At 34.2% G+C, this 71,376-nt stretch overlaps 7 protein-coding genes across 7 annotated transcripts in view; 5 read left to right on the top strand and 2 right to left on the bottom strand.

Annotated features, from left to right (window-relative positions):
* The window catches only part of LOC100265957 (uncharacterized), an 11,171-nt gene extending 3,365 nt beyond the window's left edge, over positions 1 to 7,806 (top strand). The window contains exons 5-10 of the mRNA XM_002265792.4: positions 913 to 1,056; positions 4,395 to 4,551; positions 5,288 to 5,460; positions 5,749 to 5,804; positions 6,440 to 6,542; positions 7,523 to 7,806. Of these exons, the coding sequence (XP_002265828.1) occupies positions 913 to 1,056; positions 4,395 to 4,551; positions 5,288 to 5,460; positions 5,749 to 5,804; positions 6,440 to 6,542; positions 7,523 to 7,612 (723 nt within the window). The 3' untranslated portion in view covers positions 7,613 to 7,806. The remainder of the gene's footprint in view (positions 1 to 912; positions 1,057 to 4,394; positions 4,552 to 5,287; positions 5,461 to 5,748; positions 5,805 to 6,439; positions 6,543 to 7,522) is intronic.
* Positions 7,807 to 10,148: 2,342 nt separating this feature from the next.
* On the top strand, positions 10,149 to 12,818 carry LOC100259218 (exocyst complex component EXO70C1). Its single transcript, XM_002264917.4, has one exon. It carries the CDS (start codon positions 10,315 to 10,317, stop codon positions 12,277 to 12,279), a length of 1,965 nt encoding a protein of 654 aa, XP_002264953.1. The 5' UTR covers positions 10,149 to 10,314; the 3' UTR covers positions 12,280 to 12,818.
* Positions 12,819 to 14,327: 1,509 nt separating this feature from the next.
* On the top strand, positions 14,328 to 15,716 carry LOC100260747 (Bcl-2-associated athanogene-like protein). The gene is given in 1 exon segment (NM_001281136.1): positions 14,328 to 15,716. A coding segment is annotated over 1 exon segment (1,389 nt).
* A 6,165-nt stretch (positions 15,717 to 21,881) lies between these two features.
* Positions 21,882 to 32,968, top strand: LOC100254102 (uncharacterized). The gene is made up of 11 exons (XM_010658657.3): positions 21,882 to 22,252; positions 24,593 to 24,655; positions 24,768 to 24,841; positions 25,851 to 26,726; positions 26,899 to 26,992; positions 27,076 to 27,240; positions 27,352 to 28,161; positions 28,245 to 30,380; positions 30,462 to 30,534; positions 31,645 to 31,796; positions 32,327 to 32,968. The coding sequence occupies exons 1-11, from the start codon at positions 22,177 to 22,179 to the stop codon at positions 32,662 to 32,664; spliced, it is 4,857 nt and encodes a 1,618-aa protein (XP_010656959.1). The 5' UTR covers positions 21,882 to 22,176; the 3' UTR covers positions 32,665 to 32,968.
* Positions 32,969 to 33,830: 862 nt separating this feature from the next.
* Positions 33,831 to 38,051, bottom strand: LOC100255676 (uncharacterized). Its single transcript, XM_002266373.5, has 10 exons — positions 37,812 to 38,051; positions 37,630 to 37,701; positions 36,879 to 36,958; positions 36,234 to 36,333; positions 36,098 to 36,151; positions 35,196 to 35,273; positions 34,840 to 34,937; positions 34,684 to 34,741; positions 34,307 to 34,428; positions 33,831 to 34,194 (listed from the first exon to the last, which is right to left on the bottom strand). Exons 1-10 carry the CDS (start codon positions 38,013 to 38,015, stop codon positions 34,038 to 34,040), a joined length of 1,023 nt encoding a protein of 340 aa, XP_002266409.2. The 5' UTR covers positions 38,016 to 38,051; the 3' UTR covers positions 33,831 to 34,037.
* Positions 38,052 to 40,190: 2,139 nt separating this feature from the next.
* LOC100248997 (photosynthetic NDH subunit of lumenal location 5, chloroplastic) lies at positions 40,191 to 56,113 on the top strand. Its single transcript, XM_002264994.5, has 7 exons — positions 40,191 to 40,376; positions 40,467 to 40,697; positions 41,234 to 41,384; positions 41,510 to 41,598; positions 52,812 to 52,866; positions 53,228 to 53,313; positions 55,629 to 56,113. Exons 1-7 carry the CDS (start codon positions 40,353 to 40,355, stop codon positions 55,779 to 55,781), a joined length of 789 nt encoding a protein of 262 aa, XP_002265030.2. The 5' UTR covers positions 40,191 to 40,352; the 3' UTR covers positions 55,782 to 56,113.
* Positions 56,114 to 62,225: 6,112 nt separating this feature from the next.
* LOC100250497 (ACT domain-containing protein ACR4) lies at positions 62,226 to 65,506 on the bottom strand. Its single transcript, XM_002266605.5, has 7 exons — positions 65,067 to 65,506; positions 64,815 to 64,860; positions 64,605 to 64,719; positions 64,426 to 64,493; positions 63,264 to 63,854; positions 62,927 to 63,031; positions 62,226 to 62,821 (listed from the first exon to the last, which is right to left on the bottom strand). Exons 1-7 carry the CDS (start codon positions 65,138 to 65,140, stop codon positions 62,477 to 62,479), a joined length of 1,344 nt encoding a protein of 447 aa, XP_002266641.1. The 5' UTR covers positions 65,141 to 65,506; the 3' UTR covers positions 62,226 to 62,476.
* Positions 65,507 to 71,376: the final 5,870 nt, after the last annotated feature.

Below are 71,376 nucleotides of genomic sequence, written 5' to 3'. Positions count from 1 at the left end.
TTTCTTAGATATATAGTGATCACAAGCTTTTGGGGACTTTTACCTGATAGATTTTTAGTTTGATGCATATTAATATTTTCCCATTCTCACAAGCGTTATATAATCAAATTGGAAACTGGATTGCCAGAAGATACTATATGAAAGGATCAGCATGGAATGATCTGAAATATAAATCTATGGGACAATTATATGGTGGAATCTCTTGCATGTTCATTTCTTAACTGAATAACTGATATAGATGGATTAATTAAATTGTGCTATGTTTACCCCTTGAAAATGATTCCTTTACTCCCTGAAATTAATAATGCTCGCTAGGGCAGTGTCAGGCACTTCATTGCCTCTGCAAAGCCTTTTAAAATTTGTGAAGCATTAGGGAACTTATATCTATTTTTTTTTCCCTTGCATTTGGATACAAATTGTGAATGAAAATAATAAAAATAATAATTTTAAAAAAAAAGCCCTTCTAGACATGCCTATGTTTGCATCTTAAATGTCAGAAATTACTGGTAAGAGACTGTATTGTATGCATACTTTCTATCCATGTATGTTTATTGGGCAGATTTGAATAACAAAATGATGCTGTATAACTCTCTAGATTTTATGTTGATTTGAGTTCGCAGAGGTTTTCAATTCTGCAAAACAGAAATTCCAATTTTTAAATGCTGTTTTCAGTTTGATAGAAGTTTTTTATTAAAGGAAAAATGGTTCTCAGTTGTAAATGCTGTTTCCATTTTGGGGACTTCATAGTCTCAACTAATTTGTGCCTACTACAAAAATTGTCAGTATTTTTTCAATACATAAATGTAGAAATTTGAAGTCTAAACCTGGGAAACAGTTGGATGCCAAAGAAGGATTTAAATCCTTGATTTTGATCAAAATGCTGGGATTTTGTTTAATCTTTTTAATTTCTAGCATGTTGCAGAGATATCCTATGAAAATCAAGTTGTGAAAGATACTCGAAAAGTTGATTATGGAACAGTTTCATACTTGGAGAAGATAGATCTCCTAAATGGCAATTTGCTGGCAGCTCATACTGTTTGGGTCAATGACACTGAGGTAATTATTGTGGCTGATTCTATGTTGCATTCTATAGAAACAAAATCACTCTGCATGATCTTCTCTGCTTTTACAATCATTTCTACAAGGATAAGTTCAAAATTTGCTAAAGAGATAGTGAATTCATGTACATTTACACCGTATGTTTCTAGATTGACTTTTTTCATATATATGTATATATATATATATATATATATATATATATATATATATATATATATTTGGATGGGCTTTTTTCCTAAATAAATATTGAGGAGTGGCAGATGTATTAGTGGAGTTGGCTTTTTTATTTTTGACTTAGTTCTTTGTGTTTTTATTGTACACATCCTCTTAGTTGCTTGGGATTCTTTAAAGATTGTTTTGGCCTTTGTTTTGTCAATGGGGTGGTGAGTAGTTCATGGAAGCATGTGTTTTTGTTTACATAATTTTTGCATCTCTGAGCCATCTGATACTGTTCTTCCTTGAAAAGAGATAGAAGTGTTGTGTGCATTTTAATGAATGTAAAGGGTCAGGTCAAACATGCTGAGGATATCAATGCTCAAGCTTGAGCCAGTAACCTCACAGCTTAATTTGGGAATTGCGTTGGGCTAGTCCAGGCTGGGAATTTTAATTCCTAACCCAGGCTTGAACCTAGGCCCCAGCTGGATAAGGCTGGTAGCTCAAAATGAGGGGTTCAGTTGATTGTCCAGTCCCTTATTAAGTTATAAATAAATAAATAAAAATAAAAAAGAAGGAAAAAAAAAAAGAAGCTGGCCTGGATGCTCTACTTTATTCCTTAATTAAGTTTTTTAAAAATGAACCGAGAGAGAAGAGACTGGGCTAAGCTGGGTGTACCCAGTCCAGCCCCTTATTAAGTTCAAATAATGGGGATGGATGCACAACACGAGCCTAATATGGACTCATATATGAGGGGAATAAAGAGGAGGAAGTGAAGGGAACCTCAGCCTGAAGCCTAGCCCAAATTTTTCAAGCAAGCTCCAGCTTGGTTTTCACCACTGGGTCTAATTTGCATCAGTTTTTTATTCCACATAATTTCATCCTTCATGGTTTGAACATTTTTTGGCGGTTCTGAATTCCTAAAGGATTTTAAAACTTATCTATCATTGTTACTTTTTTGTGGTTTGGCTCCACTCTTAACTCTTATTGGCCTAATGTTAATTGGAGTCAAGTTTTAATCCTAAGAAGGAAGGTGGGCTGGGTATCAAGAGGATAGTTGATCAGGATATGCCTTTCATCATGTGTCATCCCTGGAATTTTTGTAGACCTGCTACCCTTGGGTTCTCTTGATCTCCTTACATTACAGGAGGAATCAAATTTCTAGGCATTAAAGGCTTTCAGGCTGTTCTCAGGCAATAGGAAGGATTTTGAATCTAAGAAATAAAATAACCTCTTGCTTAGGTTTGACAATGTTGTAAGTTTTGATGTTGGCCTTTTTGTCACTCTGAATGTCTTGTTTTGATAGGTAGCTTTTTTTCTTTCTTCTTTTCTTTTTTTTATTTTTTATTTTTTTTATTTTTTTATTTTATTTTTTATTCCTGTTGAGAACTGGATTGGGAACCTTCTACATCTCCGGCCTGGTCCCTTGCCACTTGAGCCAGGTCCCAAGTGTAGTATTTCTAAGACTGTCACTATGAGCTCTATTACTAATGGGGTTTCCTCTTGTTTTTTCCGCTGATACCTGAGAATTACAAGTGATTCTGAATGCTATGTCTTTGTTCTTCACTGTGATTAGATTTATAGCACTGTTTGGCTTCACTTTCCTAATGGTGTTTTCTCTATCCAGTTTGCTTGGGATATGTTGAGAAGTAGATTTCCTCACAATGTATAAGCTGATTCAGTGTGGTCTATTAAAGTTATTTGTAAGCATCTCCTCCTTCGATTGTCCATCAAAAGTAAGCTGGCCACTAGAGAATCTTTGATTAGTGAAAGTGTTTCAGTGAGTCTTTTTTCTCCATTCTTGTCCTTTTTCTTTTCCTTTTCCTTTTCATACTAAGGGTGGAGGATTTAAGGCATTTGTTTTTCTCTTGCCCTTTGAGCAATGACTTCGGATGTGGCATTGTAGATGCAATGGTCCATCTAATTGTTCTCATTGGTTATATATGGGTCTCTAGCACTCACAAAGGAAAGTTCCCTTGTGTATCCCATATGGATGGAAAGGAATATTAAGGTCTTCAACAATAACTACAGAAATAAAGGCTCCATTTAAAAATAGTATTTTGTTTTATTCATTTTCTAGAACTAACTTTATGATCAGAGGGAATCCTTCCTCTGATTCTCATCTCAATTTGTTAGGTTGGCACAGTTGATTTTACTGGTGGTAGAGGTTGTGTTGGAGCCTGCTAGTGTTGGTGCAGGGGATTCTGGTGGTTGGCTGAAACCCGGTGAAAGAACATTAGGACACATTTGGAAACTGTTCTTGGAAAAATCGAGTACTTTAGAACAAAAAAAAAAAAAAAGGCAGTTTCTAACTTGAAAAACATGATTTACAAACTTTTGACTGAAAATGGTCTTTGAAAATTTGTTATGAAAACAAGTTGTTTTTGGAACGAATTTAAAGTATTTTCAGGTATTTTCTATATAGTGTTATGCAAAATAATTGAAAACATGAAAGATACTTTGAAAGTTGTTTTTCATGCTTGAATTCCCAAACAATATTTTTTTCCTGAAAATTGTTCCCAAAAATGTTGCCAAACATCAATATTTGAAATTTTATCGGTTGATTTATCTTTCTTCTGGTTCAACATTTTGCTTGTAGCCCTTGCTTGCTTGCTCTACTTTTTGTCTCACTGTACTGCTAGGTTTAACATATTTACTGAGTGGGCTGATAAGCTTCCTCAAGCTTTGAGTTCTTCATGAAGTGGTTTCAGTTTATGTTTGCAACTTGGTTAGTACTCCTCTACCTTTTGTTGCTAGACAAAGTTTGTGGGAGGTCATTACATCTCCTGCATTTGATTGCTTTGCTCTGAGTGGTTGTTTGGCTCAGTTTAGCTTGATGATGCTGGGTCGTTTCCTTCTTGCTTATTTCTTTGTTTCATTTGAGGTTTTTTTAATCTTTTTATTTTTTATTTTTTTTTTAATTTGGGGTTGGAATGGGGAGGCAAGGGCATTGGTGCTGCTGCTTGTTTATCGGTTATGCTCCTTTGTTTGGCTTTGCCTTAGATGGGATTATATTTTATATTTTTGTTCACTTAAATCCAATTGGTTCATTTGCCCAAAAAGAGAAAAATGAAAAAAAGATATTCAGTCATTACCAGTTAGTGATATATATACTTTTAAAGTTAGTTCATTTCGTCCACATCATGCTAGTACAATAACTACTAATAGCATATGGTTCACAGATTGGTTTTCTTTCAAGAGCTGGTGTTAAAGTATCTCACTGTCCTGCTTCTGCAATGCGGATGCTAGGATTTGCACCTATTAAGGAAATGCTTGATGCTGGAATTTGTGTCTCATTGGGAACAGATGGCGCACCATCAAATAACAGAATGAGCATTGGTTTGTTTTGAATTCTGAGGTCTTCGTTTTTCATTCTTACATTTGCTCCATGACCAAATTCAATTCACAGGGAGATTTTGTTATAGTGCTGACTGGAGTTGTTTGTGGAGGATGTGAATATTATTGCCTTTGAAACATTTCCCCTTTTAGATTAGACATTGGTGGATATCTTATAGGGATTGCAGCCTCTACAATGTCAATTGAAATTGGTGGTGTGCACATCATATGATGGACTATTGGAATATGTAGACAACTTCAAGCACCTTGAGCTGGTACAGGGAAAAGCTAGCACCTAGCAAATGGAGAGAACACTCAAAACAATTTAAAAGATTGTAAGATCTCGAATTGTGGAGCCTCAGACAAGTGAGGCCACCACTATCAATAAAAAACCTTGAATATATATAAATGAGGTTTTCTAGGTTCATTCTAGAACTTATCATGTTCTATATATTCAACATCCCTATAAAGTATTCTTGAAAAATTCAGAATTATAATTAGAAAATTTTAGGACATAACCAGGTTGTTACTGTTATTGAGTCATGAGCTGTTACCATCAGCTGCTGTTGAATCTTCTTGCATGACCAATTAATTGACTGACACAATGTCAGTTTTTAGATGAATTCTTAGTTGGATGATTGGTACAGATCCCTTTCCCGATTTCTTTTTCTGCTGGGTAATCTTACAGAATTCTCAGACCATTTTTAGTGGATTTATGTATGGTTTATCTTTTGTGCAGTTGATGACATGTACCTTGCTTCTCTGATTAACAAAGGACGGGAAGTTTATAAACTTGGAACAACAGATCCCACTGCTCTCCCTGCTGAAACAATCCTCAAGATGGCAACAATCAATGGTGCAAAAACAGTACTCTGGGAAAACGAAATAGGTTCACTTGAGATCGGGAAAAAGGTATTGTGCCTATTATGGTAACATAGTGTTAAAGATCACCTATGAATATATGCTTATGTGGCTTTTAGCATTAAGCTCACCAGGGTAAACTATACATCCAGTTGTTTATCTTGCCCTTCTATTTTTTCTACTTGCAAATAATCTTAAAGCTATATCTTCAAGTTTTCTTCATCCTATTCATTTTCAAACTGAGTAAATAGACCAACTTCCCTTTTCATCTCTCCCATCATTTTCACAATTGTCTGATTTTTTTGATGCTGATTACTATTTCTATTCATTATTTGGTAGGCTGACATGATCATAATCAATCCTTTCTCTTGGTCTATGGCTCCTGTTCATGACTGGTATGAACCTATTCTCTTAGAAATGTGAAGCGTAATTTAAACATTCATGGCATGGTTAATTGGACTACTAGAATATGGTTAAAGTATTACTTGCAGCCTAATAATCAAAGTCAGTCATGCATGTAGTTATGCAAACATCTAAAGGAGCTAGTGTTCATCATTGGACATAGAACCAAACAGGCTAAAGACAAGGCATGTAGGGATCTGCTCATATTATCCCAAGCCATATAAAACAGTAAACTAATGCTGAATATGGAAGGAAATTATTTGAATGATGGAGAACCAATTTTTCTATTGATTTAGGTAGTGTTCATATAACACTTCTGTTTTTTGTTCTTAAAAACGAAAAATGATGGGAACTTATATACAAATAGTAGAGACTTATCTTAAAAATATCATAGATTTGAAAAACTATTTAGAAAACTATATGTATTAAAAAAATTTATTGCCTCAAATTTTAAAAATTTTGATAGTAGTTTTTAAGAACATGAAGTAAGTTCCTCTTTTTTATATTGAAGGTCCTACATTTTTTACCATGGTTACTATCATTTTCTGTTTTTAAAAATGAGAGTGCATCTAAATGTGACCTTAGTATACTCTAATGGATGGGACTTATTTGTGCTTACTGATAGCAGCATTTCCAGCCTTGTGTATAGCATGCGATCTGAAAATATTGTCTCAGTCATGTGCAATGGCCAGTGGATCATGAAGGATGGAAAGATCTTGAACGTGAATGAGGTATTTTGTAGTAACTTATTTTTGTTTGTGGTTTATGTACTCAAAATTGGAAGAGAGAGAGGGATAAATAACATTTGCAAATTCACTTTTGATCATCCTTCGTTTGTTCACATCTTGAGGAAAGTATAACCTTTTTGGAATTGTTTCACACGTTGAGAGTATATAATAATACCTTGGTTTCAATGGTTTTTATATGAGCATTGTTGAACACATCCATTTCATCTCTATATATCCACCCATTTTTCTTTTTCTTTTTCTTTTTTCAAATAAAATTTACATGTAAAAGGATCAAATTGTCCTATTATTCAACTTTCAAAAATTCACCCATCCCAAACCCTAATCCCATTCCTCTCCTCATTTCCTTCAGTTTCTTCCCTTTCCCTTTCATCTCTATCCTCAAATCGCTTCTTTTAACCTTGAAAAAAAAAAAGGGAAAAGGGGAAATAAGTGACCAACAGCAGCCTGACCATGCCACCTTGAACTGGTTTTCCCCTTTCTTTTCTTTTCAATGTCTAAAAAGAAAGAAAAAAAAAATGAGAAGAAGATGAAGGGAAGGAGAAGGAAATGAAGGAAGAAACAAAGGGAAAAGGGGGGGAGAGAGAGAGAGAATAAAGAAGAAAATTGTTAGGGGCTTTGGAGGAGTGGGTGGGAGTGAGATTGAAGAAGGTAGTTGAGTATTTCTTATGTATATTTTATTTCTTTTTTTAAAAAGTTGGTGGATGTATAGAGAGTTTATGATAGATGTATTTAGATTTTCTCTTTCTTAATTACACACCTGTTTTTTCACAGCTAAAGCTTGTGAACAGTCTCATCATTTTTTTTCACTCTCGGGGAGATTGAGGAATATGCTTAGAAAGTTACAAAAATGTCTTAATTTTAATTTGCATTTTTGTTTAGAGCAGACAATGCATTTGCCTTCAACGAAATTCTTTCATTGATTGGAGGTTTTGATCTTATAATGATTATTCTACTTTGGACAGGGAGAAGTTATTTCAATGGCAAGGAAAGCTTCAAGTGAACTTCTGAAGAGGGCGGGCATTAGAATTCCTAAGAGAATGAATATGATTTGATAGTTGTTTCTTCCTAAAAGCCCACTCCTTGTATCATACTTTGTGTTTTGTTGGAATGTTTCTTCAAGCGTACTCCTTCTTGTATCATACTTTCCGTGTGTTTTGTTGGAATGTTTCTTCCTAAATGCCCATTCCTTGTCAATGATGAAAATATTGATAATCACGTATATATCGATACTTTGATTTTACGGATATATCGGAGATATGTTGACGGGTATTTTGGAAAAAAAATATCGATAAATCTAAAATTGATCAAAATTTATAAAAATATAAGAAAAACTTCATAAAAATGTAATTAGAAGTATATTTATATTTTTAAGTTATTTTATTAAATAATTTGATATATGTATAATATGATTTATCATATTTGATAATAATATCGTATGCATTGATAAAAATATGAATTTTATAAGTGTATATTTATTATTGAATTAGATCAAATATTATTTCATAATAATATTATGATATTTAATTATAATGTCTAATTTAAAATATATATTAATATTAAAATTATGATCCATTTAATTCAATTGTATTAAATGATATAAAATAAATTTTGATATATTTATAATTTTGATATATTTAATTAATTATTAATGATATTAAAAACACTATGAAAAAAATTATCATGATAATTTTTATATTTTTGGTTATCAATTAAAAGAAATGTTTGTATTTAATTATAAAATAATGATAATTAATTTGTCATTTAAAATATTATTTTAATATTTTCTTTATATAATAACTTTAAATATATATATAATATTTAACAAGGGGCAAGAGCAAAAGGAAATTTTTTGAGGCATTGTAGCGTGTTAATCATATGATATATCGGCGATAAATCATCGATATATCGCGAGATATCGCCTATTTTTAGATATTTCTCTCGAAATTTTGTCCATGCTCTTTGTATCATACTCGTGTGTTTTGTTGGAAAATGACAAGCCATCAACAAGTGGTTTCCAAGGCTTCTTTTTCCCTTCTCTTTTTTTTTTTGGCCATTTTAATGGGAAAAAATTTGTATGCGTGGCAACCAATGACCAGCGGCATGGAGTTGGTTTTTTTTGGGTCTTATTTTTATAGCTGTTTGTGGCATCTACTAACATGATCATTATGCATGGACAAAACTTAATGTTTATCTTCTTCATACCAATACCAAAGCAGGAGAAGGGATAACAAAAAGGTTATTAGAAAAAAAAGAAGGTGGTTTAAATATTATCCCCATACACAAATATCGTACTTTAAAGTGTTTAATTATGTAAGAAAACGTTCTATAAAACTTTGGAGTAACAAACTTCATATGACATTCTCACGCTTTTATAGAGGAAAAAAAATTCTAGATGTATTAATAGGATTTCTCTTGTACTGTGTTGGTTTCCCAAAGGGAAAGGAATGTTTGATTAAAATAAATAGATTTAAAACTACTCCTAATATTTTTATTTTTTATTAAATTTAATTCACTTATTTTTTTCATCTATATAAAATGAAATAATTTAAATATATATAATATTTTTCATGATAAAACAAATGTAATAAAATTATTATTGTTTGCACCCTCTTAGTACTTTCTTATATTCAAGTAGGAGTGAGCTAAATCATTATCCACAAAGAATCTAATCTAGATAAGAAATTTAATTTGTAATTATTGGACTTAAGCTAAGTTTTTGTGTAAGCCATCAACAATATGATTAGAAAATTGTTTTGTAGAAATTATTTTGTAGGCTGCACAATAATATAGAAAAGTCAATCACAGACCAATTGATTCGCCCCAAATACAAAATACTGAAAATATTGCAAACAAACATGACAAATGAGTAATGTTGTGTACAATACATGATCTAAATAAGTTGTTTAATAAACATTTAAACAGGCACATGATATAAACACTAATCATTTAATAAATATATTTTTTAAAATAAAAAATGTATGGGACTCACAATATTTTTCACTTAACCTTATCTCCATCTTAGACATGTCTCCATAGTTGGTAAACACCCAGGAATCTTCTTATTAACGCTCTAAAAAACTTAGACTCAGCATCATGGATTCATGATTCATGAGAACGTTCAGATGGGCTGAAAACCATGTTGAGTGTGACGTGGGTGCACGATGCCAAACATAACATATATTTTTAATTTTATTCAATAATTCAAATTTAATCATGCCATCAAGGTGAGATTTAAACTTCTAACATATTAATAAAAATGAAAATTAATTTTCTAAATATGGATGTTATCTTATATTTTAAATAAAAATGACCAATAAAACAACAAATTATTGAAGGAGCTGAAAAAAGAAATATGAACATGAACACGGAGAATATAAACCATTTATAGAGCATTTTAAGGATATGCGTACCTAATTTCCATGTGAAGGTGAAAGGCAGAGAATGACGGATGCATGTCAGAGAGGAGGAGATGAGAGGTCGTGATGAGCACGATGCAAGAGAGCGGGCTTCACCTTCCCAACCGGGTCAATAGTCAACGTCCAGCCACAAACCTCCCCCAAAATTAAACTGCCATAACAAACAAACAAAAACACCCATAAACAACCTTCCCTTCCTTCTCTTCCAGTGCGTCCCAATATTTCTCCATCGTTTTCGCTTTTCTTTCTTACCCAAACACATCCTAAAAATTCTAGACAATAAATAAATAAAATAAATAAAAATCATAGAGGAAAACAGACCATCTCTAGTACCTGTAATGGAGAAGCCCCCTCCTGAGAAATCCGGTAGTTTCTCCGGACACAATGTCGAGTCCCATCCACCGGAGTCAGAGGCTGAAGGAGAACTTGAGGATAGGGAAAATGCGAAGGAGTCTTCCTCCATTTCCGATTCAGCCCTACCTCAAGTTTCTCAGGACATTGATGGGTTTCTCTCCCATCTGTCTCTTCATGACGACAAATCTAACCCTCCGGACGTGCCGGATTCGGTTGAGGTGTTTTGTAAGCTGGTGGAGGCAATGATCGGAAACTACGATTCCGGTGATAGTTCTGCGAGGTTTGGTCAAGTTCCAGAGGAAGATACAGCGTTTGTAGAGTCGGTGGGGCGAATTTCTAAGCTGATGAATGCTCTGCGTGGTTTCCCGGTGGAGTCGCCCGCTGCAGCAATGTACGGACGTTCCGGGAGTGTTCTGCAACGAGCAATGTCGTTCCTGGAGGATGAGCTCCGGACACTTCTAGAAGATTCTAGAAGCCATATTTCCGATTCTAAGAGTTTGAAGACGAAGCATCCGTCGTTCAACTCCAAAGAAGATCACGATCGGTGTCCGCTGCCTGAATCTGAGTCCACCGGCGATGATGAGTATCCGGCGTACCCGCCGGAGGTCGTCGCCAGCATGAAGAAAATTGCGATGGCCATGATCTCCGCAGGGTACGAGACAGAGTGTTGCCAGGTTTTCAGCATTCTCAGGCGTAACGCGTTCAAGGAGGCAATCAACAAGCTGGGGTTTGACAGTATCAGCATCGACGATGTGCAGAAGATGCACTGGGAAACTCTGGAAGGAGAGATTGCGAAATGGATCAAAGTCGTGAAGCACTGCTCCCTCATCCTCTTCCCCGGCGAACGGCGATTCGCTGAATCGGTCTTCGAGGACTATCCAGAGATATTCAGCAGCCAATTCAGCAACCTAGCACGTGCTACCGTGATACATTTCCTCAATTTCGCAGAAGCGGTGGCAATGACGAAGCGATCGGCAGAGAAGCTGTTCAAATTCCTGGACATGTACGAGTCCTTGCGAGATCTGGTTCCGGCCATCAGCAGCCCGACCTCCGACGACAACGGACACGAACTCAAATCGGAGACAATGACGGCCGGAAGCCGCCTCGGGGAAGCCGCAGTGAGCATTTTCTGCGATCTGGAGAACTCAATCAAAAGCGACGTCAGCAAAACTCCTGTCCCAAGCGGTGCAGTTCACCCCCTGACTCGCTACACCATGAACTACCTGAAATACGCCTGCGAGTACAAAGACACCTTGGAAGAAGTCTTCCAACAGCACCAGAAAATCGAGCGCACCGACGAAGCAGGTTCCGACGTCGATGAGCGGTCCAGCCAAAACAACTCCCGACTGCCGGTGAAGCAAACGCCATTCGCAACACAGCTAATCGCAGTGATGGACCTCCTGGACTCGAATCTCGACACCAAATCCAAGCTCTACAAAGACATGTCACTGCGCTACATTTTCCTGATGAACAATGGCAGGTACATTCTCCAAAAGATCAAAGGCTCATCAGAGATCCACGAGGTGATGGGAGACACCTGGTGCCGGAGGCGATCTTCGGATCTGAGGCAGTACCACAAGAACTACCAGAGAGAGACGTGGAGCAAAGTGTTGCAGTGCTTGAGAGACGAAGGCCTACAAGTGAACGGAAAAGTGAACAAGCCAGTGCTGAAGGAGAGGTTCAAGACCTTCAACACCTTGTTTGATGAGATCCACAAGACTCAAAGCACTTGGGTGGTGAGCGACGAGCAGCTTCAGTCGGAGCTTCGAGTGTCCATCTCTGCAGTGATGATTCCAGCTTACCGATCATTCCTAGCGCGGTTCAGCCAGTACTTGGACTCCGGGCGGCAGACAGAGAAATACGTAAAGTATCAACCAGACGATATCGAGACCTCCATTGATGAATTGTTTGATGGAAACCCTACATCGATGACAAGGAAGAGAACATGATGGATCATGCTTATTAACATCAGTAACATTGAAGGACAAGATGGATTATACACAGAGAGCAGGAGATTATACATGTTGCGAGGCGGTGGTGGTGGTGGTGGTGGGGTTTCTGCGTTTCATTTCATATTTATCGTGCTGCTTTTCGTTTCGAATTTAATGCGATGGCTCCTCTCCGATGAAGGATATATAGGAGGGCTTTACTATTGAGAGCACCCATTGTCCGTACAAGGTACTGTCATATAGCAAATTTTGGAATTCCGCACATTAATTATTTAGAAATAATGTTTTTTTATAACAAATTAAATAAGCATCAAAAGGGGAAAACAATTGATTTTCTTCCAAAAAAAAAAAATTGTAAAAAAGAAGTGAAGTAAAGAAATATGATGGGGCATGTCTTGGAATCATTTATTCAGGACTCTGCGTTGTGTCATTAACTTGTAATTGGAGAGGAACCAGATGTGAGAAGATGTATGTAAACTCTGAAGTCTAAACTCTATTTGATTTTGATAATTTTGTTGATATTACAGGAAACTTTGAAAGATATTATTGTTTTCTTGTTTGGTCTGGTCTACCGAATCGGCACACCACTGGTGTATGATATTGATGTTTCCATTGCAAAACTCACCGTCGATGGGTGCCTTTGGTGGACTAACGTAAATAAAAAGTTTGTACTCTTTGGTGTACATTATATGAAATTCAACTTATTTCCTCACTTGCAACACTTCTTTAATTGTTAGTTTCTTGCTATTCATATTAGATGTACACAATTTTTGCACTATCCCAACTCAATTCCAAGTAAGAAATAGAGTTCAACTTCATGCAAACTCTAATATAATATACTTAATTTAAGTCAAGTGTATATCATTTTTCTAAATTTGAATTAAATTGAAATTTAGGTGGTATTTGTTTTTTTACTGAATAGAAAAAATTAAAGATAAGTTCACTTTAATTATATTAAATGATATCAATATATTACTTTTAACTAATAAAAAAAACTAAATATTTGAGTTTTTTCTATTCAACCAAAAAGCAAACACCATTTTAAATTTGGCTTAATTGAGTTGTATGTTTTTAAAAAATTCTTTTTTATATTTATACAAAAATTTAAGTTATAAATGGTATAGAATTGCAATATAATAAAAAATAAAAATAAATTTATATTTTTTTAGAAAAAAAAAAGTATTATTTAATATTTTTCTTAAAAATTTTAAATAAAATAAATATTATTGAGTTTAGGTTAAACTTTGTCACAAAACCTAGGTCAAGCCCAACTTAAATTGATTGGGTTAAAAAATCTCATTTTAAGCCTAACTTGAGAATTAATGAAGATTGTACAAACACATGCAAAAGTTCTATTGGATTTAAATTAAATCATCTAATATATTCGAATTATAACTTAAACCATTATGAAACCTTTATTTAGTGGGTCTTAGACTCAAGCATAGCCTGAATAAGTTAAAAAGAAAAAGAAAAAAATTTAAAAACCTTTCTGGCAAAAATAAAAACCTCTTATCCAATTCCAATTTATTTTTGATAAAAAAAAAAAAAAAAAAAAAAAACACACTTAAAAAAAGAAGGCAAAATAAAGCACATCAAGTTCTAAATTAGGACGGATATATTTATAATTTTATTTTAGAAATAAAGCGAAGTATCCTTATTGCATCTCGTTAATTTTTAAATCAGTATAAATTATATCATTAATAAGTTAGAAATTAGACGGAATTTGGGCCTGACCCGGCCAAACTTCTTTCGGGCCCGATATGGTTACACCTAGTCTCCTAGAGGGTTCTTTATGTAAAATAGAAGAGTCGAGGATTTTCTGGAAGAAGATAAACCTATATAATGCATCGTCTTCAAAAATATCTCCTGAAACTTCTGGAACTTAAAAGAAACTTCTCATAACTTCTGAGAGTAGCCGAAACTCCCTCTATAAGAACTAACCCGAAAGCCACGTCTTCACAGCAAGCAGGATCTCAAATATTTCAACGAGTGAAAGCGATACTTACGAATTCTTTCATATCTAATTTTCTCGATTTTTCGGTTCGATTATGGATAGTCCAGTTTTCGGAAGCCAGTGGAATCTCCCATCTCGCACTCGCCGCTACCCCGCGACGAGACAAGTACCGGTTCACCGTCAAATGCCCGTTCCGTCTCCCAAAGTGGTGTCGATTCCGGTTCACTTCGTCGGATCGGAGCGGACCAGGTCGGCGTCTGCGGTGAAGATCCAAAAGGTGTTTCGGGGTTTCTTAGTGAGGAAGAACATGAAGAGGATTGTGGCTGTTAAGAGGGAGATTGACGAGGTCGAGCGGAGGATATCAAGGGAAGAGATTGTTGATATGATTCGGAGAGATTCGAAGGAGCGGTTGAAGGTGAACGAGACGCTGATGTCTCTGCTTTTGCGGTTGGATTCTGTTCGTGGCGTGGACTCTGGGGTTAGGGATTGCAGAAAGGCGGTGATTAGGCGTGCGATTGCGCTGCAGGAGAAGGTTGATGCAATTGCTGCTTCTGATCAAACCGTAGACTCGGAGACACATACGGAGACTAGTGATCCATCTTCAGAGCTGATCGATGGCAGTAGATCTGAAGCTGTTGATGGAATCCAAGAATTATCTGTTGATTGTGATAGCGCCGCTGATGAAACCCTGGAAATTAAAGATTCAATTTGTGAATACTCTGCAAATGGAGCCTTAGAAACAGCGCCCGATCCCGCTGTTGTTTCTGATGATTGCAATGTTGATGGAGCCCTACAATTGCAAAATCCGGTAGAGCATGTGATCGATTCAGGTGATTCTAAGGTAATGTCCGAATCTACCCTGGACTGCTGTGTCGACTCTGCTGATGAAAGCAAGGAGGAGATGGATGTTACTGAAATTGGAGTAGATTCTGAAATCAACGCAAACAAAGACGTTTCAACTCCGAAAGAAACTGTTGAAGATCCAGACGATTCTAAGGCACTACCCAGATCTTCTCCGGACAGCTGTGACGACTCTGTTCATGAAATCAAGGAGGACGTCGATGTTGCTGAAGTTATTGATGAAATTAAAGAGGATATGGATGTTACAGAAGTTGGAGTGGATTCTGAAATCAACGCAAACGAAGAAGCTTATGCTCCGAAAGAAATTGTTGAAGATCCCAGTTCAAATCCGCGTGTGAATGAATGCGCAGGAGTTGAAGGAAACCAAGAACACGGGAAAGAGGACCAAAGTAATGGAGAACTTCTGGAGAAGATAATGGAGGAGAATGCGAAACTGATGTGTCTGATGACGAAGCTCTTTGAGAAGAACGAAGCGCAGACTCGGCTGCTAAGCTCGCTTTCGCAGAGAGTTGAGCACTTGGAGAGATCCATCATGTGTGAGAAGTTGAGGAAAAAAAAGCGGCAAGCAGCAGCTGGGCAAGAAGCATCGCCGGATGCTAAGAAATGTGGAAAAAAATTGTGAGTTCTGCCACTTTCCGGACACAGATGAATTTTTTTGTTTTTGCATTTATCTCAAAGTGTTGCGTGATAAAGTTTCGTCTCTATTTTGATGAAAGGGAAATGTAATATCTTTTGGCTTATTTGATCTGTTGGTGTTGTAAAAGCCATGTTTGGATTACATTTAATTCCCTATTTATTGTGTAAATTAATTTTAGACATTTTTATCCCAAATAAGAATAATTATGACATTTCTAAAAATTAATTAAATAAAAATCTATTTTGAGGTCAGATTAGTCTTTACATCTTCTAGATATGAATAAATCGAGAAAAAGATCACGAATGAAGGTTCTATTTAAACGTTTTTGAAAGTTTTATTTCAAAAAAACTGTCTTTGATTTTTTAGGTTTTAGAGGGATATTTCTATGGTTGTAGTTTAATCATTAGCTATGACCTTCACTACCTCAATATACAAAGAAATATATGAGATAGAAATGTACTTTAAGATATGTTTGGATGGTGGAAGTAATCGTGTGATTAATTATTATGTTTAAAAATATTTTTATTAATTAAAATTTTCAATGAAATAAAAAAATATTTTTTGACTTTTCTAAATTTCGAGGGTAGAATGAAAATAAAGAGGAAAAATAAATAAAATAAATAAAAAAAGATAGGTTTAAACTAACCGATTTGATAAATTAATTTAATAATTTAAAATAATTTAATTAATTTAAGTTATTAAATTAATTTAAGTTATTAAATATATTTTGTAAAATAACTTAAAGTTAAAAATAATTTATTTATTCTTAAATTCAATATTTATTTTATCTTTTTACCCATTTCTTCTAGTTGTTTTTATGATTTTTTTATTATTTCATAACTTTTATTATTATTTAACATCTTTTATCATAATTATGATTTATAAGAATATATATGTCAATTTGATGATTTAAAATTAGTTTTAAATTAATTTTATTGAACAACCTTAATACTTAAATAAAAAATTAAATAATAAGTTTTAACTATAATTTAATTTAAAGTAATTTAAGTCATTAAATAATAAGTATTAAATTTTATCAAACACCCTTTAAATAAATTATTTTTATACATTCTTCAAACTCATTTCATATATTTCTCTTTATCATATAAAGATTAAATAATTTATATATATATATATATAGATATATAAATTTTTGACAAATTTCAATTACGTTTTTTTTTTTTTTTTTCTATGATACAATCAAATATGAAAAAAACCATTTTTCTTATTATTATTTTTTATTTTCTTAGTATTTTTTAAAAATCAAATATAGTTTAAGAAAAATGATTTTCTCATTTCTGGTTTTATCATGAAAAATACAAAAAAAAATTAAAATATGATTAAAATGATTATGAAACGTATATATGTTTATATTATTTAATCTTTATATAGAATAATTAAATAAATAAAAGGAATTTGAAGTAATATTCCAAAAGTAAAAATATGTTAAGGTATGGCGGCACAGGGAGCCTAATAGCGGCACGTGCCCCTCTAAAAAAAAATTGCAATAAGGATTTTGAACCCTTAATTTTATGTTGGAATGGAAAGATTGTTTTCCATTACACTATATACCATTTTCTCTCCCATTTTTGCCCCTCTAAATAATTTCACTATTTGTGCCCATCATGGAACACATTCCTGTGGTGGAACCTTTTTGTTTTAATTTTTATTCAATAAAATGGAAACTAAACTTTTTAGGGGAAAATATTAATATTATAAAATTATTATAAAACTTGAAATGGTTACGCATATAAGTTAAATAATTACTTCTAAACAAGATTTTGAACTTTTAAATTAATATTTTTTAAGACAACAAAAAAACAATTTTAATAAAATTATTTAACCAATATACAGTTGAAATAAGGTAATGATGTCAAACATTTTACTTTTTTTTTCTATTTTTTGTAGCAAATATATATAAAATTAAAGAATTTTAAGAGATTGAATGGCATATATATATTAGTTAAAAAATACTTGAAATAATAAAATATATTTTAAAAATATTTTACAAAATATAATAGAAAAAAAGAATTAAACAAAATAGTTTATAGTAACTCTACCATGGACCCACATTTTTTACATGCATCTCCATTCGACAACAAGACCGGTTTTTTATTGTAAAAAACGGATTCTTGAAAAAGTTAGAATTACATTTTTTTTGTTTATTTTTAAAAGAAAAATAAAATAATAAATAAAACCCCAGGTAACTCTTTTACAAAAGAAAAAAAAATCTATGAAAACCAATTTTAGATTCAAATGTTATTATATTTATTGGGAATGTACTATAGGATAGCATCATCTCAACCCTAAAGAAGTTTTTACTAAACAAATGACGAAAGCTAAAATAATTGACTAATAAACAATTGATATAAAAAGACAAGGATAGAAAATTATCAACTAGGGAAAGTGAAGAATACTAAAAAAACATTGTATATGTATCAAAGGGATTAAACAAATCAATAAAAGGAGAAAACGTACCTTAAAAAGGCAAAAACAATGGAGCGTGCTTGCATAAGAAAGAAATGATTAATATACAAGTAAAGAAGTAATCTAGTACAAGTAAAGAGGCATATATAATTCAAATTAAGGATTAAAGATAGTATCAAGAAAAAGTTATGTTACACAAATATGCAATGTAAAATAGGGCGACAAACATGTAGTTACAAAATAAATCAAAATAAAATAGTTAAATGGGATCTAAGCTACAAGGGAGGGCTTGTTTAACATGCAAAAGATGTCTAGAATGCAATAGACGAGCCAAAAAAGACTAAATGCTTGCCCAAAAGGGTTGAATGAACAAATTATACAAAAGGTACAAAAATAGGACTACAAACAAGCATTTACAAAATAAATTTATTTAAAATAGTTAGAGATAGATATAAAATTTAAATAAAAATATTGTATGGCATATATAAGATGTTAGATCACACTTCAAAAGCCAAAAGGCCTAAACATGCACAAAATATATTAGATTTCAAAGAACATCTCTCTACTCCAAATTAGGTCAATACAACAGATATGCAGAGGTTGTTTAATTCACAAATTTAATAAAAGATTTTTGAGTGATGCCAAAGCTCCCAAACTTATTTAAGAAGTCTAAAATATATAAAAATATAAAAATTAATTAAAAACCCAAGAACTATGATCCATTTACACAAATATTTTAAGGGTGAAAAATAGGATATAGCAAAATATTTAGAATAACCAATTTATTCAACAAGCTTGGATAAGGGTTTTTTTAGCAAAATAAAAAATATTTGGTACATTTAAGAAGTTCAAAACACATCCCAAACCTCAAAAAATTTTAGAATTAGCCAAAAGGTCCAGATTTGCAAAAACATTAGGGGTTAAAAATATGACAACAAATAGTCAAAAACTGGAAATTAAGATATATAATCTTTGATATAAATTTATTTGAGAGTAATTTTGGAATGGTTACTATTACTTTATAATGTTTCTAAGTGTTTTCCTTGCAAAAATTAGCATTTGAGTTTTAAAAACTACTTTTTTAAATCTATTTTTAAATTAGTATTTGATATATATTTCTTCTCAACTCAAAATTTGAATTTTGAATCATATGATGTTATCAAAAGCATTTTAAAAAACATATTTTTTTAACTTTATAAATTAAAAATCACTTTAAGAAATCTTTTAAGAATTCATTTGATAGTAATTTTCAAAATTATTTCTAATATTTATAACACTTGAAAACAACTATTTTAATAAAAAATTTCAAGCGTAAAGAGAGGTTAGAAACATTTTTTAAAATTACTATTAAACAAATTTTAAAAGTGTTTTGACAACATTCAAATAAATGTTTTCTTACAAATATTAAAAAAATTAAAAATATTTTTTTAAAATAACTTCTAAACACATTCTGAAATTTCTTGTATCTTATTTAAAAGTTATTGTTATTTTTTTATTTTAAAAATAAAAAAAAAATAGAAACTATATCCAAACTGTCACTAGTAGTTTCTGAAAAAAAAAACCGATAACAAAATCATTATAAACAAAAACTTTTTAACTAAAATCATTTCTAAGCAGAGGATCATATGTCTAAACCTAGAGATAAGGTGCCAAGCCTATCCAATTATATTTTCCGTGAATAAAGTCCATGTAAGTTACGTCATGCTTCTAATACCCCACGATAAAATCTAATGCTAAATATAGAGACCTGTAATAAATTAAAATAAATATCGTAATCCATCTTATCCATTCTCGGTACAAGAAGGGGTCATTTTGAGGATATTTAAACAAATAATATGTCTATATATATAAATTTCTATATTAAGGTCTATTTATATTAAAAATAAACTCTATAATTTAGTTAAAATAAATTAATAACATTAAGAATACGTTTGAGAGTGATTTTATAAAATATTTTTAATATTTAAATGATAAAAAATTTCAAATATTATAAATATTAAAAATGTTTATTCGAATCACTATCAAACGAGTTACAAGATTCCGTTTGAGAATGTTTTTTAAAAGCATTTCTAGTCTTAAAAACATTTTAAAATGTTTTAAAGGTAAAAATAAGTGTTTGACAATATTTTGAAAAGCACTTTTAAAAATTTTAAAAAACACTTGAAATATTTTTTAGGAAAATATTTGGGATATGTTTTTTTAAAAATACACTTCAAAAATTTTCATATATTTTTAAAATACCATTTCTCACTATCCTCTCCCCTTTCACTCTCCTCTTCTTCTTTCACTTCCATTATATATGTATTGTAATAAAAGTTTTATTTATTTATTATAATATTTTTTTTTAATAAATGTTATTTTTAGTAATTTATTATTATTAAAAATGTTTTTATACTTATACGATATATTATCAAAAATATTATTAAAATCACTTTTCTAGATTCTTATAAAAGCATTTTTCACATAAATATTACATAAGAAAATATTTTTAATAAAAATGCTTTAAGCAGAAGCAATGCTAAATTGGGTCCAAAAATAAATAAATATTTTTCTTATATAATTTCATTAAATTATTTCTCTGGTCTTACGTATATACACAAGTCAAAGTATTACCACAAAAGTCAAAGTATTACATCACAATGATTTTGGTATAATAACGACAAGCGAGTTTAGTAATTCTAATCCAAGTTATTCATATCTTGACTTGACCAATTACATGTAGCCATAACTTTCTTAAAAACAATTATTATCTTCTCATTTTTTTCCCAAAAAAGACGACAAGTCAAAAAATTAAAAATTAAAAAAATCCATAAAATAAGGATTCTGTAGCTTTGATTTACCTTGAAAATCGAGCTTTATCATGAAATAATTTGAAAAATAATTTTGGAAACCAAACCCAAAGGCCAAATTGGATTTTGACTCAGTAATTTTAAAAAATAGATTAAAAAAAAAACTCGAACATTAAAAATCAAATTTATTTTCATTAATTTCAAAATATATATATATTTTTTCATAAGTCAAATAATTCCTTCATGAAATACTTTTTACTTAATAATATTATATAAAATTATTAAAAAATTAATTTATCATTTTAATTTGATAAAAATATCTTATAAATAACTAAATAAGTATATTATAAATTTAGTTATATTTTTAATTTTTAAAATTTATTATTTTATTTATTTCAAATCAATTCTCAATGTAAAAAAAAATATCAATAGGTGTTATTAACTTGATAAGTAAAAATGTCATTTTAGGAAATAAAAGTTATGAAAAAGTGAATGTATTTTAAAATATTTTTAAATGGGTGAAGATAAAAATAATTTATAAAATTTGGGGTTAATTTTTCTATATGTTTTTAAATTTATGAACAATTTTTTGGTTATATTCTGTATAAAGGTCTAATATATTTATATATAATATAATTTTTTAAAAATATTTTCCATATTTTCAGTTAAATATATTTGCGAACAATATAATTTTTTTTAAAAATATTTTCCACATTTTTAGTTATTATTGAGAATACTTAGGGAGATAATAGATGTGTTCTAAAAAAGATTTCAAAAACCCTAGTTAAGAGTTTGCCCTAATTAGTTTCCAAACACAGCTTTTATGATTTGAATCTGAAAGGGTAGAATGGTAATTTCATACAAATATTTTTTCTATATTAATTGTGTTTTTCTAATATTTATTTATTTATTTTTTAATTCATAGAACTTGATTAGCTGATTTGGCTGTTCTGACCACCCAAACAAACCCTCACCCCTTTCTCGCTCTCGTTTGCTCTCTAGCTCTCTCTTTATTTCTCTCTCTTGCTCTCGCTCCCTTGGCCTCTTTCACAAGTGTTCTACTTCTACCAAAACGCTTTTCAAAACCCTAGAATCTGTCTCTGTTACTCTCTCCATCTCCATTTCTCTAATCTCTAAAGCTTCGGTCTCATCGAAGACCCTCCAACCACTACTCTTCTTCGCTCCTTCCCTCTCTCTTTCGATCTTCTCTCGCTGCTTCGCCACTCCCGATGGCCGAAAGCAAGCTCGATCTGCCCGACGATCTCATCTCTACCAAGCCCTCCGATCAGTTTTGGACCGCTACAGGTAACTTCAGAGTCTTGTGCAACTCTGGTTGTTTTGGTGCGATTTGGTGTTTCGATGGATTTGATTGTTATGTATTAGAATTGTTGTTTTCGGTTTGAATTCTGGGGTTTTTTGAGCATCTGTGGATGTTTGTTTCTTGCATTTAATGTTTAATTTCCATTGAGGCTTCAGATCAGGCTGCTTTCTGGTATGGTTTTGGAGTATGAGATTGTGTTGGCTAGTGTACGCCGCGATTTTATTTTGGTTGTTGGATTTTAGTGTATAGCTCTGGAAATTAGGAGAGGAAGCGAAGAAAGCATGGGATTTTACCATCTTGTAGAAGACTTCAAGTTTTTAGTTTATTTTCCTTCGTTTTCTCGGAAACCGAGTATTAAGTTAATTTTTAAGAATTATGTTATTTTCTTTAGATTTATTGAAAATAAATCTGCATCTGCTTCATGCTTTTCATTTATTTTTTATCTATGGTGTCACTTTTGATAAAACTTTTGATGTTTTGCTGAAGATAGTTTATTTGGGATGCAATGGCAAATTTTCTTTGGATTGATTTGGCAAGAATGCCTTGCTACTTTGTGGGAAGTGATGCCCTGGTATTTTGGTGAAGATTAATGAGTGGATATGAACTATTTCTGTTTGCAGAGCATTCTACTATAGATATTTTCGCGCTCATGAGAATTTATAGATGCATGTCCTGAGATGTTTTCGCGCGCAAGAGAATTTGAATTGTGTTGATGGCTATTATGGGAATTTACTAATTAATGTAAATTACTATTGAATATCGTTGGATTACTAAATTAGGAGTGTGATAAGTTTTCTAAACTGCTTCTCCAAATTACTGTTCTGCTAAACACAATGGCATGTCATGAAATATTTTGGAAAATTAAGGAGTTTCATGTATTGTTCAGAGAGATATATGGAGTTCCAATTAAAAATTACTTATAAACTTATGGTATGCAATAACTTGATATTTTCTTTCTACCTCAGTGCCAGGAGCTGGGATTTGGTGTTTAGTTTAGTCTTTTACTTTATCAGTTCCTCCAAAACCATTCAAGAAAAGTGATCTGCTAAGTTCCTTACTTGTGGGGGTGTGAATGCATGTGTAGATAGCGCCATTTTCTGTGTCACTTCTCGTGTCAAAAAACGTGAATACAATTCTCATGGCCAGTTGATTGGGTAATTCAAGTGGGAGTTGGCTTTCTTTTCATTCATATTGTCCAATTAAATTGATTAGTCTGCTTACTCAGCATGTTTTGGATGTTCTATTGGAAATCAAATTGCACATTTTGCTCAATCTGGTATTGCAGTAAATGACAATCATCATATCGGAAATGATGTTGAAGATTTGAGATTGACACGTTTTATGAAATCATAAAACCTTTTTCTTTACCATTAATTTTGGCATTGGTTCCCATTTTCTTTAACACCCTGGTTGAGATCATGGATTAAACCATCATTGGATACTTGGATTTGGCACTTCACCTGTTAGTACCTAGTTGAACATGACATGAGTACACGTGGAGATATAGCTATGGACTTGGCTATACAGAATAGTTGGTTGGAGAAAGTGTTCCTTTTTGGAAGGGTGGAGTTGAAGTATAGTGTCCAACAAGTAAGTGTAATTCAGTAACTTTTGAGTTCTATGATGGTGAACTCTATGGAGGGAGATTGAGAAGAAGATAAATAGAGGAAAAATATAACAAAAAGGGAAAGAAGAGTGGATAAAAAACAAATGCATATCTTTGCAAAATTTTTAACTCAGCAGGAAGGTTTCACAGGGCTGCTTGGAAGTGGAACAAATCCTTGAAGGAATGCCGGGAGGTCATAGCCGTTGAATCTTGTTTTTTCACATACGCTGAAGGAGTTTCCTTTAAAATGTTATCTTATAACAAGGGATTTTGGAAATAGGTCCTTTAGCTTCTATATTTTAGATAAAGTAATTAATTGTTTTATTGCAAATCAATCCTTTATTTAGAATATTTTTCAATGGAAATATCTTTATCTAGTTTTTGGCCACGTTAACAACTTTTCCATATCCTTTTATCCAAAGATTGGGTGTTTCAACCAATCCAACACTTGGGCACATGCCTGCACCTGCCACTTATTCCTGGATCTGTGTAGCATAGGTGCCTCCTGATGCTGTGGATTGAGTAGTTGAATTATTTGTATATCAATATATTGACGAATAATCCATGAATATGAATTTTTTCATTTTTGGGGGTTAGAGGTGCTGAAATGACTTCTCTTTTGGATTTATCGTTTGATTGTTTGCTTCTGCTTGTGCATTGTTAATGAAATTATAAATTAAATCTATATTTTTTTCCTATTGCATTCATATGATGTCAGTGGTAGCCTCTGGAGGAAACGACGATGAAAAGGCGCTTATGGGGTTAGCTGATGAGTCAAAAGGTAGCTTTGGTGTTCTTCAGTTTTGTAGCATCCATTTTTGTTGTCAAACAATGAAACGATCTAGTCTTACATTTTTTCTCTTGCTTTCATTTTGTCTTGTAAATTACATCAGATCAACTGGCATCAGAAAGCAGCATACCTTTGTCTCCTCAATGGCTTTATTCCAAACCAAACGAGACTAAGATGGTACGTCATGGTTTGACTTGGGAACATAATACTGTTTTTTAAAGTATGTTTAGATGTTTTTATTTATTTCATTCCTACGTTGAAACAGACAAGGCAAAACTTAAATGCAATTTTACATGACTGTTTAAACAGTTGTTATATAACGCCTATTTTGTCATCCTGTGGATAAAACTTCTCTTTTTGCATGACAAATGAAACAATATTTGGAAAATAATAACAGTGTGAGCCTTCTTTGTAAACTTTTATGTTGTTTCCTGTTTTGTCATTTCTCCTTTCTAGTTGTATTAGGATCTTGCTTATATTTTCTTTCTTGCTTTTGAATTATTATGGGTTGATTAATCATGCATGAGCCTTACAGTTCCTCTAAAATTTAAAGATATTCTTCTAACATGTTTGCTCTAAGTTGATATTTTAACTGTTGCATGATATTTTGAATTCCTAAAGTTTCATTCAACAATGTAGTATTTCAAAACCAATGTGAAAACATCAACTTAGTTTAAATCAAATTGAAGTATGATTATGTTATGTATGTACCATGTACTTGAAAGTTATTTATGCTATGTAAAGCTAGCAATAGGTTAGGCTGGGTGGAATCATGCTAACAATAGATTGCTTCTTAATCCACCTGAGTGATATCTTGAAAGGCTTAATGTCTTCAATTTGAAATCTGCTGAATTGACTTCTATCATATCCAGCCTGCCTACCTGTGAAAGTAGGCCATTCCTTATTTGATGCTATTCCTTCCTTTCTTTACCGGAACTCCCTTTTATCTGCCAACTCCTGCTGGAAAGAAGCTACATATTACAGCATTCAAATCACGTCTGTCATAGCTTTTCCTTGCCAATATTCTCTTTCCCTCTCTGGATAGGTTGAGTTTGTCCTCTAGCATATCTAGCCTGATTTTAACATTTATCTTTTTATATTTTCAACTTCTATGTGTAAAAATCTCACTCTTATATAATTAGATTGCAATGAATCACCTTTTTGCTTTTCTTTTATGGATGGGAAGGAAACGCGTGCACCAAATTCTGCAGCTCTCGGAAATTCCACCGATCCCAATCAGAAGGAGGGTTGGCGTTTAGATGCATCTGAGGACAAAAAAGATTGGAGGAAGATTGCTACTGACACTGAAAGTAACCGCCGCTGGCGTGAAGAGGAAAGAGAAACAGGCTTACTTGGTGGTAGAAGAAATCTCAGGAAGGTGGATCGACGTGTTGACACTGTGTCAATCCGGGAATCCATTGACAGTCGAGCTTTGCCCACATCTGAGAGGTGGCATGATGGTAGTAACCGTAATTCTGTCCATGAAACACGGCGTGATAGTAAGTGGTCATCTAGGTGGGGTCCTGAAGAAAGAGAGAAGGAATCCCGAACTGAGAAAAGGCCAGATGTAGATAAGGAAGATGCTCATAGTGACAACCAATCTTTTGTAGGTAGCAACCGCCCGGCTCCTGAGCGTGATTCAGATTCTCGAGATAAATGGAGACCACGTCACAGGATGGAGCTTCATTCTGGTGGGCCAACTTCCTACCGGGCTGCACCTGGATTTGGTATTGAGAGAGCACGTTTGGAGGGTTCACATGTGGGATTTGCTATTGGACGTGGAAGGTCAACCGCTCTTGGTAGCACACCAGTTTTAAGGTCTTCATCTGCTGGCCCCATTGGCGGTGCTCAATTTGAGAGGAATGGAAATGTTACTGGGAAACTGAATCTCTTGGATGATACTCTTTGCTACCCAAGGGGAAAACTTCTTGACATATATCGTCGAAAAAAACTTGATCCATCTTTTGCTACCATGCCTGAAAATATGGAGGAAACACCTCATATAACACTAGGAGACTTTATTGAACCATTAGCTTTTGTCGCCCCTGATGCAGAAGAAGAGGTAAGCTCCATAATTGGGTTTCCCAAAATGAATATATATATAATATATATTTTAAGTATGTTTCCCAAAATGAATATACTCATTTCTTGTACTATATTTGTGTGTTCCGTGAATTATATTTGTAATTGACCTATTTTTTCTGCCTTGCCATGGTGCTATGTTATGCTTACAGGTTATCCTTCGTGATATATGGAAAGGAAAAATCACAAGTAGTGGGGTGGTATACAATTCATTTAGAAAGGGGAGAACAACTGAAAATGTTACAGGTAATTCAAAATCAATCACTTCAATCTTTGTTGATGTAACAAGCAATTGTTTTTCTGAATCTTCCTAGCTGTTCCTTGTCTAGGCATTGAAGATCTGGAATCCCCCAAGGAAAAACAGGGTATACTCCCTTCAATTACAACCAAAGAGATTGCTGATACCTTTCCTGAAGGTGTAAATGATGGTGCATACCAAGATGATGACAGTGGCATCTCCTTTAATTACAACATGACGAAGAACATGATAGATGGTGATTGATAGTTTCTTAGCCCTTCAAAACCAAAATTTTATCAAGTTGTTGATAGGAATTCCGCATTTACATCATTCTATTTCTGAAAAATTCTACATGTGCTTGTCTCAGAGATGGATGCTAATCAAGGGGAAGGAAAATACAGTGTTGCTGGAATGGATGATATGATATCGACAGTTTCAAAAGGCAGCAGTTTGTGTGGTGTCTCAGAGATGAGTGGTGCCAACAGAACTGCTTCTCAGCTCAAAGCTGTTGAAAATGAGCATTTGGCCAACTCTGATTTTACCAAACATGATAAGCTTGACAACATTACCTCTGCTGCTTCTTTTGATATTGGTTGTGGGCTTCCTGATATTTCAAATTCTATATTTGCTTTGCCCTCCCCCAAGCATAGTCTAAGTAGCAATATGCAGCACTTGAACAGCACCGGTGGGACCAATCTTTTGGGAAGGGGTATCCCACCTGAGGATTTTAGTTTGCACTACCTGGATCCTCAAGGGGAAATACAGGGACCATTTCTTGGGGTTGACATCATATCTTGGTTCAAACAAGGTTTCTTTGGAATAGATTTACCTGTCCGATTGTCTGATGCTCCAGAAGGAATACCTTTTCAAGATTTGGGTGAGATCATGCCACACCTGAAAACTAAAGATGGGGCCAATAGCACTGATGCAAGTTCTGAGCTAGAACACGCTGGCATTTTGGGAGCAAACTTGGAGGCAAGTTCACCTGCTCCTGGTCCTGTTCCTGTTCCTGACATTGCAGACACAACTGCATTAAATGATCATCACTGGTCACTGTCTGAGTTTGACGGTCTCTCATCTCAGAACTTCCAGCAAAGAAAATCTGAGCGTGAAGGTCCATTGCAACTGTCATATTCTGATGGTCAAAGCTTTCATGACTTTTCTCCACAAGATGAAGGTTAGTTGCTGTTTTTATTTTTTCTATCATTGGGTTCTAACTATTTCCTGTCTTAACATATATATGTATTTTGTTTTCTCCAGAAATTGTGTTTCCAGGACGACCTGGCAGTGGTGGTGGTGGTTATCCAATTGGGAAACCTTCTAGAAGCACTCAAGATCCTTTGGCAAATCCTATTACTTACTCTTCTCTTCCAAATGAATTGACAGAACCCGTTATGGCAAATCAGAATGACAATAAGTTGCACCAATTTGGCTTGTTGTGGTCTGAGCTTGAAGGTGCTCATCCAACGCATGCCCAGCCATCAAATCTGTCTTCCAGCATTGGAAGGCTTGGTCCCCTTGGTGCAATGGCTGGTTCAACCCCTGATGCAGAGGCATTCTCTGATGTTTATCGAAGAAATATACTTTCCAACCCCAACTCATATCAAGATGCTACAGCTACTCGCCATTTGTCCCACATTGAACAAGACTCCAACCGTTTTGATTTAGCTGAGCAGCTTATGCGCCAACAATTTCAACAACAGCTCCAACAGAGGCAGTTGCAACAGCAAAATCTGTTATCTTCTCATGCCCACTTGAATGAATCTCTTCTGGAACAAGTGGCTAGTCGGAATCACATGCACCACCAGCGCTTGGCCAATCAACCAGTGCCTGATCTGGAGCACTTGATGGCACTTCAGCTTCAACAACGGCAGCTTCAGCTACAACAAGATCATCAATTGCAACAACAGTTTCATCAAAAGCAAATGTTATTGCAGGAGCAAAAGCAGGCGCAAGCTCGACAAGCACTTCTTGAACAGTTGATGCATGGTCAAATGCACGATCCTGGCCTTAGGCAGTTCCCTATGGATCCTGTCAGAACCAACAATGGTCTTGATCAGGTTTTACTAAAGCAGCACATTCTACATGAGATACAACAGCGTTCCCACCATCCTTCGAGGCATGTTGATCCATCTCTAGATCAACTTATTCAAACAAAATTTGCTCAAACACCACAAGATGAGCATCAACGTGATATATTTGAACTCATTTCACATGCAAAGCAATCACAGATGCGTTCTTTGGAACACCAGATTTCCCACCAAGAGCAGCTCCGAGCAAGGCAATTGTCAATGGGATTGAGGCAGCGTATGGAAATGGAAGAAGAAAGGCACATGGGTACTGCTGCCTGGCCATTTGATGAAACTGCACATTTTCTCAGGTCTCCTGCTGGTACTCATCGAGTTCAGACCGCTGGGTTTAGCCCATTAGATTTTTATCAGCAACAGCAGAGGGCACCTTTGCATGAAGAGCAATTGAGTCACCTTGAGCGGAATCTTTCAATACAAGAGCGACTTCAGCGGGGGGCCTATGAGCCTGGCTCGCTGGCCTTTGAGCGGTCAATGTCTATGCCTACTGGTGCTCCAGGGATGAACCTGGATGTTGTGAATGCTATGGCTCATCCTCAAGGTTTAGATCTGCCGGATCCTAGCTCACATATGCACTCTGGTGGTCAATTAGATCCATTCTCATCTGGTTCACATCCTCGTCACCCTCAGCACCCTCTAGTTCCTAACCAATTTCATGGTTCACATTTGGATGCAACTGAAGGCCATTGGTCTGAGAGCAATGGACATTTGGCAAATGATTGGATGCAATCCCAGGTTCAACATCTGCAGCTTAATGCTGAGCGACAGAGAAGGGAGTTGGAAGTTAAAAAGAATTCTGAAGATCCTAATTCATGGATGTCTGTTGGAATCAATGATGACAAATCAAAACGCTTACTCATGGAACTGCTCCATAAGAACTGGAACCATCAGTCTACTGAGTCAGCGGACACAAGCAATGAAGTTTCTTATGAAAGAAGGGAACCTTCTGCTCACTTTTCTGGGTCAAGCTCTTCAGAACATCCATTCAGTCTTATCCCAGACCGAGGAACAGGTCTAAACAACTCGTTTGCAGCAGGATCTTATGGTTCTAATTTGGTTGGGCAATCTCATGTTAATTTAGCTGATGGACAGGGTAGCAGTTTGGAAAGCAATGAAAAATTGCCCATTAGATCCTATTCTGGATCATTGTTTATGGACAGAGAGTTCTCAGACGTGGAGGGAAAGAAGCGTAGCTCCAAGGTTGAGGGTTTTACAAAGGGGCTAATTTTTGAGAATCAAGAAGGAATGACAGAGCAAGCAGAGGTTCCAATGAATGCCATTAGCCAGCATTCTTCACTTGGCATTGCGGGTAATTTTTCTTAAATCCGCTGTGTAGTAGCCTTCCATTTTCTTCATGTGAGTGATTGTTGCTTTCTGAAATCTTTCCCAGGTGGGGGTTCTGGTTTCTATGATGACAAGATTGGTATATCTGGTTCATTTGCAGAAGAGATTGCTAAGGATCGGTAAGAATATATTTTCTGCATATTGTGTTGTCCCCTTAATTTGAAGAAAAACCCAAATATCCAGATATGAGATTTAGTCATAGCAATTGATCTCTTTTATTTATTTATTGATAATAGGCACATAGATTGACCCCTTTTATGTAATCTGTTTGTTCTATCATGGATTCTTCTGCATTAAAAGAAGGAACTATGAGGGAGTATCTTAGCAATTCTAAAGAATTTCACTTGCTTAAACATTATGATAGATGGATTGAATAGTTGGTAAATTTGTTTCCAGTTAAGGAATCACTAATATTATGTAACGGGACCAGGATAAACATAAATTACATCAACATTGCTCCTCTGTTATCTGATTGGCCTTAGAATTTCAGTGCAAATAAACTTTTCTTCATGCCCTCTGTTCGAAGTCAGCTATCAAGATTATTGCCAACCCTGGGTTGCATGACCAACCACTCAGACATGGTCATTCTTCATTCATTGAACTGTTACTGGATCTTCATAAGTTGACTCTGGCCAGACACAATTCTGTTGCATCCACACCAATATGATTGCATGTTAATGAGGGTATTTCTTTATTTCCCCCCTGTTTCTGTTGCCCTGTGTGTATATATGTAGGTGTACATGGTTGCCCTTCATTCAATGAACTGTTATTGGATCTTCATGATTGACTCTGGCTAGTCATAATCCTGTTGTAGTCACCCACCAATGTGATTGCATTTTGATGAGGGGTTTTCTATATTGGTGACAGATGGCACTTAGATTTCTTATAGAGCAACTGAATCTTCAGAGAACTACATGTTGATTGTGTTCTTACTAACATTAGATATTCTATGGATTACACTTTGATTATGTGCTGCTTGTTAATTTCTGAGATAATTAGTTTGTGATTTTGATGACCATGCTAAGCTGGTATCTTATAAATGATATATGGTAAGAATATGGGTCATATAGAGGCTGAATTGGGAGCACTTGGATATCCCATGATAAATGAGTTTGTCCATTATGGTGTGCATAAAATGTGGTGGTAAAATGATGTCAAGTTATTTCTACATGTACGGATTTGTGTGATCACCAAGATATTATACATTTCTGTTTACCTCATTTTGACAGGGTTTCAACCATCCTATCAAAAGGGCAAGATAATCTTTTGCTACAACGTCCACCTGTCTCCAGGGTTTCGTCATCACAGGAAGCATTGTCCGAATTGGCATCTGATCCAGCTCTCAGAGGGAAAATTGTTCCAAGTGGTGGTCCTCCTGATGGTATGGCATTTTAATTTAATCTATTTCTTTGTTGATGTAGCTCTGGATTTACATTGCTTTCAGGAATCCTTTTCAGTTAGTTACTACTTGTGCATTTTTTAAATGCATGACTGGTGGTTAGTTTATTTTTTAGTTAACTTGGCCTTACATTAAGTTGTGGGATTGTCAGCATCATCACTTAGATGGTCACATGAGTCTCCTATGGTGAAAGTGCAGTACCTTTTTTTTTGTCCATACGAGCATTCTCCCTTTGAAGTTATAAGATTGTACCTTTGCCTCCATTTAACTTGGTCCAAGATCTTGGTTGAGGGTCTTTAGAGAGAATTTTTCAGAATTAGGACAAGCCTCCTACATTCTTCCCTTCTTTCTATTCCTCCCTTTCTGTGGCCTTTATTTATGGTATGGGTTGGAGTTTGCAAACTTGCACTATTTACACATTGCACCATCCTTTCTGTGAAGATCCTCTCTGTAAGCTAACCCGAACATTTTCCTGCTGTTTGTGATCCTTACTTGACCTGTCAAACTTTCAGGGGGAAGACGAGATTTGGGTGGGAACCCAGGGAACCAAGGTTCTGAAATTCCAGCCTCAGGCAAGAAGGACGGCCATCTTCGGCGCACTTCATCTTCCAGCGAAGCTGATGTATCAGAAACAAAGTTCATAGACATGCTGAAGAGTAATGCCAAGAAACCGGCACCACAGGAGCCCCAAGGGGCGGCAGGAGCCTCGGACTCAACAGATGGAGCACAAGGGGGACGAAGTGGCAAAAAGAAAGGAAAGAAAGTGAGGCCTCTTGATTCGGCCTTCCTGGGTTTCAAGGTAACCAGCAACCGCATCATGATGGGTGAGATCCAACGCATAGATGATTAAAACCACCCCCAGCCCCCCGCTTGACCCTGTATAATTTTAATTTCTTAGACAATGTAAAGCCTTCTTACCAAAAAAAAAATCTCACTGTAAAGCATTTGCAGATGAAAATTCGTTGATTTTTTTTAACCTTTTCTTTTTGGCTTCCATTTTCCTCTTTTACTTTGTTCCTTTAATGATCGGGAAAGCCTGGTTTAGTTTTGAAAATGGAATCTGATTATGGTGTAGACTGACAGGTAAAAGCGTTGTATAGAGACAGATCATGTATCGGAAAATTAATCAGTGCATAGAATTATATTTACAAACATATAGTCGTGTTTGTCACTCTTCCTCCAGTTGTTGTCTCTTAAATCTATATATCACGAAATGATTCTGCTGTCTTGGACCAAACTCAAGAGGGAAGTATTTCACCTTTTCCCCTCTAGAGTTCTGATAATTTGCTGATGAAAACGAAAATGAAGGTAGTTCAGCCTTGTTTTAGTTTTCTACTCGGCCTTGGGGACAAAAAAAATGCCATCTGAGGATGGTGAAATTCAGGAAAGTCACATCAGATGGACATGTAAGTCTGGAAAAACTATCAGTGGCAACACACCGAACATAACTAGGATGAGCTCGCCTGTGGAACTCTTCTAGTGCTTATGAAACAAGGTTTAACCATACGATCTCTGTTTTTTGTTTTCAAATCATCAATTTCTATATAAAAATAGCACGTCTTGTATCTCATATATTTTATATCTTAGTTTATTCAAGCAATTTTTAAAATTATTACTTTTTTTTTTAATACAAGCTCTTATATCTTATATAAAAATTATTTCTATTTTTTGGTTATTACTTTTTTCGGATTTTATAAACAAAAAATAGAAAGTTTATTCATATGCAAACTTAGGAAAAGTAATTGTGCCAAAAGAAAAATAAATCACGGCTATGAATCACTGTAGGATAAACTGAAAGGCAATTGAGTATTTGATAAATTATTAAATTATTAAATTATTCAAAGAAATAATAGGTAATTTAAAATAAAAAATCTTATTCTTAAAAAAATCACTTTCTAAACTATATTTATTAGCTTCTTGGCTAATAACGTGAGTCAGATTCTTGGAGAATCAATTTTTCTTTTTTTTTACCAAACAGATTAGTCATAAAAAAAATGTTACAGAAGTCATTCTACAGGGCCAAAATTCAAGCATTATTCACCTTATATCATCAAAAGAAACAACACTGGTGTTCTCTGCTTTCTGTTCATCGTCAAAAGATGGCCAGCTAAGTATATATATCATCCATTTTATACTTCAGAAAAGCAAACATCTTCGGTACAAGTAGTATTTGGCAGTGTACCTACTTTTCATAAGCATGCAGAAGAGTTGGAAATGGGTTGTCTAAGAAGGAAGCCATTGTCCCTGGAAGAGTTCCATAACCGTTCTACCCATGATCCACTCCAACTCTGAGGATGAAAGAGGTATCTCATTGGCAATGAGAGACACTGATTCTTTTGCTCCTTTATATCCGCATTCAGGAACAACAAATGGGAAGTCACTGCAACAAAATATTCAAAACATAAGCTGCTCGTTTTTTTTCTGTTACATGTCATCATTTCATTTTCTTCCCTTTTTTTCTTTTTCTGTAGAAAGAAAGAAAGACGAGTCACCTGCCCCACATGACACGGTTGGCACCAAAGCTGGAAACAACTTGGGAAAGAAGGGGAGCTAAGTCCTGGTATGGAGGTGGCAGTCTTGACACCCTGAATAGGGCACTGAATTTTACATAAACCTGTCGCAATAAAAATTCATCGAATCCATTAAATATCCCCCAGATGTCAATTGGGCGATTTCAAAAAAATTTGTATCAGTGATGCGTATAAGGTCAGGTAAAGAATTTGGACTTGGGCGTATTTTAGATAAGAATCTAGACAGCGTTGGCTTTCTCAGAGAACTGGCAAAGATGGTAAAATACCAAACCAGACTTGCACATATATATATATATATATATATATAAGCTAGTGAAATTATTTCTGCCATACTTTACCTGTGGGAATCTGGAAAGTTTTAAAAGATTAGAGAAGGCTTGATTTTCCTCGTCATTTCTGCAAAACGAAATGTGTCAGAGCAGCTTTTTATGATCTTTACCTCGCAAGATATTGAAAGACTCACTGTAACAAAGTCCAAGCATGGTGGAGCTCACGTTGGTGGTTTGCAGAAAGCCAAATGGTCAAGCAATACAACCGTTGAAGGGAACTCTTTGCAGAGTTTCTCAATTTCAGAAATATGCAGATTGAGACCCTGAAAAGTACCACTTCCATTGATATGAAATCATTTCACAATTGGGATTAAAAAATTACATATATATATTAAAAAAAAAAAAGAACTCATAATTCATCCATTTGTTGAATATTCATGGCGATTTAAGCAGATGAACATAGAGTATGAATGATATCTAAGAAGAATGAGTTTGCAGTTCAGGTACGCTTGGCACCTTATGACCAACTTATAAATGAATGGCATCAAGATGATGGGTTTGCTGAGTTAAGAATGAAAAACCTTCATACACATGAAAGCCACTGGCACTCCAAGCTCCCCTGCTTTTGAGAACATAGCCTTTCCAATTTCATTGGTCATCTGCAGAGATCATTAGACATTATAATACTTCAACATTATTAAAATCATTATAATACTTTTATCTTTTGACAGAAATTCAAGAAAGTGAGCAAAGGAAGTAGTCATGTGCTCCCTCAATATCCATGCATCTGCCATGTGTGTAAAGAGCTTAGGAACACCATTTGATATCCTAGGAAGGAAATTTTCAATTTTGAACTTACTTGTAATTCCAATCTGTATATATCCTCTTCATTGAATCAGCTACCGTAGTTGTAAAAGACACAAGGCACACTTATGACACAAAAGTCTTCTAAATCTTAAGCGCAACATGCAACCCAAAGTGTGTGTCTGAGTGAAGAGAAATGCAACCTAAGGTGCATGTCAATTTTATAAAATATGATCTAAAATTCAAGATTCCAAGCATTTACAAGAAACATCCAAAATATAACTGATGAAACTACCTAAAATTTCAATATAAAGTTAGAAATTTCAAAAATAGAAGTGTTTTTTTTATAAAAAAAAAGTAGGTGAGGTATGCCTCTCTAACAGCATGTGTGTCTTGACATATAGCTAGGAAGTCGTTGCACCCTGGGCCTAGTTGCGCTTTAACAATTATGTCAGTTATGTGTCTGGGATTAGGTGTTTTGTGTCAAAAGGTGAGTGATCACCGTCTATCATCCTCACGACTGGAGTGGTGATAAAAGAAAATGTCTGCAGCCTCTTCATTGATAGAAATGAGCTAGCTAGTTAAAAGAGGCTTAGATATAGCCATTGAAAAATATCATCCAACAAAACAAAACAGAGAATAAAAAAATTAAGCCCAGGTCATGCAAAAAATTAGATACCTGCTGACCAGATGGCCATAAATATGGATTGAAGCGAACTGCACGATAACCATCCTAGCATGAGAAAAGATTCTACGTCAGAATGATTCCTCTGAGTGAAACTACTCATTATGATAGAATTATATTCTCCAAAGACCTTCAAAACAAGATGTTCAAGCTGCTTAACACCGCTTCCATCTTCTGCTGGATTTGCAAGGCAACAACCGACAAACTTGGAAGGGTGTTTCTTTAAGACACTGTCCAATAAAAAAATTTTCATCAGGCAATTCCTTATAAAATTACACAGTGGAGACCGTGAAAATGGAAACAGTCAAATAACAAATTAACTATGACATGTCTCCGGTAGAATAGATGATGCTCCCATCCGTGACCCTCCAACTCATTGTCTGTCTAATTTGATCAAAAGGCCATTTTTTGGATGGATCATGACTGGGAAATGAGAGCAACACAACATGCTAACTCCATGCCTGTCATAAGGATGGAACTTTGTTCTCAGTTTCTGGAACTTGAGTCTAGAATGAACGAAAGAAGCCTTTAGGAAAAACATATTATTGGGCCCTATCACCCGAATAAGCAAACTGATTGTTCACTCCAATTTCCAGGTATTGTAAACTATATATTGTACAGTAATGCATCATTTAAAACTCTCATATACTTTATCCATGGTACCATAAATTATATGTGGCTTTGTGACTTCATAACATACCAAATTCTTACAAGTGAAAATATTGAAATTAGATATTCTGCTACCGATATGCGAATAAATTATACTTAAACCAACCTTGTCACTAAAGAATGATCAAATTTATGATTGATAGGTTGCACAATTAGCGCACCATCTACATGTGCTTCTTCCATACACTGAAAAGGAAAAAAATGAAACAAGAAAAACAACAACAACAACAACAACATATTGTCAACTGTTATCTGCAGGACACAACGTGGCTATATTTGATAGAAATGTTAGAGATCCGTCATCATGTGCAAAATCACAATTTTTTTCCATCCTTTAGGATGCATTTGGCACCCTGAAACAGGAATGGAAATGGGATAAGAAAGGAGGTAAATCTCGATACCATGATAGAGTTGGGATTTGGTTTCCATGAGAATGGATTTTTTATTCTTATTCTTATTCTTTTTCTCAAAAACAATCCAAACACAGTGATGAATGGGAAATGAAAAGGATTTCCCTTTCCAATTCTCTATTCCAGCATTCAAAACATGCCCTTACATTGTGTTTAGAACCAAACCCTTAAGGTCAAAATGGAATTTAGCAAATGCAAAGTAAAGCAAAAGGAAAAACATAGCCTTTCTTTTCTCTTTCAGAGGCTTACTGCCCCATTACAAACAGATGTATTGAATAGCTGTTCCTAACATCCAAGTATAATACAAAAATGAAATGCAACAATTACCAACTGCAAAATTATATAATATCTTGATAAACAATGATGATAACCCAGATTTGTAATAAAGCTACCTCCATGAAATTCAACAACCCACCAAATTTTCATAGGAGTGAGGCTGAGTCATACCTGGAGCAAGAACTGGAGATGTCCAGGTAAAGTGGGTTCTTGGCCTGGAAAATAAGGGTATTTATCTGCTGCCTTTGGAACAAAAAAAAACAAAAAGTCAAAGAAAAAGAAAAATTATAGTTTGAATTGGGGAATCTGAGAATTTAAAGGTGGTTTATGCAGTACTGGGTGTGGGGTTTTACCTCTTCAGCAGATGCCCATACATGAAGATGAGAATCAATTATTTTGGCATTGGAAGAGGCTTTGCTCTGAACTTCATTTGCAGCCATTTTTGCTGCAGAGGCTTGGAAATGGGATTTCTTTGAAAATGGGAAAAAGAGGTTTGAGGGGTTTGAATTGTGAGGGACGACAGAGAGTGGCAGCAATGGCTTCAGCCTCACTGCCATTGGAGATGGGAATAGTTTTGTAATAAACCAAGGGCTTCTGAACAAATTTGTAAATAAAAAATTATATTTACCACTTAAAAAAAAAAATCCCTTGCTTTTTGAACACATTTTTATGCATGGTATATAATTTTGAACCATGAAAAGTACTCGAAGAAAAAAGAAAAAAATAATAAAGAAGTTTAAAATTTCTTGTTTGGTTAGTAGAAAATAGGAGAGAAAATTCAAAAGAATTATATTATTTAAAAATGTAGTCATTTTAAAAATAAAATAAAAATTTATTTTCATGTTAAAAGTAAATTTAAAAAAAAAAACTTGTAAGAAACAATATTAAGATTTAATGTATTTTAATTATTTTTTACTTATTTTATTTTATCTTATTCTCTCCACGTTTCTTTAAATTTTCCAAGGGAGCCTTAGATTTTGTTGTAATGTTAAATTATTAATTGGTTTGTCATCCAATCAACTTGATTGATTTTCAAAGTATAACAAACATTATTGTAAAATTGAAAGAATAACTTAGCCATTATATTTCAACTTTTTATTTAATTATTTTTATTTTGTTATAAAGTATAATGTCTACAGCTTTCTTATAATAAAATCATTTACAATTATTGTAAAATTGAAGGAATATTATGAAATAAAATACCTACAAATATGATTGAAATATGAGTCACAATAATTTTCAAAACTAAACTTTTAACATCCTAAGATAAAATTTGACTACCAAATGATTAATTACAAATTAAAAATACCTTTATTTGTTAAATAATTTTATTCTATTTGTTTCTTATAAATGAAATAACTTCCAAACATCTTCTATTAATAACATAGTAGAACTAGGAATACTATTTTTTTTATTATAATAATTTATAACTATTTTCGAATCATCCTCCATCTCTATATTTAAAAACTTATTATTTTTTGTAGCTAACATGCCTATCTTGTGGGTTAAATTGTTTGTGAGCAAAAAGGTTAAATTAAAAACACGAAGATCATCGTTATCATTCGAAGGCAAATGAAATATAACACCATCCATTCATACTATCATATTAACATCAAATATACTTGAATTGAATGGAGGATCCTTCCCTTTTATGCTTGATGCCAATCAAGAGAGCCTAACTTTTTTTTTTTTTAATAATAATAACAATAATAACAAGCTTGACTGCACTCCTTATCACAATGCAAACAATACCAAACCAACCAAAAAATTTATCATCTTATATTTATATTCCATCTATATATATATAGAGAGATGTATATATATATATATGTATCAAAATAAAATTACATAACATGTAATATAATTATAAATTGACTCTTTGTTCTAAAAATTATTTAAAAATATATGTAAGATAAATGTAGTTGCATATGATACTATAATATGATAAAAATTACTAAAATATTAAGCATAAATAATGAAATTTGTTAACCATAAACCATATTCAAACATCTAATAGGTCATCTTCTTAAATTTCTCAATCATAGATGGTTGACAAAGAGCATATGACAAGGGTATGAATAAATTAGATATATTCAAGTATATTATATAGCTTTATATAAATTTTTTCGTACTTTTCGCATGTGTTTCTTGTTAAAGAGCGTGATATACACATCTAAAGGCTAAATCTTCTAAATTTAAATTTTTAAGAAAATTAATTACTGAACATGGTATTAGAGTTTGGTTTGATCATAGGTCTCGAATTTGAGTTATCTCCTTCCAATTGTCATATTTGTTTCCTATGAGAATATACCCCTTGATGTGTTAAGTTTTAAATAAAATTGGTTATTCAATATTTCTTTATCTTTTTCTAAAAAAAATAAAAAATAAAATTATAATAAAAAGTATTTATTAAACATTTAGGTATAGTTTATAATTTATATTACTTAAAAAAAAAAAGCCTTAAAAGTAGGTTTGTGAGTTGGGTAAAAAATATAAAGGTAATTTTATAATTTATTCAGATTCAATAAAAATATGACCAATCTAATTGTAATTTTTAATGGAGTTATAATTTGTGAGATACATTCTCCATATTATACAAATTTTATGGAATAAAAGTTTTAATCCAACAAAAAATAAAAAAATTAAAATTAGAAGGAAAAATGGTTTGAAAAATAAATTTTCATTATGGTGGAGTTGGTGAGCCCCCAAGTCGTAGTTCAGCTAAAACCAACGATTGACGGATGTTCCAATGCGACATCAGGTGGGCAAATTTGTCATTTAAGACAAAACGGATGTCAAAAGAGTAATTTGAATATAATGGGTCTCGTTCTCCTACAACACAGACCACACTTTCGTATCAGTCCACCATCTCCACTCCTTTCACATCTCCATCAATGGCGGCTTCACTCACTACCCTGGCAAAACCCTAACTCCTCTGTTTGGTTCATCAAAAAAATAAAAGAAAATTGTTCCTATTTTTCATTGCCTTTGCATTTTCTTCTTTGCAGTCAAACGTCGGCTCGCTCTCGAGTCCACGGAGCGTCGCGCAGATCAAGGCTCTCGGCCCCACCTGTAACGCTCTGAAGCTTCCAAGATCTCCGTTCCCTTCGAATGTGTCGTCTTCGTCGTCGTCGAGCTTCGTCTCTGGCTCGTTTCGTCTGGTGCCTCTCACATCTTCGTTGAATCCTTGTTCTCGGAGAAGAACTGGTCTTCTTAGTTCGCTTAGAGCCTCTGCGCAGGTTAGGGTTTTATGCTATTGTATGAAGTCGTCTGCCGTATGTTTGGGTGCTCAGAAAAGAGAGGAAAAGAAAAAAGATAAATTTCTGGGCCCTAAATCTTTAGTTGTTTTGATTTACAAAGACTTAGAACCTGTAGTCGCCTAGACCAAATTGTTGCATTAGGTTTACTTAAATTCGTTTTTCGGTTTGGTTTATTGGTCGCGAGTAATGCAAAATATATGATCCAGAACTTCAATATTTTTATTCCGAATTGTGATAAAATAATAACCTAATCTGAATAGCAATGCTTTTGGGTTTAGTGTTATCCAGTGAGCTTGTTATCAGATATTTAATTTGCTTTCTAAAATGTAGATTCCTCAAATTTGGTTTGCCTGAAACTTGTGTAGTTGCGTGTTTGACAGTGAACTTCGGAAGTTTGAAAAGCCAAAGTGTGAGATTTATACCGATTTTTAATTTAATTTCAGGAAGCACCATTACAATCAAAAGTTTGAAAAGCCAAAGTATGAGATTTATACCGATTTTTAATTTAATTTCAGGAAGCACCATTACAATCAAAAGTAACACAAAAGGTATATTTTGATATAAGCATTGGAAACCCAGTTGGGAAGGTTGTTGGACGGATTGTGATTGGATTATTTGGTGACGATGTGCCTCAAACAGCAGAGAACTTCCGTGCGCTTTGCACAGGTTGTGTTGTATGATTTTTAGCTAAATGTCAGTTACTGATTCAGCTTTGTTGCTCTTGATTTACTGCCCAATCACTTAAGCTTTATATTGCATTTTCATTTGATTTTAACTTGCATATTGATCAGGAGAAAAGGGCTTTGGATATAAAGGTTCTACATTCCATCGGGTCATCAAGGATTTCATGATTCAGGGTGGAGACTTTGACAAAGGAAATGTGGGTGCTCTTGTCTCTGAATGTTAGAATCTACCATCTGCACTTCTCATTTTGTTCATGAAAATTGAGTAAATTCACCTTTATTAGTGATATATCATACTAGTTTAGTATTTATGATTTATGCCTGTATGATCCAACAATGTTGACATAAAAGCTGCACCCTTCAGGTGCTCCCTTTTGGATAATGTTCTAGAAAAAAAAATGTTGACATGAAAATCTAGCAACCAAATGGCAGCATTTAAGGCTGGTTGATTATTCTGGAAAATATTGGCTTTTTCTGATATTAAGAAATGGAAGATGCCAAGGGTATTTGATGAAGAACAGAGATAGTTAAGGTGCATCAAGATTCATATGTTGAAAAATGGTTTGCATGTTGAGTCTATGACATGAATAGTTTGTTAAATTGAATGCATAGGGCCAATTGTGCAGTGCTGACTTTTGTTCTAAAAGGCTGAAAAATGCCCTCATTTGGAGTATGGATGCACCTGTACAAATACCTGGATGGACAAAGAAGATACAAAACTTTTCTTGGTTGATTTGAATTTGGATCCTTACCACCTTTCAAAATAAATTAGACACAAGGCCCACTTGACGGGGATGGATCTCTAAGATCTACTAAAGGAATGAAAAAAAAAAAAAAGCCTAAAGGACTATATCAAGAGTATTTAGGTACTTTTTGCAGCTTTTTTTTGGCTTTATAAATTCATAATTAGCTAATAGTTGGTGTTTGATTTTCATTAGAATTTCAAAGGTTTTTATTTGAGTCCTTTTTAGCATCTAGTAAATTTTCTTTTTTTGGTAATTCTTATCACAATAAATATTTATGAAGTTTTAAGTTTTTAAAATTTTGTATTTTCTTTTCAGTTTCATTATTTGGAAGATTTAGGAGCTTTAGCAAAGAAATGTGGGCCCTAATAAGTAATAGGTTCATACATATGTTAGGTTTCTTTTTGTGTTTTTTGTGCTTCTATCCAATTTTTAAGATTTCTATAGCCTATAAATAAGGTGAATTATTGCGAAATGGGATTAATGAATGAATTGATTATATTTTCCATGCCTTGCAATTTTCAATGGTGAGACTCCATTACTTTTCTTCTATATGAGATTCTTAGAAGCCCTTAGTAAGACTCTTAAGGTTTCGTATCTTTTATTCTTTATGTTTTCTTTTCCTATATTTTATTTTACTTTTCTGTACTGCTATAATTTTTTTCCTCGTTCCTCTCTTTAAAATCCTAAAAGATTGAAACCCTTATTTATCATGGACAACCATTCTAGGGTTGTCATAGATCACCACTATATGTGGGAGTGTGCCTTTTTTAGAGGATGCCTCAGCTGAGGCTTTTAGAGCATGGAAGAACATAGAGGGCAATTACTCTTTGTTATGACATGAATTTCTTGAATTATTAGTGTTGGCATGGAGAAGTTTTGTGTTATGTAGGTACAAATGATAGGAAGTAATATTTTGATAAATAACATGTTTTGGCAAATAGGTTAACATCTATCTTGTATGAACCTTGGCAAATAGGTCCCACTGCTCCTTTCTTGAATGTTTCACAAGTTATTTAAAACTTCATAGTACTTGAATTGAGATTGAAGAAGCATGACTTGTCATATAGATAGCAATAATTTCCAACTGAGGAAAGACTGAAGAAAAAATGGCTATTCTAATTTTTTTGCAAGTTTAAACCCTTGAAACTTGCCTTGGTATAAATGTCAATGGATGCTACTTACAGATAAAAGGATTTTGCTTTTAAACTGTCGCTCATGAAAAGGTGAAAAAAAAATGTTGGTATAGATCTCTGCAAGAGAAAGGCACTTGTGTCACAAGTTAGTTTCGAGTAGGTTAGCTATGCTTAAAGGAGCATATTAAAGACTCTGGCACAAAGCTTTTTCTATCATAAGTGGAGATTATTAGTGTAACATCTGTTTCTATAGAGCTGAGGATGTGTTAAAGTTATGGATCATTAGAAGATGCTAAAGGTAAAGAGCATATCAAATGCTCAATTGCATGAGTTTTCTTTGCATTCCTATTCTTAATTTGGGTGTTATTCATATTCTCTCTTTGCAACCTCATCTCGCACAAGCCATGGATTGCTTTTTTAATTTCCAAAAATCAATATGTTCATTCTGAATCTATAGAACATTTTTAAAATTATCATTGGATGTGCTAATTTTCCACTTCATTACAATTGATTTTCATTTTATGTGATCCACTTTCTAAACAGTTTCCCAGTTTCCCTTCCCTCCATTATCCTCGGATAATTATTCTCAAGAAGGATTTTATGGTGTGATATTGTTCTATGTGGTTTGCTTATTTTGCCTGCATTAGGTTAGGATTTTCTTATTAATGTTGAGCCTAGAGACTAAGACAGAAATTAGAAGGATTAAGTGTTTGGAAGAGTGATATGAGAAGTCACAATGCCTAAAAATGGTTTAACCTTTTATCAACCATGGTGGGGACAGATGGAGTTGGAGCCCATTTTTTGCTCTTTATTTTTTTTTGATAGGCAAACACACAAAAAAAATATATTAGAAAAGGGCGCCTTGAGGCTGACCCAAGCATACAGGATGTATACAAGAGGCGCCAATAGGCACAAAAAGAAAAAGAGATACAATACTAGCCCTCAACTAGTGCCTAGCCAATCAAAAAAACTGATCAAAGGAATAGGACCATCATTTACAACCGATTTAGTCCACAGCCAAAGATTACAAACAAAAGAATTCTTCAACCTATGAATTGATAACTCTTCATTATCAAAAACTATCTTTGCTCTTTATGGAGTTCACTGGGCATTCTTCTCTTGGTAAGAGCTTTTAGGAAGATTGTGGTTATAGGACTGGCAGACCAAAGCATTTTGGCTTCAGAGGTTACCTTTTGTTTGCATAAAATGAAAGCAGTGGAAGAAGAAAACTTCCCCTTAGTGCAGTTTCTTGTATCTAAATTAAAGGAAATTCCTTTGTGATTCAATGTCTTAATTTTTGGTGGGTGAGAAGCTTGAAGGAGTCTAGAAGATTTTCTTACCTTGAAGTTTTGGATGGTTTGTAATTTTATCAATGGGTTGAAAACATTTCTACTTTGTAATTTTTTGTCTAATGTGCATGTCCAAGGGGCTTGCACTTTCTATCTTACATAAGAATATTTTGACTTGTCAAAACTGTTGTGGTGGTTAATTATTCCATGAACTAGTACTACTGCTTAACTCAGGTTAAGAGAGCCTAATTCCTATCTAGTTGGGGTTGTTAAACATGAAACCCCTTTTGTAATTCACCCAACCTGCACTACCCAACCAAGCTTGGCTTCACCTTAGCTTGAGCAACCTCTACACCAAGGTCAATTGGATAGGGCTTGGCATTTTTTACTCTCAGGTGAGGCTTTGATTTGCATCAAACCAAATTCAACTCAACCTAGTTGAGCTATAGCCTACCTAAGTTGAGTGTAACCTAGTTATATGCACCCTAAAAATGCATAAGCTTGCATAAAATTTTTAGATGTACAGTTGGTTTGAGCTTAGGCAGAGGCTCAAAACAATATGATCCAAGCAAGGCCAATTTAATATTTTTATCTATATATTTCATCTTATTTATTTGCTTATGCGTTTAAGACAATATGTCCTCTCCATTTCCCCCTAACCATAATCTAATTGATTATTCAATCCCCAGAATGATCCATGAACTCTAAAACTCCTGATTTCCCAAATCCTTAATCATCCATGAATATCTCTAGTCCCAAAACCCATAGCTGAAGCAAAGTTTCAAAAAGAAGAAAGGAAAAGGCCCTAAGTCTGGGGTGCATAGCCATGGCTGCTGCAGAAGACAGCCATGGTAGCCATGTAAGATAAGGTTCGGTTAATTTGGTTGCTGATTTAGGTTACAAAAATGCATTGGGCAGTGAAAAAAGGTTTGATGTATCACTTTCCACAACTTATAAACACAACAGTTTTATGGCATAAACACAACAGTTTTATGGCAGGGGAGAGGTCATGTGGTCAACCAGAACCTCAAAAAAAGGGCGTGTAATTTTTAAAAATAGACGGGCAGTCCGTTTTATCAAGTCAAACCTCAAGGAATGGAAAGTGTAATTTAACCTAAAGTTATTTAAAATGTGTCTTTATTTGATTGACACTGTGCTATAGGCATCACGAAGATAACATGTACAAAATAGTGAATACAGTGTTGAGAGAGAGAGAGAGAGAGGAGAAAAACCTTATTCTCATTCATTGTAATCTCTACTTACAATTGAGAGATATATATATACAAGGCTAGGAGTCCTAACTACCATACATGTGACCTATATTAACAAGGAAAGATAGTATACTATACATACATTATATTCAACACTCCCCCTCAAGCTGGAGCATATACGTCATATGCACCAAGCTTATTACAAATATATTTAATCCTAGGACCTCTGAGAGATTTAGTGAAGATGTCTGCTAGTTGATAATTTGAATTGACAAAACTTGTAGCAACACATCCTGATGCGATCTTCTCTCCAATGAAATGACAGTCAACTTCAATATGCTTGGTCATTTCATGAAAGACTGGATTGGATGCAATATGTAATGTGGCCTAGTTATCACAGATGAGTTTCATCTGTTCATCCTTTCCAAATCTCAACTCCTGAAGAAGATGTTTCAACCATATGAGTTCACATGTTGCCAAAGCCATAGCTCGATACTCGGTTTCAGCGCTAGATCTGGCCACTACATCTTGTTTCTTACTCTTCCAAGATATTGGATTACCTCCAATAAAAACACAGTACCCTGAAGTGGAACGTCTATCTGTGGGTGAGCCAGCCCAATCTGCATCTGTGTAACCAACAACTTGAGTATGACCTCTGTTCTCGTACAATACACCTTGGCCTGGTGTACTTTTGATATATCGAAGGATACGGATTACGGCATCCCAATGGCTATCACATGGTGACTGTAGGAATTGACTAACAACACTCACAGGAAAAGAAATGTCTGGACGAGTAATGGTGAGATAGTTCAATTTACCTATGAGCCGTCGATATCTCCCGGGGTCTCCTAAAGGCTCCCCCTGTCCTGGTACAAGGTTGACATTCGGATCCATAGGTGTGTCTACCGGTTTACAGTCTAACATACCGGTTTCTTCCAGGATGTCTAAAGCATACTTCCTTTGGGAAAGGACCACACCAGAACTGGATTGAGCTATCTCAATTCCCAAGAAATACTTGAGTTTCCCCAAGTCTTTGGTCTGAAAGTGGGTAAAAAGATGTTGCTTTAGTTTCTGAATACCATCCTGATCACTGCTTGTAATGACGATGTCGTCCACATAAACAACCAGATAAATACACTGCCCCAAGGAGTTATGATGATAAAAAATTGAATGGTCTGCTGTACTGCGAAGCATGCCAAACTTTTGAACAACAGAACTAAAACGGCTAAACCATGCTCGAGGAGATTGTTTCAAGCCATATAGAGAACGACGTAACCTGCACACTAAACCAGACCCCCCCTGAGCAACGAAACCAGGAGGTTGCTCCATATAAACTTCCTCGGCAAGATCACCATGAAGGAAGACATTTTTAATATCCAACTGATAAAGAGGCCAAGAACACATAGCAGCCATGGAGAGAAGCAAGCAGACAGAAGCAATCTTGGCAACAGGGGAGAATGTGTCACCATAATCAGAACCATAAACTTGAGTATAGCCTTTAGCAACTAAACGGGCCTTAAGGCGATCAACCTGACCATCAGGACCAACCTTAACTGCATAGACCCAACAACAACCAACTGTAGATTTACCAGAGGGTAAAACAACAAGATCCCAAGTGCCATTAGAGTGCAGAGCAGCCATTTCATCCACCATTGCCTGTCGCCAGCCTGGATGGGAAAGAGCTTCATGGGTGCTCTTTGGAAGAGAAACAGAGGATATAGCAGAAACAAAAGCAGAATAGGGTGAAGATAATCGATGATAACTCAAAAAATTGTAAATAGGATGAGGATTACGAGTAGAGCGAGTACCTTTCCGAACAGCAATAGGCATTAGGAGAAGGCAGAGCCGGGGCAGGTGAAGCCGAAGGGATAGGAAGTGAGTCAGCAGGTGCCTCAGGAAAAGGGAGAGGAGCAACGGCACGAGGGCGACGATGATAAACCTGAAGTGGTCGAGGGGGCATAGCATCAGGTGGGGAGACAATGGGAATGGGCAAGACTTCAGAAACAGGAAGAGACTCAGAAGTGGTGGAAAAGAATGGTGAGTCCTCAAAGAAGGTGACATCAGCGGAGATAAAGTACTGATGAGTCTCAAGGGAATAACAACGATAACCCTTCTGAAGTCTGGAATATCCCAAGAAGAGGCACTTCATGGCTTTAGCGGAAAGCTTGTCCTGTCCAGGAGTGAGAATATGAACAAAGCAAGTACAACCAAAGACATGAGGAGGAAGGAAATAAAGTGGTTGGTCAGGGAAAAGAAGGGAGTGAGGAATCTGATCGTGTAAGACAAAGGAGGGCATACGATTAATCAAATAGCAAGCGGTAAGAACAGCGTCCCCCCAAAAGCGAAAAGGAACATGACTATGGAGGAGGAGAGTACGAGCTGTCTCAACAAGATGTCGATTCTTGCGTTCAGCTACCCCATTTTGTTGAGGAGTATGAGCACAAGAAGACTGATGAAGAATCCCATGATGAGACACAAACGAAGTAAATTGGGCTGAAAAATATTCCCTGGCATTGTCACTGCGTAACACACGAATAGAAATATTGAACTGGGTTTGGATTTCAGTATAAAATTTCTGGAAAATTGAGAATAACTCAGCTCGATTTTTCATTAAAAATAACCAAGTACATCGAGAATAGTCATCAATGAAAGTGACAAAATACTGAAATCCTAAAGTAGACGCAGTCCGACAAAGACCCCAAACATCAGTGTGGACAAGCTCAAAAGGAGACTTTGCCCGATTATTCAAACGCTTTGGGAACGAGACACGAGTATGTTTCCCAAGCTGACATGACTCACACGGAAGCGACGACAAGGTTGAAAAACGAGGAACCATCTTCTGGAACTTGGAGAGACTAGGGTGGCCCAGACGATTGTGAATGAGGAGAGGAGCATCAGTGGAAATGCAAACTGCAGGAGATGAATCTGAGGTGAGGTGATAGAGGCCTTGAGACTCACGTCCTATGCCAATCGTCTTCCCCGTACTCCGGTCCTGCAAGGTCACAAATTTATCAGAAAAGGTAATAGAGCAATTAAGAGTACGAGTGATTTTGCTGATGGAAATAAGATTAAAAGGACATTCAGGAGTATAAAGGACAGAAGTGAGAGGTAGAGAAGGCAGAGGAAGGGCCAAACCAATACCTTTAGCCACAGTTTGAGAACCATTAGCTAAGGTAACAGTAGGTAAATCAGAGGTAGTAGTAATAGAGGAGAAAAGATCCTTATTACCAGATAGGTGATCAGATGCTCCAGAATCTAGAATCCAGGGTCCAAGAGAAGATGTGTGGGTAAGGCAGGCAGAGGCATTACCAGGCTGGGCAACAGAGGCAATAGAAGCCTGAGATGTCTGAGATGCGGAGGAGCTCGGAGGCTGAGGCAGCGGAGAATCAGAGGACTGGGCCATATGGGTAGTGCGAGGAGGTCTTCCATGTAACTGATAGCAATGATCGCGAGTGTGGCCAAGTTTATTGCAATAGGTGCAATGAGGACGTTGGCCTCTACCTCGGGTACCACTGCGTCCTCCTCGAGAGGTAGTTTGAGAAACTAACACAGAAGAATTTGAAGCGCTATCAGATGGCAACGTCTGAGTGGACGAGATACGGAGGAGGCGAGCAAACACATCATCCAAGGACGGAACTGATGAACTACCAAGAATCTGATCACGAATAGGCTTAAGATCCGGACGGAGGCCAATAAGAGTAAGGACCATGAAGAACTTGTCAAGCTGTATTTGTTGAGCCCCAACATCAGGAGTAAGAGGCATCACAGTCAAGAACTGCTCCTTAAGAGAGGCAATCTGACCAATATAAGTAGATAGATCCAAGTCCTGTTGGCTGAGATGGACAATAGCAGAAGCCACCTTATAAAGACGCTGGATATCATTCGTGTATAACCCTTTGGCCTGAGTCCAAAATTTAAAACAAGTTTTATAGGCCTGAAGATGAAGAAGAATCCGGGGATCAATCGATTGCCATAATACACTACACAACTGTGCATCTATCTTCCTCCACTGTACGCGGTCAACCTCAGGGATATCTGCCTCTTGGGTAACCAAGTGATCCTCATATCCTTGACCCATAAACCAAAGTTTAACAGAGGCAGACCAGGAGAGATAATTCTCACTGCCAACCAATTTCTCTGAGGTAATCAGAGGAGATCCAGAGAGAACAGACGTAAAGATCTGATTTTTGGTGGTCATATTCACGTATTTGGATCGAAGAGAGCCCTAAGATGGGTTCAGATTCCGGCGGAGAGAGAAAAACAGTGAAACCACGGCTGTGAGAGGTGCAATCAATGAAGAGAAGCAGCACCCAAGCCTCGGGGATGGAGGGGGAGCCCTGTCGGAGGTGGCCGGAATGGCAAGAAAGCCAAAAATAGGGAAAAAAATGGAGATTCAAGGCTCGGGGAGGACTGTCGGAGGGCTAGAAGGCCAAGACGGCGCCGGACGAGCCTGGAGAGGTGTCGGAAGTGGCCGGAAAGTGAGCCATGCGCCGTCACGCGCCGGTGCGTGGGTGACAGTCCGGAGGAGAAGGGCGGCGCGTGGGGGCACGTGAGATGCCGGTTGCCGGTGGGGTTTCCACTGGCGTGTAGATCAGCCTCCGGCGGTTCAGAATATGTGGTCTTTGCCCGGAAAAAAGGTCGCCGGAAAATTTCGCCGGAAAAGGTTGCCGGCGTGGTGGAGATCCGACGGCGATGAGGTTGTCCGGGGTGGTTCGGAAAGAGAGTGAGGGGACCGGAGTGAAAACACGGTCACTGGACGGTTCGCCGGAATTGAGTACACGGCTAAACCGAAAAAATTAGGTTTTCTCCTTTGGCTCTGATACCATGTTGAGAGAGAGAGAGAGAGAGAGAGAGAGAGGAGAAAAACCTTATTCTCATTCATTGTAATCTCTACTTACAATTGAGAGATATATATATACAAGGCTAGGAGTCCTAACTACCATACATGTGACCTATATTAACAAGGAAAGATAGTATACTATACATACATTATATTCAACATACAGTATTTATTTCACCAACCTGAATAACCTTGCCTAGCTTGGCTTAATCCGACTTTGGTTAGAGCGACATGTACGCCTTCAGGGTTGAAGTTTGATCAGCCTTAACCTGACCAAGGCCTCCTGAGTTTAGGCCTTAACCTTTTCATAAGACTGCAAACTCTCAGGATTCATGCTCAAAAATGGTTCAACTGAAGTTATTATGCTAGCTGTCTATCTAGTCAATGCCTCATGCTCCTTTTAATTGAGCTTGAGACTGGCAACGGTATATGAAGAAACTATGGAAGACAACACAGGTTGAATTTCAACATTGTCATTCATTTTAGTATATCAGTATACAAGATCTTGATGTATTTCAACATTTGCATTTAAAATTTTGCTGGTCAGAAAGCATGTAAATTATTTAATATCAAAATCAAGTAGCCCATTGGGTTTCTTCTGCTTGTCTCAAGTCAGCATGCATTATTCAACTACTTGAGGTTGGCAATAGAAATCTATTTTCAAGTGCATGCGCACAGGCATGCTTGCAGCATATAGATTTATCTTGCTGAACCATCTCAGCCATTTTGTTTCATGCTATCCCTGATTTATGATCTCTCTAGCTTCTTACAAATGCATTTATTTTATTATATCTTTTTGGTGTCCAATTATGAGTGTGCATGTGGACCTATAAAAACTGTCTAATGTGAATACATGATACGTAACCCCAGTTATATGGACTTATGAACAAGTCCCACATAATCGGTTAACCCCAGTTATATGGACTTATGAACAAGTCCCACATAATCGGTTGTCTTCCCTGCCATGGGAGTCCACTGATATCAGACTTTGTGTTACTCTTGTATCCCATACCAGAACAATTGCATTGAGCTCCTAAAATTTCTTATGCAAAGGCAAGATTGTGCCTTAGCATGGATGTCCAAGTCTTGGGTGGATGCTTGCTTATGGTTTAAAAAAATGTCTTTATGATCCACCCTGGGAGGGAATGGAAGAAACTTAGTCTGTCGCCATTCTTCACAGGATCAAATGGGTTTAGATTTAATTCACTCTCTTATGTGCTTCTCTGTAGCAGATATAGCAAGTCATTCCTTACTATCTTTTAGTTGGTTCCCTAGGCTAGGGTAGGGGGTTGAGGGTCCCTTCTCATGGTGTCTCCTACATTTCACCCTGGACAAAGGTGGGGACATCATCTCCTTCCTAGGCTGGGAATTTGGGAAGTGGCTGCAGGGTTGGGCTTCATGCACAATCTACTCTCTCCTCAATCTCAAACATCTCGCTATAGCTGTGGCTAATCTTATCCAACAGAAACCCTTTCATCAACACATCCTTTTTTGCCTTGCCACTCATCCATCATAACATTGAATGGACATGTTTCTTGGCTGGCAAAGTTCTGACATCATTTTTTATCTATTGAGCTCTTATGCTCCAGTTACTAATACGTTATTTCAAGTTTCCAAGTAGAAGTTTGTCTGGTTCTCTCAATGATACATTGGTCTTTGTGCTTGGAAAAGGTGTCTTTACAGAATGAGTGATATGAATATAAATATTTATATTAATTCTTGCACTTTGATTCATTTATTAGGGTTTTGCTGATTTTTGGACTACAAACCACCTGCACTTCCTTTCTCTGGCTTTTAACCGACCAATGCAAACTATACTGTTGTGTACATGCATCAATTAAATTCTTCAAATATGCTTGCCCTTGAGTCCTGGCTCAAGTGGTAAAGAGTTGGGGTGAGGATGTGAGGGAGCTCCAGTTTCAATTTCCAACAAGAGGAAAATATGTTACCTATAAAAAAAAAAAAATGTGTATTCTTTTTCTGTTTCTGCCAGTTTCAGAGTTGTTACAGTTTTTTTGTCTTTTGATAATATTTTTAAACCAATTCCTGAATGCTTAACCTTGTTGTATTAAAGGAAGAAATGAAAGGCTACTGTAAGTTTATAACCTTGTATTGTCTTTAGCCAGGTTTGAAGTTTGGTTTTCCAAATTGATCTGTCAAATAATCATCTGGAATTGGAACATTATTGCAGGGAACTGGAGGTAAAAGTATATATGGCCGCACATTTAAAGATGAGAACTTCAAGTGTAAGTTGTTCCCCACTTCTTTTGTCATGCTCACAGCAGGTTGGGACCCATAAAGCCAACCTGGGGATGGGGAAGTAACAGGTTAATTCCATGTGCTAAAATGAAAAAGAGAAAAAAAAAAAAAAAAAGGAAAGAAAAAATCTCTACACAGGGTTGCGGGGTTTATTGATTGATATTTAAGGGGTTGTGCCCAATGAGGGATTGGATTGTGGTGGTTTCCTCTTGTCATTGATAAATTTATTTAATGATGTGCCAGAAATGTTACTGGAAGGGGACCCATCCTGATAGTGTGTTTTCAAATGTGGTGGTTTCTTTTTCCTTCAAATTGTTGATTGTGTACTTAATGTGGAATGCTTTGCAGTGGCTCATGTTGGACCTGGAGTTGTTAGTATGGCAAATGCTGGCCCTAACACCAATGGCAGCCAATTTTTCATATGCACTGTCAAGGTACCGAGTGGTTACATGTCTACTTTATTTTAAGATTACCTCTAGTGAGAAAATTCAAATTATATTATGGCGTTAGATTCCTTTCTTTCAGTACTGGCTTTCTTTTTCTTATTTGTTTGGAGTTTGGAAAGGAAGATGAACTACTAAAACATTTGTTACTCATTTGTTTTCCTGAAGATAAAATGAAGTTGTTACCTACTAAAGAGAAAAAAGGGTTAAGAATATGACATTGTTTGGGAATTGTTTTCGAAACTGTCTTTAGAAAATAGTTTTTGAAAACTATTTGGTAAAACAAAATTCAGTTTAGGAATTTGAAATGTTCCAAAATATGTTGTAAAAATAACTTTTATCTATAGTATTTTATTTTTAATTATTCTCCATATTGTATAATTATTTGTTAAAACAACACTTAGAAATGAGTGAAAGCAACAAAAAGATTTTCTTTGAAAACACCTTGTTTTTTGTTTTTGGTTGTCAAACATGTTTTCTTATTTTTTTATTTTGAACAACAAAAAATTGCTTTAAAAAACAATTGCCAAACAAAGCCTATGTTTCTACAAGTGTTTTCTCTGCTTCTCCTCCACTTCTGCATGGACAGTAGCTTATACAATCATTTTCTAAATACCTTTCTATTGTTAATTCCTATTGGATGGTTTTGTGAACCTTTCTTGCACTTGAGTTTCAACTAGCTATCTTATTAATTCAAATTGTGGGAGGTTTGTTTGTGTTTCGACTAGCCTTGAGTATTGCAGTCAGATGTTCATAAAATAGCCACTTCGTGATTGCCACTTGTGTGTCATGCATGGTTAGTGTGGAAACTGAATGAAAGTTTCAATACTTTGATCCTATGTTTGGTTTTTGGAAAATTTAGGATAAATGCGAAGAAAGGAAATAGGAAGGAAAAATGGAAGGAAAAAAGTGAAGGAAAAAAAATAGATTTATGCTATGTTTGGTTCTCGGAAAATTTGAGGGAAGATGCAAAGGAAAGAAAATAGAGAAGAAAAATAAAATAAAAGAAAAAGTGAAGGAAAATAAAAAATAGAGTTAAAGATGATAAATTATTTTTATTTGTTACTTCAAACTCATTTTATTTATTTTAACTCATCAATATAAAGATTAAATAATTTTAAAATACAGAAGTTTCTAACTAATTTTAATTATATTTAATTTTCTTTGGAATATTTTATAGGACAACCAAACATGAGAAAATCATTTTCCTTAGCAGTTTTTTTCTTTTCTTTGTACTTTCCTGGAATGAAACATAAGTTTAAAGTTAATAAATTATTTTTTTATGCTTCTTCAAATTTGTATAACTTATTTTTTGTTTTTTATACAAAAATTAAATTATTTAAAAATGCATAAGTTTTTAATTAATTTTAATCATATTTGATTTTCTTTTATGGTTTTCATGGTAAACTAAATGTGAGAATTATTTTCTGCATTTTTTTCTTTTCCTTGGTACTTTCTAGGAACCAAACAGAGCATTAAAGTAATTTGCGTAGGTTAGACCTTATTTGTATCATCTATGTATTAATTTAAAACGAAGACAACCATAATATATTTGTTTACATTCTTACTAAAATGTTCTAGTGCAGTCCACCTCAGGCATTTAGATGATAACTGACTCGGGCCAATTCTTGGCCCATTTGTTTAAAGTAGCCATTTTTTAGATCATTTTTATTATGGCATAACATCTCCCTTACCAATTCATTTATTCCAAGATGCATCCAGTTAAATGAAATAATGTCAATCATAGTACCACTTAATATAGTAAAACCCTTATAAAATAGTACTCTTGAGACCAAGAGAAATTATCATCTTAATGGGGTTATTGATTTATTGATAAATAAATATTTATTATTTTAGAGTATTATTTTTCAACTGTATAATACTTGTATATGTATGACTTATAAATCCAAAACAATGAATGTGGTCAAAAGTTTATTCATAGAAGTCTAAAGGACTTTTAACATCGAAGAGATGATTATTAATTGTAGAAGATTGAAAGACTCTTAGAAGAAGGAATGTGGTGTCAAAACTTAATGTCCTAAATGATAAAGATGCTGTATCAAGTATGCGACACTAGCTTATGCTTTTAGTGAGCTTTTTAATTTAGTACATTGACTCAAGTTGGAACCAAAAGATTTTATTATTTAAGTGAGATTGTTAATTTTTTGAACATTTATTTATTGAAGTTTTGCTGTATTGTTATTGTTTGCGTGGAAAATTATTTAAATAATCCGATGGGAGATCTTTCAAACCTACTCTGTTTGAATCCCAGTAATTTGACTTGATGTGGTTTTTTTTATCTGCAGACCCCATGGCTGGACCAGAGGCATGTAGTTTTCGGGCAAGTTTTGGAAGGCATGGATATTGTTAAGCTGGTAGAGTCCCAAGAGACTGACAGAGGAGACCGCCCTAGAAAGAAGGTGGTTATCAGCGAATGTGGTGAACTGCCAATGGTCTGACCAAGCTATCATCATTTCTAGATGTTCCTATCCACCTCCTTCTCCCTTTTGAAACTTCAGCTTCTCCGGCTAGTGTATCCTACCCTATTTAGAGGGCTTTTGTTCCAATCAGGTCCAATCCAACCCCAGATTTTTGGGTTTTTTATTTAATCTTCCTCAGGATAGAAAAATTGGTATCTGGGAGCTATAGTTAGGCTAAAAAAACTCTATATTAGAGAATGCTGGAAGAGGAGCTTCCCTAAAAATTTTCCAACATTTTGAATGAAATGTAGACAATAATGACCATTGCTTCCATAAAACATTTTAACTAAGATGGATGGTATCAGTCACCATTGAAGTGTGTTTTGGTTGGTGTTTTCTCCTTTCAGTTGGTTTAGTGTCACACCTTATCCCAAATGGGTCCTCACTTGAGAATTTATAGCTGCATTGGATATTTTTAGAATCAAAGTTACTCAACATTCTGCAGATATCTTGCTTGGACAACACCTAAGTCCATGGCAGTAGGTTCATGCTTGCAAGACATATAAATGCAAGTACAGCCCACGCCAACCATTCATGACAGGGATGGTTCCCCATAATCACTTTACCATCAAAACATTGGACACAGATCTCCAATGTTGTGAAATGGGACAAGCATTATACATTTTAAGTGAACTCTGACCTGTGGTGCAACTTGGAATTGAGTGTGAAGAGGATACAAGCAACCTTTTCTTGATGAATAAAGCTATGGACCATTCTCTTTCTGTTAGTATTCCCATATCTGAGGTGGGCTAAGCTTTATAGACCGCATAAGCTATGGGCCCATGCATTCATAACCATGGCTTCTTCTCAGAAAACTTCATGCTGATGAAAGAGATGGGTGTTTTTGGTCCTATTAGGCGGCTCTCGGCATTGCCCATGATCCGGATTCAGAGTCATTTAAGTCATCATCGTCGTTTCCTTGTCAAGTATAACCATGCAGTGGCAAGGATCTATCAAGAAAATGAGTGCTCAATCACCATCATTATCATTATCATCCCCGTTCTCTTCCTCTACTTGGTACCTCGCTTTCCATGTTCCACTGTTACCCACCCTAAAAGGCCATGATGCTTTAATGACGTGTCTGGATATAGAGCCAAAATCTTTGAAGTTCTGCCTGGATAATTGAATCCAAACCCAGAATTGGCATAATTGATGGCATAATTGATGAGAGTACCAGTTTGAATGGTGGTTCACATGGGTACTCCTTTCTCTTCCTTATATTCTATGTTTGGAATGCTACACTAAAAATTATGAATGGATAATCAATTTATTTTTGATAGGGTATTTTTTTTTAAATCGAAATTTAAATAATTTTTTTTTAACATTATCTAAGTTAAATTTCGTTCTTCATTCATCTTCATTCTTATATCTTATTTCAATTTCTATTCTTGTAAAATATATTTTTAGATTCCATTTGATATTGATTTTAAAATACGTTTTTCAGTTTAAAAAATGTTTTTCTTTAAAAAAATAAAAATAAAAATTTGATAAAAATTTAAAAATACTTTTAAAAATTAAAAAACCACTTATAATGTTTTATGAAAAAACATGTTATTCTTCTAATAACACTTTAAATGTTTTATATTATCAATAACAATAGGAGATTGGTTATGCAAAAATGAAAAAAAAAAAATCATTACATTTAGGGACAATTGTGTTTTGGACACAATTGAGTAAAAAAATTAAGCTTTGATCCATATAAATTATATAATTTATAAGGAGAATATAAAATATAAAGAGACCAATATATTATTTAAAACCATTTTCTACCACTTGACAAATTTTTTGATCTTAAATTTTTTTTAATAATTATTCTGAAAATTTATTATTTTTAGAAAACTAATTTTTTTTATAAAAAATATTCTAAAAATATATTATTTAAAAAGAATAAATTTGACATATTTTTAGTTACTTTTTATATACACAATTTTAAAAATATATACTTTACAAGATGTTTGATTTTTAAATAATAATAATAATAATAATTTATTTTTATTTTTTTGGAAAAGGGTGAATTTTTTTTCCAAATCACTAAATTATATGAAATTTTATTAAGGTTTACAAAAAGAGTAAAATTTAAATTAATGTTTTCTTGCTTTTTTTTTTTTTTTTTTTTTTTTAGTTAGCAAATGTTATTTTTGAAAAGATAAAAAATTCACATCATTTTTTTTCAATTTTCACATTTTCTTTAGGTTTTGAAGTTAAACGAACCAAAACTTAATTATTGAGCCGAACTGATTTCAAAACACAATTGTTATTACATTTACTATTAAAAATAATAATTATTATTATTATAGAAATCAGAACTCTTTCCCCCGATATTAATTCCTCTCTCCACTCTGAAATGTCATATATTGATTTAACAGGATTCTTATTCCTTACCGTATTTTTCCCTGCCACCTTGGAGTTGGGTTTCCATGTTCATTTACCAATCATGTGATCACGCTTTTGTGATAATGACCTATGACCCCATTCTCCAAGATTTTTTATTTAGAATCAATTTCTGTAGCCATATTTTGAATAGACTTGATTGCCAAAGTTGACTTGATTTGAAAATTAATTTTAAAAACGCACATCATATTAAAGGCCAATCATGTTAATAATATAATTAAAAAGGAACACTAAAGAGATAAGACTTTGCATGTGGAAGTATGTGAATACTTTTGCTTTATTTTAGATTAGACAAAAAGGTGTTCACATTCAATGAATATTTCATCATATTAATTTTGATTTTGAAAATAAAAATAAAAATAAAATGAATAATATATCTAAGAAAATATAGAAAAAAAAATAGATTTGAAATCAATAAATTATTTTTATATTTTACTTTAAATTTATTTTTCTTTATCTCTTTTATATAAAAATTAAATAATTTAAAAAAATCATCAATTTTAATTATAATTGGCATATATATTTCACAGTGAAATAATTTTTTTAACAAATTTTTTCTTTGTATTTTTTTGAAACTAAATATAGCCGATGATGATTTTTTAATTTAACCATTATTTTAATTGTTTTTCAAGGAATTATTCAAATCAAAATGGACTACACTAAATGGGTTACATATCACATGCAAATAGAAATAAAAATTAATTCTAAAAATATATGGTTTCTAAATGGATCTTAATTTTTATTTTATTTTATTTGAATATTTAGCTACTATTCTTTTAATTGGTTTTTAACATTGGCATTTGTGAGAGGGAACAGTAGCGCAGAGGTAAAGGTGCAGTAGCTAGGTGTGGTCAGAAAAATATAAATAAATAAAATAAAAATAACTGACAGGCGCACGTGCACCGAGGAGGATTCGAAAAGATACTGAGCACGTGAGTGGGCAAGTTGTGGAGTGGACCACAGAGAATATGGACAGAAAAAGGAAAGGGCCCACAAGACAAGTGGGATCGTGGTCTGGAACAGCGCCACGTGGCGACAGGGACGCATCAAGTGGTCGTCATGGAGTTGCGTGATGGAGAGAATCAAGCAGTCTCTCTCTCTTCTCGTCCCGCCTCCCCTTCCAGATTCTGTCGGTGGACTTCCGGTGCCCTCCAAAAGTCGCCTCCCAAAATCATTTTTCTCATCATTTCTTTCTTTAATTCTTCCCTTTCTTCAGCTCCTTTCTCGCCCTTCATTTATTTATTAGTACTTTAAATTTAAAATAAAAAATCTTATATAAATATATAAACTATTATATTAAAACTAGGTATATACATTATAAAAATACTTTTTAAAACTTTTAAAATTTAAGTAATTCTACAAATTTATTTTTAAAAATAAAATAAAATATAAAATTTTATATAAGATTTCATCGAGATAGTTTCTTTTGACTTCAACATTTTTAAAGCATAATATTTATATTATAATTTTTTTATTAAATATAAAATAATTTATTGCAAAAATCAAAATTTAACATTTATAAGAAGCATAAAAAAATATTTTTTTTAACTATATAAGTTTTTTGAACAAAATTAATTAAACAAATAGAAACTGTTGTTGAGTTAAAAAAAAACGAACTTTTGACTTCCTAAGAGAGGTTTTAAATTTTGTATAATAGTTTCTATTTTAAAAAATATAAAAAATTTAATTAAATAAAATTTGTTTTCTGTCACATTTGAGAAAAAGATTTGAGTTTCTCTTTTCAAAATATGTATAAATCATATATTTAAATATGATGCTTATAATTAAGAATTCCATTCACATAAGCCCTTAAGTGAGATATGAGCGAGATTGTTATTTTTTAAGCTATGTTTGGTTATGTAAAGTTTGAAGAAAAATATGATGGAAAAAAAATAAAAAATAAAAGACAAATCTTAAATCAATAAATTATTTGCTTCAAATATTTTAAACTTATTTAACTCTTTTATACATAAAGATGAAATAATTTAAAAATATGTAATTTTTAAAATAATTTTAACTGTATTTGACTTTTATTATTATTTTTTTGTATTGTCCATTATTATTTTTCACGCATATGACAAGGAATTTATATTTTACAAACTTTAAATATGTTGCTTGATTAAATTTACTAATATTTTTATATAATTTAATGAAAAAGTATTTGGGATATAGTATTTGAAAAGGGTGAAAAAAGCAGCAAGTGAAATTAATGGGAAGGTGACAAACAACTTTAAACATCTTTACTTTTTTCTTAATGGAAAGCTCCACTTTAAGTTCATATCCAGCAGGGTGGATGACAAGACACAAGCCACTACTAAGCAAGGTTGACAATGCTCTTGAAAATTATATAAGAAAATAATAATAATAAAGTAATAAATAAATTATAATAGTAATTGACATTAAAATGCTTTATAAAAGCACCATAAATTTCATTATTCTCAAAGCATTTAATTTTAAATTAATTACAATAAAATTGTTGAGGAGTTTTATCTCATTAAAGTAATTTGAAATAGAGGATTGTAACTCTTGCATCTCCTTCTCCAAAACGAATAATAAATAAATAAATATTATTAAATTAATTTTTTTTAAAAAGAATGATGATGAAATCCCATAGGACTAAAGAAAAAAAAAGGGTTTAAATAAAGGTGAAGGAGTTGGGAAAAATGCATTAAATGCTAAAATCATAGGACGGAAAAAAAAGGAGATTCTCACCAAAAGTTGAATCTATCATATCTCATGTCACTTCCCCAACTCCCTCCAACACAATCCACTTAATATTATAATTTGCTATTCACCAATTTTCAAGCTTAGTCAATCTTGACGGCTCTTTTCTCTATTTCCCTATTTTTTTGGCACATTTTTTCCCTTCTTTTTCCCCTAGAATCCAACTTGATTTGAGTGTTTTGATCTCCTTTGCCCTCTTACGTGCCGCCTCCCCAACCCGACATCAAACGTCTTGGGATTTGGCCCATTGCTATAAATAACGACAATTATATTATCTTTCTAACATTAAATTATTATTATTATTAATTGGAATGCATCACATTCATTATGATAGTGAGGTCTTGGTCTTTCGTAGTTCAAGAAAAGAGAAACTAAAAACCCCAATAGTTTCTTCGTCTCCCAACTCCACCAAAATTGTTGGCAACGAGCTGTTTGTTTCGTTTTGATTTGTCCTTGAGCGGAAAAGAAGAAAGAACCAAGGCCAAGGCCAATGAACTAATCAGTGTAAGAGAAGGTTGTTCCCTGTAAAATATGCCACAAGAACATGCATCTTTGCCTGATTACCAACTTTTGAGCCGCTTTCGACGATCTATATAAAAATGGTTTTCCCATAATCCTGTTTAATGTTTTGTTTAACACCATAATTATCCAAAAGGGTGTCGGCCGCCGCAATTAATCTTGTCCAAATCCTAATCGATGTCATTCATCATACCAAACCGTGGAGAAATCAAGTTCTTGGCATAATTCTATGTAATCAATCTGAACAGGTACAGAATTGGATAAATCCAAAGTCTAACCACACAATCACGTGATGGAAGTTCAAGCTTTAAGATCTGAGGTTGACCCGGTACATCGAATAGTTTTTTAACTGTTTTGAATTGTTTTTCTTCCATGTAACAAAGTTAAAAGGAAAAAGAAACTGTAACATAATCTGTAGCATACTTGCATACGACAGAACTTGGATGAAAGGTGAATCCATATAGTTGAGAGCTTCCTTATTTCATGTCTTTTTTGTCATCACAACAGAGTTCCATGAATCTAGCATAGTGATCCCGCACTTTTGTGACAGATTCTTATTGGAAGAATCATGAACGAAACCAGCCAAATTTCATGTTTTGTTTTCCTTTTTGACCGAAAAAAGGAGGTAAGTAGCCAATTTCAGTCCAACTCACAAGAAATGGAGCAGCACTCACTCATGGCCACACTGTTTCCTTGCCCTTCTTGTTTTCCTTTCCTAGCTTGGATACCCTCCTTTAAGGCCATGACAACCCAAAAAAAAAACCAAGAAAAGAGAGTTTGGAATTGAGATTCTGCAGAAATGAAGGAGCGATGTATGCATTTACAATGCCCTTTAAGACCAAGGAGAATTATGGGGAAAATGTATATTTTACAATGAGAATGACGCTTTACAAGGTGAAATCAGAGGCCTGACCCGAGAGTTCAACGAGGGGTTGACCTAAACCTGGTCAATATGGTTATAAAGCATCATCTACGATCAACCAAACTATCCTGAACAATTTACAGGCATCAGACAGAAGCTAGGATAACAAGGAAATAGCTCAAGAATATGACCTCATTAAGCCCAAGTTGTAAAGGACCTTCTCTGATCTTGATCGGAAGAGATTACCCAACGAGAACCTCCCACTCTCCTGGGGTGGAGATTTGGAGTAGGCATCATCTTTAACACGAAGTATTGTCAGGCCAATCTCTTTGCGGACTGCCTCAATTGTTTCACTCTTTACTGGATTTCCTGATGAATCAGTGACATAGAAAGCATTCACAGCTTGAGAACCCCTGGTAGTGACCTCAGCTCGAGTGACGGATAGACCGTTTTCTCTAAATATGCGAGTTACATCAGAGAGTAGTCCAACTCTGTCTTCACTACAGAGTTCTAGTCTTATACCCTGTATTACAAACAACCCAAGAATATCAAGAACATCAAACATAAAATCATATACAAACAAGCAAAGAAGAGCTAAAAATGAATTGATCATTTTCAATCTATATACCTCAGAAGTACGTCTCCTGATAGCAGCCTCGAGGCAAAGAATTACCCTTTGCTGCTCTGCTTCAGAACTGATGGGGCACCCATCCACATGCCTGATATAATATTCCTATTCATTAAAAACAGATGACATAATGAGATTCTTTAGACCGACCTTTGAACATACTTGTTGATTCCATGAAATTCATTTCATCATTGAAAAGTCAGGTGCTTATGCAGAGCTTTGAGAAATGCAAAACTTTGAGAAATGCAGAACTTTGAGAATGTTCTTGGACTTAAAAACTTCAACATGGGCTAATGAGAATTATGATTAAATGCAACTTGAAGTAATTATAGAAAACCTGATAAGCCTCTGGTCCTTCAGCAATGACAGTTGCATGGAATACCACATACTGCATATCAGTCAATGTGCAGACGGTATCAAAGAGAAGCTTAGGCCGGTCTGGGCACCTTAGGTTCACGACAGTGTAGCCCTTATCTGCAAAATTCTCCACGGTTACAAGGGGTTTGCTCCGATCATTTGTGGAACCACTATCCATATCATAATCACGATCAGCATACATCATTTGATGCAGCCTCCTCTGCGTGTTAGTGGAACCCACTGAAACAGCAGTATTGGCACTCCGCTTATCTCTATCTCCTTTTAGCACATAAAGGAGAAGCTGTTTGATCTTCACAAGCCGATCAGGATCATCAATTGGCAATCCAGTCTCATCATCAGTGATGTAAACAACCGATGCCATTCTTGAATTATGGGTCCAAACTTCTGCTGCTACCACATTGCATTTGAGGTCAGCAAGAACCGCAAACACCTCTGAAAGCAAGCCTGGTCGGTCTCGCCCTGTCAATTCTATGGTTGTATGTTCATTAGCAGCTTGGACACCCACGGACCTTCTCAAGGAACGGAAGCTCCGTGCTCTAGGTCCGAGTGACTGCAAAAAACATATATTTAATTGTGAGAATTACTTGAAATTCACATACTTCCACTCAGAATGATGCTAAACCATTATACTACAGACCGAGCAACAATCACTGCTACTTCTTTGTTTAATCCTTTCATTATCTAGTTACTGATGTTGCAATGCATTCATGGGAAGAAGGCCGAGCTTGTACCAAAAAAAGAGTAAACAATAACTTCAGTTTGGCTGTTTATGTAACTGCAGCCTATTGCATTTTTAACAAAGACTATGAAAACAGTCGTTTTCTTCCATTTCTTCTTTACTTCCATTAATTTTAGGGTTTCTTTAGGATCTTTTCTATCCTTAGGACTAAGGCAAATGACATCATTCAACCACTCAATAAAGCAAAAGGGCTCCAAAAATCAGGACCATCCAACAGTAGAATCAATGGAATCTATGGCTAAGAATCTGTGAACCCCCTTCACAATTCCACTATTACATTGAAAATCCGAGATCCAACAATCTGACTCTGAAACATTTCTTATGAACCTGTAAAAATTGAGACCCATCAAATGAATAAAAAGGACTTAATTTGTAGATCTACCTGTTGAATTCTTTCAGCAACATCATCTTCAGAGAGCTTATTGCCTTTTTGATCTGTCACATGAAATACTGCAACAAACAATTGAAGCAAGAAAAAACTATTATAAATATAGAATTATAAACCCTACTGACCCAAAAAATCAAAAACATAAAATAAAAAGTCCGGAAGAAGAAGCTAACCGTCCATAAACCATTCCCCATCTGAAGAAATGTAAGCTCTTCTAATAATAAGATCCATATCATTCAGAACCTGAACCACCTCCAACAAACTCCCACGCCTATTCGCACTATCGACCTTTAACAATTCCCAAAAAAATCGAAGTTAGAAACCAATCACTATGTTTTACATTAAGATAAACCAAAAGGAATTCAATCATTGAATCAGCATACCTTAATCAAAGTGGCTGTCCTGCTTGATGCATTATCAACAGTAACCCTGAAAACCCCACATCAAGAAGAGAAAAACAGTCAAACCCATGTCCTCAAAACCTCCAAATTGGATCATTTCAGTACAAATAGATGAAAATTTTAGCCACAAACTCAACAACCCATTTTGAATAAAAGGAAACCCAGAACGAATTCAAGTCCAAAACTAGACCCAATTCGAAGAACCCAACAAAAACGGGACAGAAAACGAAGTACCTCGGAGGGTTCATTCGAATCACGAGCTTCTCAAATTCATCATCAACAGTGAGAGAGGGAGACCAGCAATCCATTCTCAAAGGCTATGTGTACAAGGGGGTCGAGTTTGTTGCTTTTTATGTGAAAAACTCGCTCTTGTATGCCGGAATTGAAAGAGGAAATGGGTAAAAGACAGAGAAATGGTGGTTGTGGTGGCTCCTGAGGCGGACGAGGAGTTCAGGAACAACGCATAAAAGAAGAGAAAAATGGGAAGAGCGCATGGGACTATCAGGGGTTGTCGCTGGTGAATCTGGGGTCCACCCACCTCACACTCACCCACCTCACACTCCCGACATTTGGTCCTCTCTCTCTCTTAGCCCCCCCCCCGCCTCCTCTCTCTCTTTCTCTCTCTCCCTCTCTCCCTCTCTCCTACGCCTGCAAGGCGGCTCAATGTGTTTCTTGTATTCTGCCTATAGCGTACTGTGGTATAACAATATTACTAGCTTACCCCTCAATAGGAGTCTGCGCCTACTATTCTATTCTTCAGGATTTTCTTTTCTTTTTTGACTTTTTCAAAGAAATAAAAATGGTAATTAGATTTACCATTATTTTGACCTCTTTTATCCATTTTCATAAATTTTAATGTGATTTTATTCTCTGACTTTTTGTGTAAAATTAGAATTTTTTTTTGAGAATTTTTATGAAATTTAATTTCTCTCTCTATCTGTTTAAGTAAGAGAAGAATCAGCAAAGCAATTTTAAAAAATCTAAAATAAATCCATATCTAATTTGAAAAATCTAATATTAATTTCTTTTATGATGGTCATTCAAATGGCACTTTTAATTTTGTTATAAAATCAAAATCATTTATGAGAAATTTACATAGTATATCTATATAAATTTTTTTAAAAAAATGATAAAATTACTAAAAAGTCCAAACAAATCCATCTATATCTAATTTAGGAAATCTAACATATATGTTGCTTTCAAAACTATTAAATAATTAATTTAAAATTATTTCTTTGGTGATAATCCTTCAAATTAGACCCATATAATGAAGGGTTTGTATTATTATTATTATTCAAAATCAATAATTCCTTTGGCTCATGGGAACCCAACTCTCTCTCTCTCCCCTTCACACATTCATTATCTTTCCAAACCTAGTAGGATTCTGCAAGGCAGAAGGGTTTCCCTTGCCAAATCTGTTCACCTGCAAGCATAATCTCAAATTTCCAAATCTCAGATTTTGATTTATTTATTATTATTATTTTTTATTTTTTGAACCCACTTGTGGAATAGAATCTCTTCAGCCAACCCCACTTATCCCATCATTTATTTCCTTATATTCCCCCATTTTAAAATTATTTTATTGTTCTGGTACATATGTTACTAGGAATCATACCATCAACTTGGCCCTTTACTTCAAATCACCTCAACCATCATCATCTTTATCATTATCATTATCATTTTTTTCTTTTCCCCCTTTTTCTCTTTTTCAATTCATTATTAAAAACTAAAAACAACGGGAGGTGAAAGTGACCAACCATGTGGCTTTGGATGGATTTGAAAGCTCACTCAAATTTCAAATTTCTATTTTATTAATCGGTGGACATGGATATCCTTCTCACTCCCACACCTTCAGTGTTTGGACTCTATATATTTTATATGGGGAGAGTGGGACGAGTGATTGTACATAAGATAAAGTATGGAGAGATGAAGTCAATTTGGTGAATACATTTGGATGCACTTTATCTCAAAGGCATAAAACATGGGACATGGTCCCAGGAGCCTCCATGCTTGTGGAATTTTTTTTTTTTTTTTTTTCAAGTCAAAAATTGACTTGATTGGATGATCTTAACTACCACACCCCGAATCTCTCTATAGTGTCCAACAACCAAACAACCAAATGCATATGTTTTTATGGTACAAATGATTTGTTTGTAGAACCCACTTGCAAATTCCTTATCATACACTTTTTTTTGCTATTTATTTATAGACTTAATATGTTAATAAATTTAGAAATCCTTTCCCCATTGTTTGTGGTCCAATATTCTAAATTTAAAGATTATATTATGATTTAAGATAATAAATGAATTTTTATTGAAATTTGAGAGTTTTGTGTGTACATGAAGCAAATATATACAATCACCCTTTTCTTCTATTTGGTAAAATCATAGTTCTACTTATTGTACTATGAAGGTGAAGAATAAATAATGGCTCCTTTTGGAAATTGCTATTTATATGATAGAAGCTTCTTTTGAAGGATGAGAGGTACAATGTAGTGATATGTCTATTTAGGGCATTAGAAAATATGTTATAGTAATTTATTTATTTATTTATTTATATTTTCAATTTAATGTTTTATTTTTGGTAGGTAGTGAATGGATACCTTAAATTTTTTGAATAAATTGATATGAAAAATGAAGAGAGTGGAGGATTGAGGGAGAGACAAGATGATGAGGAAGAGAGCACATTGATATTGATACCCATCATTTACTGCCGTTTGCCATTAACTCCTTTTATCCTTCACATGAGAGGCACATGGAGGGAGATAGATGGATTAGATATCAACATGGTCTGATTGTCTAGGCATTTTGGGGAGCATCACATGCCATATTTATGAACATGAAATTACACATAAATATCAATGGTTCTTGTGATTTCACTTTGGCTTCCACATTCTTATGTAAATGTGCATTTCCCTTCAACTCTAAAATGTATTTTTTATTTTTTATTTAATTTCTAAACATCTTAAGATGTTACACATTTTGTCATCTCTTTGTTTTATCATTAATATGAAATCTAAGAGTAATGTTATTTTTTTTCACCAAGTAGGGTTTGTTTGCAACTATTTTTAAAAAGAGTTTTTTATTCGTCAAAACATAAAAACAACAAAACATATTTGACAATCAGAAAATAATTTTTCATTTTCCGTTCTTAAAAGTAGAAAATAAATAGTTTTCAAAGAATATATTTTAACTGTTTTTAGTTATTTTTGAATGTTGTTTTATAAATAATTATACAATAATGTAGAAGGATAAAAATAAAGTATTAAATATAAAAATTATCTATAAAATATATTTAAAAATATTAAAAATAAGTTAAAAACATTTCAAGCTTTCAAATAAACTTTTATTTAATAAAACATCAATAGTTTTTAAAAACTGTTTTTTAGAATTGCTTTCGAAAACAATTACCAAATGAGACCTTAGTTTTTATTTGGATACATGTTTTATTTATTTATTTTTTTAAAATCATAAAATTTTACATAAATTTAAAATATCATATACAAAAAAGTATAAATTTGTTTCATGTCTTTAAAATTCATTTTCATAAATTTTTACCTCAATTTTTTTTTTTAAATACATTTAGTTGTTAGAGGAATAAATGAAAAAAAAAATCTTAAAGTATTTTTTATTCAATCACCACATGCCATTTAAGAAGATGGAAAAAAAGTTCGTAAGATTTTTCAAAAAGACTTATTCTAAAATTTTGCCACAAAAATCACATGTTCTAATTTTAATTATTCGATGGAATGGTTTTATTTATTTATTTGTAGTACTGTGAGGCATATTAATATTTTCTTAATGATGAGTAAATTATAAATCCACCTCAACCTCCCATTGCCTTGATTTAGGGGTACCATGGTATATTTATGATTCATAATTAAAACCATTTCAACTTCCATTGCCTAGATCTAGGGCTACCCATTTGTTTAACTTGAAGAAAAAGGTATGCCATTGAGGCACATAGGGGACATAATGTCATAATGTCCCTAAGGAGATGGTGGTAGGGAGTTGGCCATTTCTACAAAAAGTGTTGCTCCATTTATTAAGGGGCTTGAACACACCAGTTGTGATTGTTCCCCACACCATTCAAAATAGAATATGGTTTGCAACTATCCAAATTCAAAAAGGTTCAATTTGGTGGATCATGGGTAGCCCATCAAATGGTGCCTTATCCCTTATGCAAGCCACCACACTATCCCACCAACCAACCCATTTAGCAATTTCCCACCTTCATCAACATGGTTAAATAAATATTTGAAGGTGGTTTTATTTTTTATTTTTATTTTTTTAAATAATAATTAAAAGTTTGATATAGTTTTAAAAATATTTGAAAGAATCATTTAAAATATTCTCCGAGTTCGTATTTTAAAAATACTACCAACAAAAATGTTAAGGGTATTTATATATATAACAAATTAAAATTATAAAATTACTTCTTATGACGGATGAAAACACCTTGCAACAAAAATATTTTCAAGAATTAGTAAAGAATGGTCCAAACTCACATGGTAGAGGTCTTTAGAGAGAAGCACTTTGACGTGGTTGGTCCAAATTCTTTGAATAAGTTAGCCATGAAGTAGGCTGAATGTAGTGGATATATGAATGAATGTCAACCTAATTATAATGAAGAAGTCCTTATTTTATTTTTTGAGATTTAATAGGAGTACCATTAGTCATGTTGGTGGCAATTTTAATCTAAATTAAAGATATGAAAATTGACCTGAATGATGGCTTTCAATTTGTCACTAATATGGAATCTTACCTTCTTAGGGGGTTGGATGGAAGGTCATACATATCCCATAAGGGAATTGAGTTTAATTTTTTTTAGATTTTATGTTTAAAAAATAATTTCCACTTTTTTTTTTTTAATCAAATACACTTTCAAAAAAAGAAAAAAGAAAAAAGAATAGAAAATGAATACTGAAAATACGTTTTTCAAACCAACACTCCTACCAGATTAACTCAAGCCCAGCCCAGCCCAGCCCATTCCAAACTCCAACAATCTGGCTCAAAATGAGACCAAACAACCCTGGTAATAGCCCTAGTAATAAGTAAGACTAGAGCCCAAAATAACCTTCCAAAAGGGCCAAAAGAAAAAGGAGCCCAGTGGTCTTTGGATTAGATGGTAAGAGCCCAATGAAGTCAAATGCAATGTAATATGCCGAAATACATCATTTTTCATATGGTTTTTGATATCAATCCCGGGAGTCATGGCTGAGGAATATAACTGTTAGGATAATTGGATCCATGTACTCTAGAAGAAATAAAGTTTAAGGTTATGTTTGTTTAAGAAGAATTTAAGGGAAAATGTAAGGAAAAGAAAAAAGAGGAAAAATAAAAAAAAAAAGTTAAAGGAAAATAAAACATAATTTTAAAATTAATAGATTATTTTTATATTTCATTTCACTTATTTGACACCTTTTACATAAAGATCAAATAATTGAAATATATAATTTTTTAACTAATTTTAATCATATCTAATTTTATTTACTATTTTTCATAGTACCAAATCATTTTCTTTAATAGTTTTTTTTCCTTAATTGTGATATCCACATCGGATAAAAAAAAAAGTTTCTGATATTATATATGTACGAGTTATTTTTAACTTTGTAAACACACTTTAAAGGTGTGAAAACCCTTTGGGTTTAATAAGGATAATATCTATATGAGTGAGATCAGATTTTTATGGGGTGATTGTGATATCTCACATCGGATAAAAGAAAAAACTTTTGACAGTATAAACTTTTCTTAATCTTGTAGACAGTTTTTAAAGTCATGAGCGTAATCAAATTACCTATAAATTTTCTACATTATTAGTTGAAAGCTTAATCAACTAAATTTTTCATATCAAAATTAATGTTCTATAACAAGAATTCCTCCAACTTAATGACCATCATCTATATTTGATATTGTTGAAAAAGAAAATAAAATAGAACAAAGTAAGAGGCAAGAATCCATGAGACTATACAAGACCTTATTTATTATAGCATATAAGAGGACCTTCTTTTCAACCCAAAAGGCCAAAATACAGACAAAAGCAATTTCTTGTATTTTGTCAGCCAAAGCACATACAAAGTCCAGCCCCACGGTGTAGCAAGAGGCACTCAAGAACTTGCTTCCTAGGGCTTTCTTACAAGCTTCAGTGCATGCAGGCTCAGTACATGGATCCATCCTTATCCCAAAAACTCCCTCAACTCTGCTTGGGCACTGCCCAACAGTGCCAACCCCACAACAACAAAAACAACCACAATGCCCAATCTCATTCTCACTCCACCTTCCTTTGGAATTTCACAACTATATATATATATATATATATTATCTCTTTTGCCTTCTGAGAGAAAATTCAATGGTTTATAAGGGTTCTCCATTGTATCAATCTTTGTAAGGGAAAACAAGGAAAAAATTAAAGATTGTTGGATTTCATACCCTTTTATCATATTTTTTTAATCAATTTTACTGGGTGGCAAATCTTGGTTTGAGAAACAAGGGAAGCATGTAAAACAAAATCTTAAATATATATTTTTATTTATCCACCATATCAC

This window comes from Vitis vinifera, chromosome 1, assembly GCF_030704535.1.
Source record: "Vitis vinifera cultivar Pinot Noir 40024 chromosome 1, ASM3070453v1".
NCBI classification, from domain to species: Eukaryota; Viridiplantae; Streptophyta; class Magnoliopsida; order Vitales; family Vitaceae; genus Vitis; species Vitis vinifera.
This window is presented reverse-complemented; position numbering and strand designations above follow the sequence as displayed.

What these genes read in the sequence shown, in the direction of transcription:
- LOC100259218 (XM_002264917.4), top strand. Translation starts at nt 10,315, where the DNA reads ATGGAGAAGCCCCCTCCTGAGAAATCCGGTAGTTTCTCCGGACACAAT.
- LOC100254102 (XM_010658657.3), top strand. Translation starts at nt 22,177, where the DNA reads ATGGCCGAAAGCAAGCTCGATCTGCCCGACGATCTCATCTCTACCAAG. An exon ending in AACCAAACGAGACTAAGATG is followed by an intron (nt 24,842 to 25,850) that starts GTACGTCATGGT and finishes ATGGATGGGAAG; the next exon opens with GAAACGCGTGCACCAAATTC. An exon ending in CCCCTGATGCAGAAGAAGAG is followed by an intron (nt 26,727 to 26,898) that starts GTAAGCTCCATA and finishes TTATGCTTACAG; the next exon opens with GTTATCCTTCGTGATATATG.
- LOC100255676 (XM_002266373.5), bottom strand. Translation starts at nt 38,015, where the DNA reads ATGGCAGTGAGGCTGAAGCCATTGCTGCCACTCTCTGTCGTCCCTCAC. An exon ending in GCTTTCTGCAAACCACCAAC is followed by an intron (nt 34,742 to 34,839) that starts GTGAGCTCCACC and finishes TTCGTTTTGCAG; the next exon opens with AAATGACGAGGAAAATCAAG. An exon ending in AACTTTCCAGATTCCCACAG is followed by an intron (nt 34,429 to 34,683) that starts GTAAAGTATGGC and finishes TTATTGCGACAG; the next exon opens with GTTTATGTAAAATTCAGTGC.
- LOC100248997 (XM_002264994.5), top strand. Translation starts at nt 40,353, where the DNA reads ATGGCGGCTTCACTCACTACCCTG. An exon ending in CGCTTAGAGCCTCTGCGCAG is followed by an intron (nt 40,698 to 41,233) that starts GTTAGGGTTTTA and finishes ATTTAATTTCAG; the next exon opens with GAAGCACCATTACAATCAAA. An exon ending in CTTCCGTGCGCTTTGCACAG is followed by an intron (nt 41,385 to 41,509) that starts GTTGTGTTGTAT and finishes CATATTGATCAG; the next exon opens with GAGAAAAGGGCTTTGGATAT.
- LOC100250497 (XM_002266605.5), bottom strand. Translation starts at nt 65,140, where the DNA reads ATGGATTGCTGGTCTCCCTCTCTCACTGTTGATGATGAATTTGAGAAG. An exon ending in TTGCTGAAAGAATTCAACAG is followed by an intron (nt 63,855 to 64,425) that starts GTAGATCTACAA and finishes TGTTTTTTGCAG; the next exon opens with TCACTCGGACCTAGAGCACG. An exon ending in TCAGGAGACGTACTTCTGAG is followed by an intron (nt 62,822 to 62,926) that starts GTATATAGATTG and finishes TTTGTAATACAG; the next exon opens with GGTATAAGACTAGAACTCTG.